This window comes from Trifolium pratense, linkage group LG4, assembly GCF_020283565.1.
Source record: "Trifolium pratense cultivar HEN17-A07 linkage group LG4, ARS_RC_1.1, whole genome shotgun sequence".
Taxonomy (NCBI): Eukaryota; Viridiplantae; Streptophyta; class Magnoliopsida; order Fabales; family Fabaceae; genus Trifolium; species Trifolium pratense.
This window is the reverse complement of record NC_060062.1, coordinates 42,337,576-42,408,077: the sequence shown is the minus strand read 5'-3', so window position 1 is coordinate 42,408,077 and position 70,502 is coordinate 42,337,576. Positions and strand designations below refer to the sequence as shown.

Here is a 70,502-nt window from a genome sequence, read left to right as displayed (position 1 = left end):
GTTGTTGTTGTTGGCTGGCTTCCCTGTACTACTGTTGATGCTATTGTGTTGCTAATTGCAACTTTGGGAACATAGGCACAGGGGTCGATGAAGTATGAGAAGAAGCTTGTGAAAAATCATGTGTGAAACCCATTTTTTCCTTTGTTATGGTCTCTCTATGTTCTCTCCCTCTCTCAATTTTCTCTATTTTATCTCTTTGTTCCTCCTTAGAATTGGTTCTAATAATGAAGGGAGGGGTAAAAACGATGAACTCTGTATTTTTTGAGATGGCCTTTTGAATTTGATATGGCTTCCCTTTTCACTAGGTTCTTTTCTTTCATTGATAGAAACTCATTTTTGTAATACAGTATGTCCTTTAAAAATAAATATTAAAATATGAAAACAAAGATTAAGAGAAACCGATGGCAACCGACGAAGGTGCGGCGGTGCTTGCGGCGACGAAAATTTTGGGACAATGATGAGTGAGATAAGCAAAATTGAAGAATGTGTGCGTCTTTTCATTTCATTTTTTTTGTTGACAATTAAATATTAAATCTGAGCCCTTCATATTCTTTTTGCCCACGTGTCAGTTTGTTATGTAAAGAAATTGAGATTGCCATTTTTTCTGGAAATGGAGAGGATCTGGACTCGGGTGGGGTATGGTCACAGCTCTTTCTTGAGAAAAGGAGAGTGGGAGGGTTAGGTTACCATAAAAAAAGTACCTGCATATAATAAAGACTATTAAAATTCTCCCCTCTCTATGCCATAATTTAATATTGCGTTGTTACAACATTATTATATGTATCCCATCCCTTCTTTTTGGCAAATGTTAAATAGTGTTCTCGGGCACTCTTTAAGCCCTTAAATAGTAAGTATTTTATAGAATTTTTATGGAAATACGTAAAGTTAACGCATTAAAAATTGGAGTATTTAATTTTTTGAATAAAAAATTTCTTTTAATAAAATACTTATAGAGTGCCCCGAGAGCAGTCGTTAACAAGACCCTATTTTTTTTGGTTACAACATCATATGCATGATATTTAGAATTAAATTAAAAGTTCAACCAAATTGTAACAACAACAAAAAAAAAAGTTCAACCTAATTTTATTTTACAGACTCCTCACAATCAGCGCTATCATGTTTTGGATCGAATATAAATGATGAATGGTTTGATCATAAATCTAAGAGCAGACGATTTAATTGATCATTATGAGATTTTGATATTATCTTAAAATTGAGAGTTGTGTCTAACTCAATTTTATAAAATCGACTTGTAAAATAAGAATTACATCTTCTTCTTTTTTTTTACAAAAGAATTACATCTTATTTATAAAATCATGTTTAGGTCAACTTATATTTAATATGAGATTTCTTAATACATAAAAATTGTTGTGTGACATGTAAATTGTAAGGTGCAGTTCAATAGCAATATTGAGATTAATACCGTGGAATTTGATATTTTATGAGATTATTCGAATATGAATAAAAGTTTTTCTTATTTGTGAGCGTAAGTTTTTAAATGGTATTTATCATTCACTAAAAAATATTACACACCAACAGATGTTGAATATAACAAAAATGTTTTTTTTTACACAACAAAAATTGTTAGATTCATAAAAATTGCACACCAACAAAGGTTAAATTTAACAAAAATAAAATATTTAGAATTTAAAGATGAATAAATAGAGTATATATGATTCAAACCATATCTCATATGTAATGTTCTTACCAATTGAGTATGTTCACGAAATCAACCATTAGACGTTATAATGTGAGAAACTAGGCTAATGCTACGGTGAACCACCTTCACAAGTGGTCCACCATGGACAAGTGATCTACCGAATATGAATTTTACGAAATTCACTGTTGGATTGAAAATTTATATCGTATAGATCATCCATAAATTTTTTAAAATTTTTTGAAAATCATTTGATATGTTATTGAGACCCATCAAGATTTAAGTTATTTAATAAACCGTTAATCTTGATTTGTCTCAATAACATATCAAATGATTTTCAATTTTTCTAAATTTTTTTATGAATGATCTATATGATATAAATTTTCAATCTAACAGTGGATTTTATAGAATTTACTGATAAACTAAAATGTAAATTTATATTATCAGAAAATAATTGTATTTAGTTTCTGAATCACTTTTCAAACAGAATTAATTCATTTAATGAATTTAAATGAATTTATGGAATTTATGGAAGAAAATAAATTGCACAACCATAAACATTGCCACAATATTGGTGGTACACATAGGAAAATGACAAAACATAAACTAATATCAACTTCGATATAAAGTAACCAGAGAGAATCCAGGTACATCATTCTTCCTTAATAAAGTTACTCAGATTCTTTTTCAAATTTTAATTAACCCCTTCTTGCTCAAATTTTTCTTACCTTATGGTTAAATTATTTAATTCTTGTACATTCTTATTATTCTACGGACAAACACTGTTGTTTCCCTTTCAAAAAAAGAAGCACTGTTATTTCGGATATGCTAAACTGTTGTGCCACCTAAAAAAAAAAAGTACACATAATATAGGTTTATGTTAAATTATTATTATATTATTTGAAAAGGTCAAATTTGAAGATATTTTTGTACTAACTGTCAAAGTGCTACAGTACTTATTTGGCGATATAATTCTTGCCAACGTAAATTAATGTGTTTGATTTGATCTATATAAGATTATAAATAAATTGTCTCATAATTGTAGTAGTTCAACTGGTACCAGCCTACGAGAAATATTATTGGAGTGGTCGGGGTTCGAACTCTAAATTTTACGTTTTTTTACATTTAAATGTGTGAGTCTTGTTATTAAGTTACTTGACAAAAAAGAAAATTATAAATAAACTTTTGTTATCTCATAGTCTCTTATAAAAAAATTAGTACAAGTAATTACAATGAAACATTTTTTTTTCACCACCGGTATCTAATCCATTGAATCGTTTAATCTGATTGAAGAGTCAATTATAGCATCCTAGTGATTTCAGTTTTCACTCAATCGCAGTTCCAGAAGATTAAACCGTGGTCTCCATATCAAATCTGGTATCAATCACCACTAAGGGACTAACCAACTAACTATTGGATATGCATTATAGATCAATATTTAGTTAGTCACAAATTCATAATTACAAGTATAAATATACTATCATTTTATAAACATATATATACTGGTAATTTTTTTTCTTATTCTATTTTTCCTTTTTATACATGTAAGTCTAAATTTTGTGATGAAATATGTTATGACTTGTGAGTATAAAAAACATTTAACTATATTGATTAGTACTGTACTCCTATTATACTAGTATACTAGTAGTGTATATGTGCATTGAATGTGCAGTGATGACATTGATGGGTAAACGGGTACATTCTGCAGGTAAGAGCACTGTAAAAAAATCTCTTTATTAGATGAAAACAGGCTTTGGAGCAAAACTGACGCTGTATGTATGTATGGGCCTTCCCCCACTCCTTCATGTCATGTCCACTCTTGACAACGCCTGTACAAAGCCAAATTTCTTTTTCACAATCCCACTTTCAACTTCTTCTTTTTTTCTTTAGGTACTGTACTTTAACCAAATAAAATAGTTAAATCTACTGTTTCAAACAGTGTTCTAATGTAACTGTGTAAATGTGTAATCCCCCTCACCTCACAGTCACAGTTCTCTCTTTTGTTTCTACTTGTACTTTTTATATTTTCAAAACTTCGTACATATTTCATTTTTTTTTATTATTAGTAAAAAATAAATTCTATAAGATAAAAAAATTATTAAGAGGATAATAATCTACAAATAATCATAAGTCAATTTCCCTTGTTTGTTTTATTATGTGAGTTATCCTCAGAATTATTTTTATACGGTGACGTGATCAAATATAATTTCTTTGTCATATTCATAAAATTTGAATTTTATTTTTAAATTTTTTAGTTAATATTTCATAAATAATAAAAAAAATTATGTGAATATTACTATATAGTCACGTGACCATGGAAGTCTGGATCGTTATCCCCAATCATACTTACTGACCCGTAGGAATATTATTAAGAATTTTTCTTTTTCTTTTATTGCTAATTGCATGTGCCACATTTTTCAGCCAATATTATCTACCTAAATTTTGCTTGCTATGTGATTGTTTAACTTTATAAGCTTTTAAATGCTGATTTTTCATTTCATAATACTACTATTATAAGTGATTGGGACCACGGTTACATCCACAATCTTCAAACTAGTAGCACTTTGTAGTGTGCTTAAAGTTATGTATCATTTTTTACGGAACGATATTCTCTGACTTTATGGCGGGAAAGTCAGGTGACTTTGGGTCTATATTGTTTGTCTGATCAATCCTGTGGTCCATATTATGCCACGTGTTCTACTTTTTATTTTCTTGGTGGTAAAACATCTTAACAAAAACGAAAAAAGGAAATAAATCTCAGATCTCCTTCCGGTCGGTCTTCACCGCCGCAGTGCTTCGTTGCTTCTATCGTCGTTGTGCATCCAACCGATAGTTTCACTTCACCGCATGGGTTCTCTCAATTGTTACCTGCTTGAACATTGAACAGTGCCGCTGGTGGGTCGACGGCGGAGCGACGAGAGTTTGATAGTTTGTTTCATTGTTCCCTGCTTTTTTTTTTGTTAAACTTAATTGTTGCTAATGTTTTTTTTTTCTTTTTTCCTTCTGACCATGGTTTTTGCTGGTGGGTCGACGTGTTGCTGATACAAGATGAAGTAAAAATAAAAAACATGTGGCATAATATGGCCCACAGGATTGATCAGACGAACAATATAGATCCAAAGTCACCTGACTTTCCCACCATAAAGTCAGAGAATATTGATCCATTTTTTACCTCATGACCCAACCACTACTGTATTAGCAATAAATTTTAATGGGTGTGAATAACCATTTTTTTCTGTATGAAATAACCAATTTTGGTGTATGAATTATGAATTATGAATAATACAAATCACAATGACAACGTCTCTCACATTGTTTTTTGTTCAAATTTTAATTGTGTAAAAATTAATTTAAACAAATACTACTATTCTAGATGATCAACTAAACACGTTATGTAAAATTAATCAACAACTAGGATTAGTGTTGGTCAAAACTTTGACTAACTTTTAGAAGCTAAACAAATCCAAACACATAATTATACTCTTTGTCAGGGACATTTGAGTTAGATCAAGCTCAATTCCACATCTAATCTATTGGTTCAATATTATCTTGATTGACTTATAAAACCAGCACTACACAACCTCGTAAGGTATGTATTATTTTAACTTCTACTTCCGTTTCAAGCATATACTGACTTTGACGTCAAAGTGTTTTCTGCATGTACCTTTTATTTATTCATCGTCGGCCACCTCCAACCCCCGAATTCCGACATCCAACTCAGAGGACATCTTCAACCCGGTTTCTCTACCTCTCTTTTATCTTCTTAGGATAAAACTTGACCATAACACTTTGATTATTTAGTATCCACACAATTAAGCTTGCCTGAATCCAAGTATGCATAGTGTGAGATGTGATATTTTTGTTTTGTCTTTTGTAAATATTGTTGGATGATTTACATGGTCAGGATAAGAGCAGATGCAATAGATGCATCGTGCGTGTCATATCGGAATCATGTTGTGGCCTGGTTAGTAAAGGATTGTACTAACTTTTGTTGCCTTTCAATTCATTCATTTTGATATGCATTTATGGCGGGGGTGCAAGCATAATAGTACCAAGGCTAAAGACAAATGTGGTGTGGAAAGCAACTTCCCATCACTTTGAGGAAAGGAGGAGAGTAGGGGAAGATTTTCAACCCAATAAATAAACAGCAATACTTGGATTGGTCATGGAAGGAAATTGTCCAAGTCAAATTGAGATATGGTGACCTTTTTTTTTTTTTTTTAATGTTTAGGTTTTACTGAAAAGAATTGTGATTATTCGGAGTTTGGTAGAAAAATAAAGTGTGATTAAAAAATATTTTGTTAAGAAAGTAAATGATTTGTTCTTAGAATGAGTCTATTGATCACTTTAAAATTAATCATTTAGTTGAAGAATAGACTCGGAATTATTTGTAGGAGATGAGATGAGATTCTAATTATGGAATCTCTACTTATTCACTTTGAATGTAAAAATTTAACTAATAAATTACTTGACAAAAAAAATGTTGGAACTCTCCAAATAAATAAGGACTTGATTGTAATTTTAGTTACTCAATTTTAACAATTTTGCGGACTTTGTCTCTCTATTTTAAAAAATGATAGTTATGATTTTTTTTAATTATCTTCTCTCTTTTTCTCTCATCTCCTAAGTTCTAACCCTAGCCGTCACCTTTTTTCTTCTTCTTAGTTTATCAAAGAGGGGTGATTTCAGGTCAAATCTTGACCTAAAATCACCCCTCCAAATTGTTTTTTCTTTCTCGTTATTAAATAAGTGTGATTTTTCACATATTTGTTTGGTTTTGTGTTATTTGTTATCTCGTCCTTGTGCGGTGTATTCTGTTGTACCGTCTCTGTGCGGTGTATTTTGTTTTCCCGTCTTTGTGCGGTGTTCATTTGTTTCAGGTTGAAGGATTAGATCCGATCAAGTACAAATCTATCCAATGTCGACTTTTGTGTCATCAACGCTGCAGATCTGGGGGCATGGACATTCCAGACACTTCAATATAGTCATATATGTAGGCTTATGTAATTTGCCGTTTTATGCTATTAACATGGATGCTGTGAGTTTGTTTGCAGATTCATCCTTTTTGTTTTTAGCAAATTTGTATTTGTATTACATCGATGTACTCTATCAGTTTGAATGAATGAATATCCTTTATTTTTAGTCAAAAAAAATGATAGTTATGATCTCTTTATTATATTTTTGAACTAAAAATTTGTGACATACTATGTTTTAATTACATGGCATATGATCCGATAATAGGAAAAAAAACAACATTAATGAAATTGTAAGAGCAATATTTTAAAAAAAAATATTTAAAACATGACATATGACATTTTAAATCAAATATTTGATGAAAGATCAAACTTTCAAAATTTAAAATATAATGATCAATTCCATTAAATAGTAAACCAAAATTGCATAAACGCACCAAGTATCATTAATGTTATATCAATACAAATATTAGACACAATACATGCACAATTGTATAAACAATGTAAAAGTGAATAAAGTGAAATGTATTGGGTTTGAACACTAACTCTTGCATATATAATATAATATCCCTACCCCGACTCCTGCATATTTAAAGAGCAAAATTACATTCATTTTTAATTATTTTTTCTCCTTTGTCCTTTGTCTTCATTCACTTTGTCTCTCTCTCTCTCACTCTCACCCTCACACACACCAAGAGTATGAAGGTGAAGCTCGATGGTAATTTAGTGTTGGTGAGGGTGGTGCGATATGGTGACGATGAGGAAACAAGGCGGATGGGTAAACAAGAAAAAAGATAGAAAATTGTAAAGTTACCCATATGTTTAAAGTAAACAAATTAAATATTAAATGTCTCTCTATTTATATTGTATCTAAATATCATTTATGCACCAAGTATGAATATGGTTTGATGCCTCTGTATTTAAAGATTAAAGAAGTTAAAAATAAAAAATTTATAGTATTGCAAATAAACAAGATAAATAATTGTGTATAATTCTGCCTTTATAAAAGATACAATGGGAAAGAAAAATCGATACAAAGTAAAGTGAATTTGAATTCTTTCCGATTTTTTCTTCATATTTTTTCTCATTTTCTTAATCCAAAGGTTGGTAAATTATAAAGAACAAAAATAAACTTAAGAAGAGAGAGACTCATCCATTAGATTAAAAAAATGAGAGAAAACATGAGAGAGAAATTGAAGATGATCCAAATCCAGTAATTTATGTGCTAACAAAGTAACAAGTTTGCTTCTATGAATTTATCTCTTTAATTTGTTTGTTGATAAATATATGGGTTGTTTATCTCTAAATAGATCTATTTGGCAGAATTTTGCTCCCTAAAGCATTAAAGAAGATCTAGTTATAAAATAGACCATGTCTTCCTTATTATTGGTTTTGTTATTTTTCTTGAGGGCTTTATTTCGTCTTCCCTCTTTTGTACTCCCCTTTTTCTTTTATGCATGCATTTGAAGTTATAAAAAAAAATCAAAAATCAAATTGTTGTATTTTTTTAATGCAATAGTTTCATTTTTGGGTTCTTTAACATGTGTCTTTAAAACACATATTAGCAAAACCCCGTCTAAAACACGTTTGGATTCAATTTTTGGAAGACAAAATTAATTTTTTTTATACAGACAAAATTTATTTTAATAGCACATAATTATTTTGACGTATTTAAGAGTTTTCTAATGTAATTAATTTGTCTCTATAATTAATTCCAATTTGAATCTAGTGTTAAATAAGTAAATACTCCGATAATTTTGTTTTTAGTCCATACAAATTTTTGTTGCATTTTCGGTCCCCAATAAATTAATCGTCACAATTTTTAATCCTTACCGTTAAATGTGCCTAACAAAAGAAGAGGTGACATGTGACAATTTCTTTTTTCCTTCTTTTTTTTTTTCCTTTCACATAACCGCATCACAAATTAAGAATAACAAGGATTAAAATTTGGCTTAACTACACATTTGGTCCCTTACGTTTATTTTAGGTTTTAATTTGGTCCCTTACGTTTAAAAAGTATCAATTTGGTCCCTTACGTTTATTTTAGGTTTCAAGTTAGTCCTTTCCGTTAGTTTTGTCACTAACACCGTTTGAACAGTACACGTGTCAGCATGTCAAAGTGCCACGTGTCAGTCCACGTATGCAATTGACTGCCACATGTGACAAAATTGACGGAAAGGACTAACTTGAAACCTAAAATAAACGTAAGGGACCAAATTGATACTTTTTAAACGTAAGGGACCAAATTGAAACCTAAAATAAACGTAAGGGACCAAATGTATAGTTAAGCCTTAAAATTTTCTAAATTCATTTTAACATTGTAAATATTCAAAATACCCCTATTTCCAATTAATTAAAATTAGAATATTCTTAATTTCTTCCTCCTTCTTCTTCTCATTCACCACTTCTTCCTTTACCTACGATTAAACTGGATATCATCACCTTCTTTCTTCAAAAAGCGCAACTGTATGTCTTCATCTTCTTTGAATGTTAACAAGAAAAATCGCAACGAGATGTTTCATATGAGTTTAAGTTTAAAAAATGATAGGGATATGTTGCTTTCCCCTTCTACTATGGTTGTGATTTCGAAAACAGGAGCTGCTTTTTCTTCCATAGTTCCGATTTAAAAAATGCAAGCATTAATGAGCGTCAATTGAGTTTTCATGGTTTTCGAATTTCTCTCCTTTCAATGTGCGTGTGCGCCAAACGAAGAAGAAAGATGAATAATTTTTTTTTTATATAATAGGAATAATTATGCTTTATAACATTTGTTATTTTTAATAAATTAATTATCAATTGTATAAATTTTCATTTATTTTAATTAATTTCAAATATAATACTCGTGCCACATATGCTCAAAGGGATTACATCATAAGCCACATTATTTAATGAACACATGTGGCCGCGTCATGTCACCCTATGTTAATTTCATTTAATAGTAGGGACTAAAAACAATGATAATCATTTTTCTTTTTATACGAAAACATGCTTAATGTTTTTCATTAGTAATGATAATCTTAATATAAGGTGATCAATAATTAAAAAGATGGCGACTAGCGTATAACGAGCGGTCTGAGCTAATTTACGAGTTACTCGATTAACTTATCTCTGAACATAACCGACTTTCCGGTTATTAAAAGAATTCAATAATCCCTTATATTTATGTACAACAACTCCAAACTCCAAATTGTTTTTAACTTTTTATCTGTTTCAATTTGAAATTGTTGAACGTTGTATTGTATTGTTGCAGCCATTTGAGAGTTTTCATCATTGTTGCCGGCTCCGCTTCAACAACAATATTATATTTTCGGAAATAATATTATATTTTTTTAATAATTTTTTTTTGCTGCTAAAAAGAAAAGAAAAAACAAACTAAAAAATAAATTATTCACAAAGAATAAAAGGTTTCCAGTCTATTGTTCTTAAAAAGATCACGAACCCCTTTCAGATAAGAAACATGAGTTAAGAGGTTGACATCTGAGGAAGCTCCAAGTTTAGTAAATAAATCTGCACATTTATTCACATATCTAAGTGTGTGATAATGAGAAACATTGGTTTGAGACAGCATCACAACATAACATGAACATGATACTTAACTTAGAGACATTTGATGAGGTTAACACTATGTAAAGCATCAGAGTAGCAGACAAGTTCATCGATACCCGTGTCTTTAGCCAGCAAGAGGCGCTTGTAAATAACATACAGTTCAACGAGTAAAATGACAGAAGACCATTGAATGAAGTCTGTAAGATATTAGTTGAAGTTGTTTCTAAGAATGCCGTCAAATCTATATCGAATAGGAAAACCGTGGCCACTTCCGTCGACATTAAGATTAATATGTATTTTTAATATAATTAAATATTATAATAATATACTAATACTAGTGGTGAAAGATTTAAATAGTGTGTTCTAAGTTCAATCATCTGCTCTAATATAAACAAAAAAAACTAATATTTTGGCTTACGCGGATTCCCCCTCCCATTCCTCCGGTCAAATATGTTTTTCTAACTAATACTAAACAGTATTTCCTCCGATCTTAATTATAAGCAAATGTTACAATATATTTAAAAAGTAACATTTACTTATAATTAAGGTCGAAAAGAGTATTATTTGAGCAATTAAAGTTTAGTCCAGCGGTAAAAAAGTTTATAGCTAGAGGTAGTAAGTTACATTATCAACTTATTATATTAAAAAAAAAACTAAGCTGGATTAATTTCCTTTTGCGGTAAAGTAACAAAATCAAAACCGATCTATCAAAACGAACGTTCCGCGCTCTGTTCGTGGTTTGTCTGAAGAAGAAGAGTAAAGACTATAGAAACTGGTAAACGCCAACAACGTTCAATCGAAACCGATTTGAATTTGAATAATAAAAAATGTTATTAGGAAATTCTCCTAGAGCATTAGCATCACCAAGATCACAACCACAATCACCATTTTCATCATCATCACAAGAATCATGGGAATCAATGCTCCCTGGTCCATCAACTCGCAACAACTTTGGATCTTCAGATCTGAGTCCTCACGGCCTCCTCGCATTCCCTTCCGGCAGTTCAATTTCCATAATCGACACTCGCTCTATGCAGTTAGTTTCATCTTTCCCTATTCCTCCTCCACCTTCCTCCGCCGCACCCTTCGTAACCGCCATTCGCTGGATCCCTATCCCTCTAAATCGCCATCTCCTCTCCTCCGAACCTTCCTCCTCTCATCTTCTCCTCGCCGCCGGTGATCGTCAAGGTCGCATTGCGCTTCTCGATTTTCGTCTAAAATCCGCGATTCTTTGGTTTGATACTGATTCTAAGACAGGGATTCAGGATCTTTGTTGGATTCATGCACGATCTGATTTATTCATCCTCGCTGCTATTACTGGACCTTCTACACTTTCTCTCTTTAATTCTACTACTGGAAGATGTGTTTGGAAATACGATGCTTCGCCGGAGTATTTCTCTTGTATTCGCCGTGATCCATTCGATGCGCGTCGCATTTGTGCGATTGGTCTCAAGGGTTTTCTATTGTCGTTGCTTCATCTTGGTGATACTGAGGAAAGTGTTGTTATTAAGGAACTTCAGATTCGTACTGATTCTAGTGAATTGCTTAAGCTTGAGAGAGATTCGGCCGGTGCTGCTTCGGTACCTGCTTCTGCGGCTTTTCCTCTTTATGTAGCGAGGTTTGCATTTTCTCAGCATTGGAGGCACATTTTGTTTGTTACATTTCCGAGGGAATTGGTTGTGTTTGATTTGCAGTATGAGCGTGTGATCTTTAATTCTGCTTTGCCTCGTGGCTGTGGCAAGTTTCTAGACGTGTTGCCTGATCCGAATAACGAATGGATCTACTGTGCTCATGTTGATGGCAAGCTCAGCACATGGAGGAGGAAACCGTAAGTGTTTTCTTGTCTCAGAATTATCGTGTATTTGGATGCTTTTCCTATCAATATTAGTAATACACATTGTAAGAGAGTAACATAATGATGCTTTAATAATTGCTATATGCTTGCAATGTCCGTTGATTGGAACTAGAAGCTTTCTTTTTATATATATGAGTCTATAATTGCTATTTTTGTTTGTCAAATTTTGGTTGTTGCAAGTATCCAACACACTAGAATTCCGCGTGTTTGAGAAACCTGTATGATGATGCTGGAATTTGATGTGAGACCGGCCCCAATCCTTTTATGGAATTATCTTCCCATGCTACTTAGAGGTGGACAAATGAGAAAATGTTTAGGGGAGGATATGGTATATGCATATTTTTGTGATGATTGCTTCCTTTATTGTTATGTTATATTATAGGGATAAACGAGAAAATTGATTCTATCTTCCTGTTGTTTTTATACTTTTCATTTGCTCTCTATAAAGTTTCCAAGGGTATTAGTCATTGGCGCATGCAACTCTAGTTGTAATACAGATTAGCAGCATTTGATTGTTTATAACTAACTATGGTTTAAATGTATATTTTGCTTTTTTGAGCTGTTTCAGTAACCATATTGGTTTCCATTGCTCTGTTTAGTATTTTGTTAATTATTTTAAATTTGTAATGTCATTTGACCTTTCAAAACATCTGTTGGGCCATGGGTGTACATAAAGTATACAATGCCCAAAATATCTATGCATCCATCTCAGTAGATGCCACATACATTTCTGCTCTCTCACACTCTTTTACCTCTCTAGACCCTTCATTTCCTGAAATCAGTGTCTAGCTGATTTACTTGCAAGTGTGTTTATGTAACTAAGAGTTATACTTATCTGCATTTGATCACAGTGGGGAACAAGCACACATTATGTATTCGATGGAAGAGTTAATGCCATCTGTTGGTACCTCTGTCCCTTCTCCTTCGATACTTTCCGTCGTTTTATGCCAATCAGATACCACTCTCCAGAACATTGGCAAGAATTATTCTGGCATACCTAGTTCTCCTTACCTTCACGAGGATTTTGATAATCCTTTTGACTTTTGTGACGAGTCCCACATTATTTCTAAGATACATTTAATCTCCATATCCGATGATGGAAAATTATGGGACTGGCTCTTGACTGCTGAAGTGAATGCAGACACTCAAAAGGATGATAAGAAGTTGGGTTTGGTCAATGATGATTCCACAGCAGCATTACATGGAGCCAACTCTAACACTATGGTATCTTTTGCTGGTGGACGGGAACTAAATGTAGGCAGGCCGCTGGATCATCTCAATGATAATAAAAGCCACTGGCCAAGCTCAACCTTCAATCATGAAGAAATTTCAATGAAGGTAAGACTGTACTTACAAACTTGCTTTGATTTATACCCCACCATTTGCTTCTAATTGACAGTTCAAATGTTTTTTTTGTTCCTATTCATATGTTATCTTCACTTTATCAATTAATAAGAGAAACGACGTGAAGGAATAACAGATTGAAGGGATAAACGGTATATTATATTTTCATGTTAATAAAAAAACTGAGAACAAAGAAATAGAGAAATTTAATGGCGTCTTATAGTTTTATATTAATAAAGAAAATAAGCAATTCAATGTTTACCTAGTACATGTTTTGTCTTATTTTAATCCCTTGCAAGCAAATTGACAGTGTGCTATTGCAGATATATATTTTTTATTATATAAACAAAGAAAGAAAATACCATGTAAAAATAAAATATTGCATTAGAATGTCTTGTGTCATATGACTGCACAATGAGTGTATTTATAATCCCACGAATCTCTCTTAATATGCAGGGAGCATCTGTCAAATCCCTAATTATATCCCTTATTAATAGCAAGTGCTATTTACACAATAAACACATGTTAAATGTGTTTTCTAACAATATTTATAATAAATTGCTTTTTATTCATTGCTTGTAGTCCATGATCTTAGTATTTGAATAATATTTAATTGCTACTGCTTCATATATTCCACCAATTTGTTAAGAAGGAACAAATAGTTGCAACCAAATTTTGAAGTTTCTCATTTCCTATCAAAAGTAGTTTCAAAATGTTTTCACTCGTCTAACTTTTATTAATTCTGCTTCTGATATTCAATCAATTGGGAAAGGCAGAACAGATAGTCAAAACCAATTGTTGAAGTTCCCCATATCCTGTTTCCTTTTTTATTCTTTTGGGGTTTGATATAAATACTAGGAAGCTTCAAAATATTAATAGATTAAATGTAATTTTTATTCAAGATAAAAGGGGGTCGCCATAATAGGCTGATTTTTCTTGATAATTTAATGAAATTTTATATAGTTAATTTATAGGGATTTTATAAGGCTAACTTAGAACACCATTTAATGATAGTACAACTAGAGTACTATTTAGATTCTATATGGATTAGAGAAGTTATGGCAGGCATATCAGTAAATTTGCCAAGTGTCAGTTAAGTAAAAATATGCCTATAAAAGGGATTACCATGTTAAAAATGAGAAGCAATTGTTATCAAATCTGTTACTATAACCAGATGCACATTGGAGAGTAAGGAAAAGAGAAAGACAGGTTCAGTAGCTGCTGAATATCTGCCATATTTTCTTTTCAGATTGGATTTGTGTCTGCCTGCCCATAACTAAATACTAGCCATTTCTAACTCCACTATGATAGAAAAGTTGCATTAAAATAAAGCAAAATGCATGCATACTTTAAAGGAATGAGAATATGCGGCAATCCTAATTTTTAGATTCTAGAAGGTGATCACAATCCTTTGGATATTTTGAAAAGTGGTCTGAAAGATGAAACTAAAGATGGAGAGATAAAAATCCTTTCTGGTCATTGAACCTGCTAATAAAACGGTATGGGGTGTCGGTTGGAGGAAAGAGATGACTTTTTTTAGGAATCTAATAAATGAATGCATTGGGGTTGCTCACTTGGTAAATGTCAAATAAAGCTAAAATATTCCAATTCAAGATACAATCATGAGGAAGTGGTATCTCTTTGACATCTACTCTACTCCAACATATAGAAATTGGTTAATTGGTGAAGATAAACTGATAAATTTACTTGACCCCCCTCCCAAGAAAGAGACCCAAGTCCTAATAGCCTTACCAAATGGTGATTCAACATAGTCTCCATCTTGGAACCAAGCCAATTTTGGATAGATATATTACTATGAAATCAACCATCATTATGGCTAAAAAGACTGATGTACTAATTGTGATATCATGTATGAGTTTGATTTGAAGTCTCTACCAGTCTGTGATATCTTTCCTGGTGATACTCTTGGAGGCAGCGGAGCAAAGTCAGGGAGGAAGAAACCATTTTTTTTCCTTTCAAATGTTTTGGATTTAATCACATTTACTTCTCGTGGGCCTCAAGATGTAACTTTTAAGACCCACAACCTTTTGAACATCAAAGATGGTAATACATTGATTTCATTAGGTTATAACTGTTCTAGTTAAATTCCATTACGTTTGGTCAATCAAGTTAGTGAAGTATTCATGCGGATGAATCCTAGTTGGATAGAATATGCAGAGCAAGTTAGAAAAAAATTATAATTCTTCAAATATTTATAGTGCATTTTATACATGGTCTGGATGGAAGATTTTTTATAATCAACTGAAAATGCTGTGAAGATTAAGTTTTCTTTCCAAGTGGAGGAGAGCTAATGCTAATGCAGGGAAAATGTAGTTCAATGATAAATGTAGTTTTCTTGTTGAAAATTTTGAGCTTATTTTAGGTTATTTTGAAGAATTATAATATATTAGGATACTGCACAGGTTAAAAGTTTTATTATGCCTATGAAAGATCTCTCTATGTGCAAAAGTAAATTTATATTTCAGTTATTAATCCCATTCCAAGGATATCCATTTTTTCAGTTAACTCCAGATTTTTACCAACTGGAGATTATGCCATATGTTATAGTGCTACCTACCTGCATCAGGTTTGGATACCGATAGGAAGACAACAGCACACATAAATTGCAGGAGTTCATGTCGAAACACATGATATGGGCAATTACAACTAAATCAATAAACAAGGGTGTAGTACCTTCAGCTTATTGACTTATTTATGAGCAATCAAATTGTGCATTTTAATTGGGACATACTTCAAGTATGAATCCTCGCCCCTCTGTTGTGCATATGCACGTATAATACTTATCTGCACTCACACATGCAAGGATTGTAATGCAGCCTGCATTGCTATTTGTCTGTACAAACATGTCCGGAGAGTAGTGCCAATCCACCCAACCTTCCCAGATGATAAACAAGATGAAGAAATAAGCAAAATTTTAATATTTTGCAAATTGTAACAATCTTCATGCTCTTGTTATCATTTGTCTTGCACTATGATGAACACCCCAATGGATTCTTTTTTCATAGAGGTAGATAATAGGATCATACATTCTGAACTTGGAGCCAGAGTTCTAATTATTTGACTCATAATCTTTATGCTAATCTAGATCCTGGCTTATCTATGCGAGAAAACTGCATCTAAATGCTAATGCTAGGTAGAACTTATTAAGATTTCCGGTGTCGGTTTCAATATTTTGATGTTTACATCCTTGCCTTTTACTTCTCTGATGCAGATTAGCCTAGTTGGACAGCTTCAGCTTCTCTCTTCAACAGTGACTATGCTGGCAGTACCAACCCCTTCTCTGACTGCTACTCTTGCCCGTTAGTTCATTCCCACCAACTCACATATTCGTTCAAATCTAGTACTACACTTTTATAGATGTAAATTGTCATTATGCATACTGTGTTTTCTGTGTTGATTAATGAGCTAATGTTATTTGAAGGTGGAGGAAATTATCCGGCAGCAGCTGTTCCCCTGGTTGCTTTGGGAACACAGAGTGGGATAATAGATGTTGTTGATGTTTCTGCCAATGCTGTTACATCAAGTTTATCTGTACATAGCGGTATTGTTAGAGGACTACGATGGCTAGGAAATTCCAGACTGGTTTCATTTTCTTATACTCAGGTATATGATTTGATACTTTTGCTTATGGATTTTATTTCCCGTCCCTACAGAGTTTGTTTCTTTCTGTTGGGTTCGTTTCTGTGTAGTTTATGATTTTTGTGCATATCACTTATTGCCTACATCATATTTCATACTTCTGGAAATGCTTCTTGATCCATCATTATATTATACATATGCTTTTTGACTCAGGCTAATGAAAAATCTGGAGGATATATTAACAAGCTAGTTGTGACCTGCCTTCGAAGTGGCCTTAACAAGATGTTCCGAGTTTTGCAAAAGCCAGAACGTGCTCCAATAAGAGCGTTGAGAACATCTTCATCTGGAAGGTGAACCTCAAAGCTATATTTATGTTATAATCATTAATTCATTACTACTTCAGTTCCTGAATCTTTTTTTGTTACCTGTTTTTCTCTTTTCTATACTGACATGTACGTACAAAGCATGAAAGCCCTGATGGGCATGACTTAGTCATATAAAAAGTTTATACCATCAAGGTGGAGTTTAGTGGCTCCATGAAAGCGAGTTTATATGGATGTTAACCATACTTTAGTTCCAGTATTTATGGGTTGTGTATGCCACCTTTGGGATCTTAAAGGATGTTGATATGTTTCTGGGGTGTCTTGTAGAATTTGGCGATCTGAGTTGCAGATGATGGGTGTGTTGGAACTCAACCCATCTTTTATCCTTTTTAGATCCACCACTCTGATTGTTTAGTAATTTTGTTGTGAAGATTTGCTCTCCTCCTGATATTCTAAAACTTAATTGTTGATAGCAAGGGAAACAAATTTTTTTCTTTTCTGAAGGTTGTTCTATGGAAGACTTTGTCATATTTTTACTCTCCAATCCTGTTTATCAGAGCTGTTTGCTTTTCTTTCACCTGTCTGTAATAGATTATCGTGATTACATTATGCTTTTCAGTAGTTTGATATCCACAATATTTCAGGTATCTTCTAATTTTGTTTCGTGATGCACCTGTGGAGGTTTGGGCAATGACTAAGAATCCTATCATGGTAGATGCACTTGAAACTCCCAGCTATTGAAGTTTTTCATTTTTAAATAATATTTTATGTTAAGTATGTAGTGCCATAACTGGCTTAAGTATATATGGTCTTGAGTGGAATAACTAGTGAAGGGTCTGGCTGATACTTTATTGTTGTTGTCTCATGATTTTGAAAGGAAAGAAAACTCTGAATTATGACTATGATTTGACATGATTGGTGAAACAAAAGACTTATCACTAACCTCTAGTTATACTATACTAGAACTGACTCCCATACTACTACTAATCAAGTAGGGAAACAAATCATGATAATAACTAAAAAGTAAAGAAACAAGTTCAAAGATATCTCTTAGATATTCAAAGGTAAGTAACTAATCTTAAGATATATTCTAAGATAATACTGAGATATTAGAAGATAATTTCATTTTTCGTATCATCTAATGGTATTCTAAAAACTGAACAAGGATAAATCTTGCCCTTTGAGTCGGCATTGCAGTTGAGTCTTCCCACGTCCTTGATAAAGGCATCCATTAGTTGGTCCCATATCTAGTTTTTCTCTATTGCTGTCTTCTTGTTTGCAGCCAGTGGGATATGGTTCATACAAGCTACTCTTTTTCCCCAATTGATGCATGGACTTTACCTTTTTTATTTTGAATCCCTACATTTTAGTGTGCTTCCTTTTTTGATTAGAAAGGTTGATTCAGATGTTTGTAGTATAGGTGTTATATATTTTTGTTGATACTATATGTTATTTTATCTGAATGTTTATAATGCTTGCTATCTCTATGTAGCTTAGATCATTAGCTCTTCCATTTACGGTATTGGAATGGACTCTTCCAACAGTTCCACGTCCTCCTAAGGATCAAACGCCCGAGGCTTCAGATGAAGCATCTAAACCATCAGATTCAAGTGGGTTATTTGTTTGAAGTGCTTAAATATTATCTGGATCGTTGCTAGTCTAGAATTCTTGGTTCCTTACCATTTTATTAAGATTAGATATAAGCTAATTACTAATTTTAATTTATTAGAAGAGGGGTCAAGCGCAGAGGGATCACAAGATGATACTTCTGAAAGTTTTGCATTTGCTTTGGTGAATGGGGCACTTGGAGTTTTTGAAGTGCATGGTCGAAGAATTCGAGATTTCAGGTGTTAATTCTTTTCCATTGAAAAAAATGTTCATTACAGAATGGTGGTTTTTCATGATATATTGACTCAATGTTATTGACATTTAAATTTCTATTAATTGATTATTGAATCCTTATCATCATTGATTCTATGATTATTAAGGGTTAATCTCTGATTTACTCCCTCCATCTTATTATATCTGTTTCTTTTAGAATATTGATTTGTCTCAAATTATTTGTCGCTTCATAATATTAAGGCATGTGTTATTTGTTTCCCATAATCCCATTATTTATTGGTAACCACCAATACATTAGTTAAGCAATTTTTTCTATTTAACTATTATTACAATAAGGGTATTCTAGTCCTTACTAAACTTTTATTATCTTTTAGTCCGTAGGAGACTAAAGGCATGCTATTTTTTTTTTAACTCTATTTATTAAAATAAATAAAAATTTAGAGGGACTAAAATCAACTTTTGCCAATTGTATATTGAACAAAAACATATCTTTACCCTTTATTTTATCATGGTATGTAATCAGTATAATCAATTATTTGTTTAAGATATATTACCATAATATACAACATACATCCTTGCAATTTTTCGTTTGTTTTCTTTTATCTGATAAAGTTAGCATTGTCCACAGACCAAAATGGCCTTCTTCGTCCTTTGTATCATCAGATGGATTGATAACTGCAATGGCCTACCGCTTGCCCCATGTGGTATACATTAATACTTTAGAACTGGTTCCATCTCTCACAGAGATAAACCAAATTTATTTTAAATTGATGATGGTTTTGACTAAATCAGTTTTTCAGGTGATGGGAGACAGAATGGGTAACATAAGATGGTGGGATGTGACAACTGGACATTCTTCCTCTTTCAACACTCATAGAGAGGGAATTCGTCGAATAAAATTCTCACCTTTTGTACCAGGGGACCATAGCCGGGGGCGTATTGCTGTTCTGTTTTATGATAATACCTTTTCTGTTTTTGATTTGGTAAGATAGGATTTTACATTTTCTAGATTGTAAGTGCAGTTTAGTTATTTTATTTCATGTTTTTTGTAAATATTTGAACTTCTTATGATAAGCATGTTCAGAACTTTGATTAATTTGGTTTTTATTGGGGATCAAACACTGCGATATTGAATAATATTATGCAAGCAACTAATTTTTCAAGTTTCCTTTTTATTTTTTATTTTTTTATCATTTGATCTTAATTCTAAACATATTTTTTCCAGGACTCGCCCGACCCCTTGGCCAATTCACTTTTGCAACCTCAATTTCCTGGAACCCTTGTGTTGGAACTTGATTGGTTGCCCTTACGAACTGATAAGAATGATCCATTGGTCCTCTGCATTGCTGGAGCAGATGGTAGTTTTCGCCTTGTTGATATTAATGTGTAAGTGCAACGATTTACTCTAAGGTGTCAAGAGTGATCAGCTCCTTTCTTCATTTTTGTTATTATCAAGATATGATTGGTCTAGATGGTATTGTTACTGCTTGGACTAGTTTGGATGGTGAGAAATGATTTTAGCAATTATGAAAACATTCATCTTGATATTGCTGCATTTAGGTCCTTTTGACAACATCAACAACGAAGCCTTTTTCTACTGGGTGGGATCAGATGAAATAGGTTAAGTCTGAAGATATCACCTCTAAATGTCTCTTAATAGTCTGGCCTATAGTTTTCTTTGGTCATCCTTTACCTCTAGCTATAGGACCATCCTCCATCCCTTAGCAGTGCCTCTGTAGGTCTCTCAACATTTTGTAGCCCTTCAATATTTCTTGGATGGGATGCACAATTATCTACGACCAACACAATTAATTAATACCCCTCTAAATTAATAAAATTTCATGGTCCCCAACATTATTAATTTATAGATATGTATTATTAAGATTGCTCCTCTCACTCTCACATAAAAAAGACCCTCTTAAAGTCTCACTTGATGCATACATATCTTACATACCAAAGGGGAAGGGAGAGGCATGTAGGAAGAACTTTTGTCTTGGACATGGAGCTGCCTGGAATATAAAAGAGATTAGAAAGTTTTAATATTTTTTAAATATTCCTTTTCACGTGGAGTTATTTTTGAAGCTCAACAAAGTGCAACATCCATGGATATTATTTCATTATGTTTCTAACATTTTAGAGTTGAATCTTACGGTGGAGATTCAAGGTGAATCAATCACCAAGTCTTGTTATATAGATGACACGTGGCTAAAAATAGTTGTTCCAATTTTGGGAATTTCTATACTGGACTGACTTTATGAATGTCATACCTTTCTTTTCATGCAGAAATGAAAAACGACTTGGTTCAGCACTCCTGCTCAGAAAAACAAAGGAGAGATTCCGTGCAATGCCTATATGTTGTCCCATACTACTCCCTTCACCACATGCATTGGTAATATGCCAACATTAAATTTATCGATTTTACTAAACTAGCGAAATATTATATTTTCTCATTGCCTACTACCAACTATCAATGGTGGATGGCAGTTCATGGTGGAAAGCCAAAATATAAAATATGGTGGATGGCGTTGCAACTTATGGCGTACGCGTCAGCATGGCAGCCATAGTAAACACACAAATATACAAAAAAAAATCTGCAGAATATGATGAAAAAAAGAATTTAACAGAAATGGAGAAACAAAAGGGTAGGAAGTTTGATATACCCAAATCAAAAGTGGACTAGTTGAACAAAAACAGAACCACCATGAGAACAAAATGATGATGAAATGCTCAAATAAAAAGTGGACTAGTGGAGGGGAAAAAACAAAATAACCATTAAAAAGAGAAGAGAATCACACAGAAAAGTAGTTTTTTTAAGATAACGAAGAGAATAAGAGAGGTTAGTTTGAAGGAGATGGAAGTTTGAGGCTTAAAAATTCCGAAGGAGAATGAGGCAGGCTTTCATGAGGCTACTGCTGGTTGAAAGTGCAAGTCTTTTAGGGGTTTTTATGGGTCATGTTTCTTTATTTGTTTATTTATAGTGTTTCATTAAATATCTGCAGGCACTGCAAATGATTTTGCAATTGGGCGTTAAACCTTCTTGGTTTAATACTTGTAGTACGACCATAAAAAAAAGGCCTCACTTAATTCCAGGAGCTCCTCCACCAACCGGGGATCTTCGCGCATACATGATTAATGTACCACCTCTTGGAGACTCTGTGGTGCCAGAGATGCTTCTGAAAGTATTGGAACCATATCGAAAAGAAGGTTTTATTTTGTTTTGCAGAGTTTCTATTATGAGAATCCTTCCACTTGAGATTATATACTGTTGATATTAAGAACACTGCCAATATTTCCGTTTTTAAGGTTGCATGCTTGACGATGAGAGAGCCAAGTTGTATGCTAGTATTGTGGATAAAGGCTGTGCTGCAAGGTTTGCTTTTGCAGCTACAGTATTTGGTGAATCCTCAGAAGCTCTGTTTTGGCTACAGCTTCCTCAAGCGCTTAAACATTTTATTAATAAGTCATCGAGAAAGCCACCATCAAAAGGGTCTACAAAAGAAGGGTTCTCTGAGGTTGATGAAACATCTTTACTGTCTAGGATATCATCAAAGGGAAAACCAACTGAAGGAATGGTGAGAGATTCATTGTTTGCAGGACTTATTTATAGCATCCCTTGAGGTTATATCACATGACATGCCTTTTAGTGTTCCACATTCCAATTGTTGTTTAAACAGTTCCTGTTAATGCTGAGTTTCAAATTCTTCTTAGTGAGTTTTGCTTTTGGGTTAGCAGAGTCAAGGTCAACAAAAATTGATGGCTTTTGATCAAGAAGAGTTGTGGAAAAGTGCAAGTGAGCGTATTTCTTGGCATGACAAATTAGAAGATGAAGAGGATATGCAGAAACGTGTACATGAGTAAGTAAATAATCATTTTTTCTATCATTTTGTTGATATTATATGGCTTAGCTTGACATCTTTAGCTCGGAAAATATTTAGCTCAAACTGTTGAGAAACTTTGTAGTTTTAGTATAAATCGTTGATTTTTTAAGTGCTGTACTGTATTTGAAATTATAACGTGCAAGGCATTGTATTAGGTCTCACTTCTATGGTAAAACATTTTGAAGTTTGGTTTCTTTTAATACTTTGGGTGGAATTATTACTTTTCTAAGTTATTTACTCACTTGCAATTCCTTTTGAATTTGGTGCTATCAGACTTGTATCAGTTGGAAATCTTGAAGCTGCAGTTAGTTTATTGCTTTCTACACCTCCAGAGAGTTCTTACTTCTATGTCAATGCACTTCGTGCAGTAGCTCTCTCTTCTGCTGTTTCGAGATCTCTTCATGAGCTTGCAGTGAAGGTGAGTTTAACTGGGAAATTTGTCAAAAAAAAAAAAAACTGGGAAATGTGTGTTTAGACATCAAAATACAAATTATGTGTAGTGTTAAAAAAAAAATTCATGTATTAATATTAATGAGAGATATTTATTAGGTAGTTGCAGCCAACATGGTGAGAGCTGACAGGTCACTCTCTGGCACTCATCTTCTTTGTGCAGTTGGAAGATATCAAGAAGCGTGTTCTCAGGTTAGGCTGCATTTACAAACCCATGCAACCAGATCCAAACAATTTTGAATTTCCCTTGAATGGTCATAGTTTGTTGTTTATCTTTTAAAGTTGTAAACAAGAGCCCGGATGTTTGATGGTCTCTTGGTAATTTTGAAGTTCAAATTATGTCAAGGAAATTATGTAAAATGGCCTTCCTTACTACGCTTAGAAATGCTTTTTTCTAGGGCATGTTCAATTCAGAAACTTTATGGAAAATATATCAAAACTGGAAACTTTCTGGATGTTTTCAGAAAATTTTCAACACTTAGCTTTTCGAAGTTTAAAAAAATTGACAGAAATGTCATCAATATGATATGATTGAATTTCTTAGAGAAGTGTATTGTCATATCTTACGCAGCTACAAGATGCTGGATGCTGGTCAGATGCTTCAACCTTAGCTGCTACTCACTTAAAGGGATCAGATTATGCAAGGTTCATACTCTTTATTGATAACAAATGTTTTTCTCCATATTAACTATATTTTTTTTTTGTCCACAAGTCCTAGCTCAACCGGCAAAAATGCCGAAATTGTTAGGCTGGACGTTATGACCGGGGTTCGAACCCTAGCTCCCTCACTTGTGTGTGTGAGTTTATAAAGGTTCTGCCATTTCGTCTATCTACCAATAAAAAACTATAATTTTTTTTAATCTATGAATGGGGGTGAACCTAACATTCATTTTATGGCATAATCCCATCTGCCATTTGTAGAATAACCTCTGGTCTCTGGCTGAATGAACAAAACATAAATCCTTGCTAATATTTCAGATATCTATTTCTAAAATACTATCCTGTTCTCTAGTTTTTTTTGAAGAATATGAGTTTTCCCTTTTGGTTAACGACATAATGTAAGTGGAATTTTATTGAACCATTTTACATTCTACATGATTTTGGAATGACTTTCTAACATGATATTATGTCTCTGCATTTGTATGAGTGAAAAGGTTATTTGAATTGTATACCATCTTGACGAGGAGATCTTCCTACATTTTGTATTCTTGCAGAGTGTTGCAAAGATGGGCTGGATATGTCCTGCACAGTGAACATAATATCTGGAGGTAGCACTGTTTTTATTTTCTTTTTATTTTAACTCTACCACTATTCACTCCATTTTAACTCAATTGACCCAATGCAGGGCTCTGATTTTGTATGTTGCCGCTGGTGCACTACAAGAAGCATTGGCAGCTCTTCGCGAGGCTCAGCTACCTGATACAGCTGCATTGTTTATCCTTGCATGCCGTGAAATCCATGCAGAGATTATTTCTGACTTGGGTATTACTGATGATGAATCAAGTTCATCCGTTAATGATAGGATACGAAACTTAAATGCTTTAGATCCTAAGAATGAAGATGTCATTGTAGTTGACGAATACTTTGTGCAATACCAAAGAAAATTGGTGCATCTATGCATGGATTCACATCCATCTTATGACTAAGTATGGGCTTGTTGAAATAAATTCAAATTATTAATTAATATTCAGTTAATTGAAAACTCTAGGTCTCTGGCTGAAAAGAAAGTTGTAGACTGTTCGCTGTTGCAGTACCGCCTGCATTCTTTAGTGTTAAAGGTGCAAATGCTTTCATTGCCGAAGGTTATCGCAAGAGTATAAAAAGCACTGTGAATGAAATGGCGTAGGGTGACTTGTAATCTTTGAGGTAGCAAGATGCCAGAATCTTGTTTGAAACACGTTCCTCTTTAATTGCAGTGAATATGATTTGCAGCAAGAACTTTCTGAAGTTGACATTGCAATCACATAGGTAGTTATCCCATTGTAGATCGTATATAAATTTTTGTAGGCAACAAACCAATTAATTTGTATTTATATATATATGCTGTGATGGGACTCCACATTGGTTATGGTTGCATAGATCTATGTTTACAGGTGTTAAGTCGGTGCTGGATAAGTTTACGAACTTGTATAGTTTATTTTATCTCGTGAACATAGTAATTTCCATACATTGGAATATCTAGCCATTTGATTGATTCAATTAGGAACTGGTGTGATGTCTGGCAGTAGAAGTATGGATTGATTCATTGTTTTTGTTTTCCTCTCAATATCATTGTTATTTTAATTCAGTATATAATATTTCTTAGTCAAATAAATGTCTAAAATAAGATATAAAACCTTTTTTTTTCTGCCTAATAAAACTTTATTTCATTGAGTTTTTATTATTTATTTTTTTTTGCAAAATTACATCTTTAGTCTTTAACATAACTAGAAATGATTAAAGGAAATTGACTCCGTTGAAATTTAAAATGAATTTTTACGTCAGATGGTGTCAGAGACAATCTATATATGAAAATCTGATCACAAATATTACTTCATGAAATAATTTTCCCTTCAAGAACATGTTTTTCCATTCTTGTAATAATAAGTCTTGTTCCATTGTAAAATCTTAATTTTTTATGTAAATTTCTTAATAACATAATTGAAACTCCAACTTTAAGTTTCAAACTTGTGACTTGGAAGCCCAGAAGTAGAAATCGTGTTCAAAAATTTGGGAGTGTGAACATTATCCACTACCTGATCATCTATATTCTGTGAGATTGGAGTATCATAACTCAATTTTTTTTTTTTCTTCACCAGAAATTAAGTCCAACATATAATCATTTATTGTGTCGACTATGGAATTTTCAGGAGCTAGTATAGCTCTATTTTGGAAATATGATATATCTTTCATGTTTTGTAAAAGATGTGGATATGTGCTTTCGACGATAAAAGCAAGAGGATCACCTTAATCTGTAACATATTAAGATTCCTAATTTTTATCATGATTGAAGTACATGCTCTAGTGGTTGAAAATTTTTATTGTAAGCAATTGATGCAAGTTCAATTCTCATTGTAGACAAATTTGTATTTTTTTTAATATAAAACTACAATAAAAAAAGAGGGAAAATGAGAGGGAAAAAAAATTAGATTTAGGGTTAGTTTTTATTTTGTGCTAATATTGTGAACAATTCTAAATTATTTTGAATTATGTGAATTGCATCTTCAGCTTGTTGTTCTCGTTCTCTAATGATGTGACAATAATGTGAACATTGCAAATTATTTAATTATACTTTTTTATTAACGTATCTTCATTCTAGATTTTTATTATATATATATATATATATATATATGAGAGGGATCAAATTACACCGGTGTAATATTTGAGTAATGTTACACCGCTCAATAATGCTTCAACGAATACAAATTTTACAAAATCCACCGTTGGATTGAAAGTTTATATCATTGAGATCATCCATGTTCAATTTTACAAAAATCTAAAATCATTTGATATGTTATTGAGACCGATCAAGATTAACGTTTTATATATATATATATATATATATATATATATATATATATTGATAAAAGTGACGGCTAAAAGCCCTATTATATATTTTTTAATAATGACTAGAACATCGACCCGTGCGGTGCACGGGTCGTCTCCGTTGAAATTTAAAAGGAATTCCCACGTCAGATGGTGTCAGAGAAAATCTATGTATGAAAATCTGATCACCAATATTACTTCCTGAAATAATTTTTCCTTCAAGAGCACGTTTTCCCAATCTCATAATAATAAATCTTGTTCTATTGCATAATCCTAATTTTTTATTCAAATTCCTTAATAGCATAACTGGAACTCCAACTTTAAGTCTCAACTTGTGATTTGGAAGTCCCGACGTAGAAATCGTGTTCAAAATTCGAGAGTATGAATATCATCCACTGTTTGACCGTCTACATTTTGTGTGAGTGGAGTATCATAACTCAAATATGTTTTTTCTTCATCAGGAATTAAATCCAACATATAATCATTTATTGTGTCGACTATTGAATTTTTAGGAGCTAGTATTTTGTGTGAGTGGAGTATCATAACTCAAATATGTTTTTTCTTCATCAGGAATTAAATCCAACATATAATCATTTATTGTGTCGACTATTGAATTTTTAGGAGCTAGTATAGCTCTATTTTGGAAATACGTTATATCGTACATGTTTTGTAAAAGTTGGGCATAAGTGCTTTCAACGATAGAAGCAAGAGGATCACCTGAATTTGAAATCAATAAATCTGATGGAATGTCAAGTTCTAAATCATCGTCGTTGTCATCTCCAATTTCTCCATCGCCAACACCCAAAAACTCATTCAAAAAACAATCTTCTTTGTTCAACGTCTGCACTCGAAGCACCACCGAGAAGCCTCATGTTTTTACTCAATGTTAAAACTTCACAAAAATTCCAAAGAACCGAAGAACTAATAGTAACATGAACAACTTCTGGCCTTGTACCTTTGGGTATTACTGATAAAATTTGTCTAAAATCTCCGCCAAAAACAACAATTTTTCCACCGAAGTGAATGTGTTTATTTTTTTCATCAACAGACTTGAGAATATTTTTTAAAGTTCAATCAACAGCTTCGAAACAGTGTTTGTGCATCATTGATGCTTCATCCCATATAATGAGCTTTGCTTTTTGTATTAATAGCGCCAAAGGGCTTTTAGGAACTATGGTACATGTTGAAAACTCGTCAACATTTAGAGGAATACAAAACCTTGAATGTGTTGTTCTACCGCTAGGTATAAGCAATGCAGCGATCCCACTTGAGGAAACTGTTAAAAACTATCCCACCTTTTGAGCGTAATGCGGTTGACATGGCCCTCCAGATAAATGTCTTCCCTGTACCGCCATAACCATAAAGAAAAAACACATCAGGTTTGTTTTCCTTAACTCTTGTCATGATTGTGTCATATACTTTACGTTGCTCTGAAGTCATAGTTGACATTAATCTAACATGTTCCTCAGCTAATGATTGTCTGTTATAATTCAATTCGTCGTGTATTAAACTATTTTGTATATCAGGAACTAATGATGTGTCTGCTCTAGGCATTGGAGGATAATCTTTTAAACTATTCCCACAACTACGTAACATCATCTCAATATCTGCTAGTACATATTGTATTAATTGATCATCGGTTAATATTAAATCTGCAATGTTAAAATCAAAATAATGAATGTGATTAGTGACATGACTATGGTTGTGTTTGGTTGTATTGCAAAAAAAATTGATTTAGCTGAATTGAGTTTGATAGATTTGATTTTGGTTAAAAGTGAGTTAAACAGAATTGATTTATGTTTGGATACATTAACGTAAAAATAAAGGGTATTTATAAAAAATATCAATTTTTTTTCCATTTTTTTTGACAAAATTCTTTTTCCAGTTTTAAAAAACTACAATTTAATAAACTGCATAATAAATAATTTAAAAAGTGATATAAGCAAGGTTACATGAGACAATGAAATGTGAAAGATGCTTTTTTTTAATAGATTTCAATATTGTTGAAGGTGTTATAGTATGAGAGTATATATATAACTTTCCAAATCACACGTGATAATAACTTTCCAAATCTCACATGATAATTATTCTCTAAATTTATGATCCGGTAGAAAAAAATCATTGATCAGGAAAGACATAAAAATATTTCGTGATGAATAATATAAAATCTCAACAATAATTTTGATACGATATACTTTTAAAATTGATGGTGCTTATCAATTATTGCACATAATTTTGATCACAATTGATATATTTGCCATAGTGGTTGGAAATATTGCCTTGTACTGAAGGGTTGTAGGTTCGAATCCTAGTCATGACAAAATTGTATTATTTTTTAATAAAAATTGCAAGATAAAATGGAGGGAAAACAGGAAAAACAAATTAGGGTTTAGAAAATCAAATAATGGTGGAGGTAATAAATTAAAAATATATAAGAGGACCACGTAAAAAAGGAATGAAATTAAACGGTTGATATTAGAAGGAGATTAAGGGGATCACATAAAAAAGGAATGGAATTAAACGGTTGAGATTAGAAGAAGAGTAATGAGACCACATAGAAAAAGAGAGGGAAAATGAAATTAGGGTAAATGTAGCTTTTTGGAACAAACTTAGAATATAAGAGATTTTAATTAACATTTTAGTCCTTTATTTTTTTTTCATAACACTTTTGAATATGAATTTTATGCCTTCTAATTTATAGTCCTTGTTCATTATCAATCATAAATATATTTTATATCCTAAAAGAAAATTATAGATTTGATGTTTAAAAAATCATATATAAATATGAATTAAGGATAAAAAGGACAAATAAAAGACTAAATTTATTATCTGAAATTAAGTTAAAGAACTAAATACATAATTTTACCTATCTTTTTTTAAAATGATTAATATTAGTTGTCCACTAAATTTAAAATGATTAATATTAGTTGTTAGTTTTCTTTGCTCTAAGTTGAACTTCTTTTTTTTTTGACGAAGCTCTAAGTTGAACTTAGTCGTTAGTTTTTTAGATACTTTTTCTTCTTCGCTATGGGTTGAACATGAAACATTTATTTAATTAAAACGTTTAAAACATTCATAACATTTAAAAATTCATAAAGTTTACGATTTAAAACATTCATAACATTTTTAAATTGGTCAAAATTACTTATAAAGAAAACACACTTTATTTCTTTTAAAAAAGACGGAGAAAGTACATTCATAGGATGCTTTCCGTTGTCTTTAAGGGAGAAAACAAAACTTTGTTATACATTCAAAAGAGAACTTTAGTTGATTTAACGGATAGTTTTTCGTTGTTTTAGTTTTATAACAGCTTTACCAATTTTATTTTATTTTGACACCAACTTTACAGCTTGAAAAAAAGCTTTATCAATATGAAAATATGAGTCGATTTTATTACCATGAAGGACCAATTTATTACTCATTTTTTAAAATTAAAAGAACCAATTTATTATGAACGTTAAATTTAAAGACTCCATGATACATTTGAAAAAAAATTATAAAATATATTCAAAAAAATTTGAAGTGCAATGACACGTGTCATCATTTTCTTATATGCAAAGAAAGCTAAATGTTATTATGTCGGGATGCTATAATTAGACTAAGAGAGTATTATATGATAGTTAGTACTAAATTACGATAACAGTAAGAACCAAGGAAATGACATATAGCATAACAATGAGGTTCAATGTGTCTCCAAACAAAAGTTGATAATTTCATTTATCAGGTTGAGGTATGATTTATTACATTTCAATTTTTGTTTTTGTTTTTGTTTTTTTTTTTGTTGGTGTTTTCAATCTCTTGATCAGGTAATGATTGAGTTAGGATCCTCTCCATTTCCAATTCTTTCCATTTCCTCCATTATTATATAGTTTTGGGAATATAAATGCAAAAATGTGACATCAAGTAGATCCAAATGTCATTTATACACCCCAAAATATTTAAAAACTTTGATAATGGAAGAAATGGAAAACATAAGAAATGGAGAGGATCTCAACTCGTAATGATTTATATTACATTTCAATTTTTTTTTTTTTTGTGCACCTCAAAGAATTTTGATACTTTAGACTTAAAATTAGCCTACTACTCAAAGGCTTAAAAAAATAATTGTTTGTATGATTGTCTTTTCTTTTCTTATCGTCATTTATTTATTCTTTGCTGCGGATTGTCTTTTGCTGATTTGCTACTTTAGACTTAATTTTTTTTAGTATAATTGTTTTACTTATACTATATGATTGTTTGTATTGAATTGAATTCAATGATGCATTTGACCAGAGTATTATATTGAAAGACAAATAAATGTTAGTAGGATGTTATAATTAGGTTCAAAGAGAATTATATATATAGTTAGGGTTGTTAAAATCTCGTTTTAAATCATAAACTCTATAAATTTTATGTTTTTAGATACGACTTTCGCGTTAAAACGGATCTAAAATTATTTTGAGTAAAATCAATAGTCAAAACGAATTTATACGATTTAACTCCCTATAAAATTAGTAAAATCACTTAAACTCGATTATTTTCACCTAACGATTCAAAAACTTAATTTTTTTAATCAATTTAAAAGTTCAATTTTTATCATATTGATAATAAATACAATATCATATCTAGAGAGACACTTAAGTTTTTATTATGTTATATGTTAGTAATTATAGGAGTAACAATTATTTATACTTGTGATTATTTTTTATAATAGTATACCATTTATGTCCTTTTTTATAAGCAAAAATTTATGGTTGAATAATTGATTATTTGGTCTATATTATAGATCAAGTACATTAATTATTCAATGATCCTAAAAAGAGATTTTTTGTTTATAAAAGTGGATGGAGGAACGGATGGGGTACATTAAGAGTTAGATAGATAATAATTTTTAGTTCTAATGTGTTCTCAACAATGTCTGATATTTTTACTTTCAAAAAAAAGTCTCCTATTTTTATGCATGTGTGCGAAAAAACAAAATAATACAACAAGAATAGATGAAAACAAGTGAAAAACAAAACAAGTAATTATGTTTTGATAAAATAATATAATAAGCATAATTTTATGGGACTATTTAAATGTAATATTTTTTTTCTGTAGTTAGATGAAATAGTGTCCGACCTAACAATTTCGACATTTTTGTCAGATGACCTAAGATTGGTGGACATTTAAATATAATAAGTTATTTGATAAATAATCAATACATAAATATTGTAAAAAAAGATACATAATATAATAGGGATTTTGTAAAAAAAAAAAAAAAACAATATGGGTTGAAATATATAATCACCTTGTATTTCAATCATATATAATATTCAATCTCACATGACATACATGATTCAAAGAGTCATATTTAATACGTAAAAAATAAGAGATATTATTTCTTTACAAGATATATTATGGACATATAGTTGTTGAGTTATTTGTTATTGAAATGCATGACTTTAGTCATATATATTTAACCAATTAGAATGAGAGAAAATCACCTAAGTGTGAATTATCTAATATTTAAATTTTATTTTAAATTTAAAATTAATAATATATTAATTTTGTCATATTTTCTAATTAACATTCATAACACTTAAAATTTTAAAAAATTATTTATTTCCAATTATGTTCAAAATTTAAATAAGCTAAAATATATATTATATATATTTATTTTAATATGAGGTAAACTCTAGGAGTTTACAAGTTAAATCTACATTTTAATTTTACTTATCCAAAATGAGTTGACATAAAAACTAATATATTCTAAAAACCTTGTATACCGTGGCTAGTATTAAATTAGGGTAATCAAGGAAAGGACATGTAGCAAAAAGTGCAATTAAAGAGTATCATCAATGATATAGTAGGAGTTCTTGTCAAAAAATACATAGTAGGACTGTAGGAGTAGATACTAGATATTAGAAGTATAACCGAATTGCATCAACAATTATATGGAATGAACCAAAAAAACGACATCATATTCATAGTCATTTTCAAATATATCATAGATTATAGATATTATATATAATTTGTGGAGTATGAAACTCTCAAAACTGTTTTGTTTTTAATTTTTGCCTAGACTCTTGATATGCAGAAATTACATTGAATTCAACTAATCCAAACTGAGTAGGATAAATCTGTAAAACAGGCAAAACTCAACTCAATATCTGTTTTTTATATTCATGATACACAAACCATTTCAGAGGGAACCAAATTTCTTAAACTAAACTCCTCTTGTCTTGAACACTTTGTCTCAAAACATTTTTTGATCATTAACTATGTATGTGGACTATAGTATCCCAATTGCAGTATCAAAGTTTTAGTCCCTCACTTCAAAAAGGTGCATTGTAATAGCTTCCATGTTGTCCAATCCCACCAAATTGTGGCATTCCATATGTCATCATAGGTTGTTGTACAACCCTTGTTAAACCAACTTGACCTTGCATTCCATCTCTCCCATATTGCTGCCATAGTTGCTGCTCTTGAACAAGCAAATGTTGCTTCCTCTCCATTTCAGCTATTTGTACGTACGAAGGAGGAGGCACGGACAGTGATGCTGCAAATGGATCTTGTGTTCCTACAGCTTGCATTGTTCCATCTGGAGCAGGCAAAGCAAGAATTGGTGTTGCATTTTTGCCGGTTCCCGGCAATGCCACACTACTAGCACTTCCACCATTCCCTTGAGTTGTGTTCACATGTTGTCTCACAGCACCTTGATCATACATTCCATTCAGTACAAGTGAATCGAAACCACCTCCCAAATCCGCCTTTTGTTTGGAAAGATTACTACTAGTTTCCACCAATGCTAATTCCCAATCTGCTTTCCCAAGTTCAGCTGCCGGTGTCTGCCACGCTGAAGTTACCTCGGAAGAACTAAACTCTTCCCACGAACCTTCTGTCCTAACATTTGAAACTCCGGAAAACAATGCCAATGCAAGTTTATTGCCTTGTTCGTCAGCCGAAACACCATCATCTCTTAGATTCACTAATTCACCTGTCTCTTGTTGAACACGAGGAGCTTCTTTAGGCTCGGGAGCTACATAAGGTGGTTGCGGTCGAGGTGTTAAATTCTTTGTCTCAGGTGCCGGAAGAGCCTTCACCTCATTGTAACCTGGCTCTGGCTCTTGTTCTTTCAAAGTTATTACCTTAACATCTAACTTCTTCTCAGGACTCTTTGTTCTATCACTCATTCCCTTCAAGAAACCCTCAAGTGTCCCTAAAAGATTATCAGTGATTTTCTGCACTTCAGGGTACTCAGAGGATCTTGCAATTCCCATATCCTTACACCAACCATAGAAACCTGCCAATTCATCCATCATCTTAGAAGCACTAACATAAAATTCAAAAGCTTTTACACAATGTGCATACTCCATTTCCATAAACCTATCCATCAACACACCCAACACATCACAAATTTCTACATATACCTTAAAACTATCCCTCACAATCTGGTAAACCGCAACCAACACTAGCCGATTATTCTTAGCAGCACCACTCGGTTTACAACCTAATACACGATCGATAATTTGAAGCAAATGCTTCAACCTATCCAAAACCCTCTCATCTCTCATTTCCCTCACAGGAGTAACCTCATTTTTCTTCACAGAACCAAATTCACCATCACCAGATTCAACAACATTCCCAAGTTCAACACCTTTCAATTTCCTCTGATAAACTAAAAACTCAACCTTTTCATCAAGATACATTGCATAAACCCTAACAAAACCAGCATGATCCCAAGAATTAGAATGAGCCTCATCTCTAAAATCACCCATATTAAGAACCCTTATTCCACCACGAGTGCCATGAACAATTTCATCCTCAAATGAAGGGTGCCCATCAACTAAAAGTCTATGAACAAGCATAAGTGATTTTACAGCAACAATCCAATCACGAGTTTTCGCTAATCTTTTAGAAATTGAGATTAAACTAGCATTAACATAGCCTTTAGAAAAAGATGTAAAATTGAGAATTTCTCTTACGTATTTATCATCAGCTGGAACTTCTTCATGGCTTGTTGCTTTTACAACCAAAACTTCAAGATCAGGAGCTAAGTTTCCAGCTACTTTTGCTATGCTGATGCTTGTTTGATCCTTCATTACACCAATTGCTTTGCGGATTGTGCTTGATGTTGATGATGCCATTTTGAAGAATTAAGCTAAAGGGTGTGTTTGATTTGGAATGATGAAATGAAAGAAAGTGTGAAGATATGGTTTTTGATGAGATGAAGATGAAGTGAACAAGTGTTAATGAGTGTGTTTTAAGTTGTAATGATAATTGAGAAAAGGTGAAGAAGAAGACAAAGAAGAGATTATGCAAAACGCGTAATGAACGGAAAATCCAATTTAGATTGATAGATTATTTTGTTTGATTTTTATAATTGAAAGAGAAAAAGAAAGAAGGAAGGAACAATGCAATGCACACATCATCTAAACAAAACATAGGACGCGGTCGGCTATACGTAACTACTAACATGGCATGCTCACTTGCTGACATTGTTGCCCACATGTTTTAGGTATTGACACACGAAAAGAGTCTCGGTAATTCATAGTTCGGTTATGAAGTAAATAAAGTTTGATTAAAAATTATTTTCATTTGAAATGAAATTTAGATTTTTTGAATAATTTATTTTGATGAAAATTTATTAACCACTCGAGTCCAATATTTTCGCTTTTTTACCGTAAGAAGTTAGAAGTTAAACTTTTTTTGAAACAATAAGAAGTTAAACTTAAAATTGTCATTTTGTGTTGGTTTTGTGATATTGGTTTGGGACCTGAGAGTGCTCATCCATAAGGTTTCAGGTATGATTTTCTCTTGTATCAATTTGGGTGGTCTCGGGTTTAATTTTCTCTTGTACCAATTTGGATGAGCTAATCTAGCTTTTTAAAAAAAAGTTCATTTTTTTTATTTTTTTTACGGTAACATTATTTTTGTTTCATAATTCATAACAGTAATTTAGTGTCTTTTTTTAACCCAAAAATTTCAGTGTCCCTTTCTTTACGCTAAAAATCAAGATTCCTGTGATGAAAAGTGATCGTATTTAACTTTTTGCATGTGCTGATAATTTTTTTTATTTTTTTTTGACAATATAAATTAAACTTTAAAGTTGGTATGGTTTTTTCAAAAAATTATATTAAAATTTATATCAAGTGTGAAACTTGTTAATTTTAAAATAATTTTTATCAAAAAATATGTATTATTAAACTTTATGATATTTTTATTTGTAATAAAATAATTTATTAAAATAATGATTTATTTTTTTTTACTAATAAATTATGAACTTTTTATGATGTTGATCTTTTGAACAATTATCCTAAAAATCATATTTACACTTTATTTTTCACCTAACTTATGATATAAAAAATGTGGACAATCATCCTGTTCTCTTTTTCTTTTCAGAGAAAAAAAAAGTTGTTCTCTTTTTAAAAGAATAGCCCAGTCAAGAGTCACTAATATTCAATTTTATTTGCTCTAAGAGTGCTTTACAAGTTTTTTTTTTTGTTTTTTTTGACAAATAGTGATATCAATATTGTGAAGTCTAAAAAAAATTGTTCCTCTTAAAAATTGCCCTCAATTTTTTTCATCTGATTTGTTTATAGAGCTAATTAACTATTTGAGTTTAAGTCATGCTAACCAGTGTTGTAGTACATTGGCTAGCTAAAGAAATCAAAAAAAGAAAATTGAAAATAATTTTTTTAAATTTTTTGAGGAGTTAACTGCACAAACTTCAATGTCATATTACTGTATTTTCTTCGGTGTCGAAAGCACTATTTAGCCTTTTCCTACTTAATTAATATTTTGAATCTACCGAATATTGACACCCTTTTATATTGCACAATGACTTTTTAACATTTGAATGGTTTGTCTACACTACACTACTACACATAGATAAATGCATCGAGTTAGAATGTAAAAATAGAATAAATAAATAAAATAAATAACTTGAACATTGGTACTTCTAAACGTTTTATTATAAAAAAAAAAAATCACTATGAAATGCAACAATTTTCAATGATGTTAGAACTTAGAACTAGTTTTTGCCTGCTAATTCATAATTCAGTTGTACAGGAGATTGGCTAAATCAATTAGAAGTACATGTTTGTAAATATATTTTAGAAACTATTAAAAATATATTAATTGGATGCATTTCTAAAAAAATGTACGCTCAATGTTGTAAGATAAAATTAGTATCTTGATATTATATATGAAATTAGAACAAACACACTTATTTGTTGAAGCAAATCGGTTTATGAAAAACGCTAATATCAAAATCATTAATATATTAGATCAGATCTTTCTTTTTCTAATCATGTGCTTTAGAATTTTAGGTTTTTAATTGAGCAAATCTCAAACAAGAGTCGGGGTGATGACAAAAAGGACTTAACCAATCTATTTAAATACAACCCTAGTATCACTCATCATCATATGCACTCTAGAAGTTGTGCCTACACTTTTTGCTAATTCAGAGTTTGTATGCATGATGATTAAGCCTGACCAAGAACTGTTCCTACTAGGAACCGAACCGAGGCTCTCTCAAACAATTCATCCTGAGGGGAGCTCATTAACCACTTGAACTCAATGTTTTGGTTGGTTGGGTCTACACATTGTTTCTATACAAATAAGAGTTATCGGACATAAGCATCATCAAATGAATCACAACAAAATCAATCGATTTTTATTAAAACCAAAATCCACAATTGATTGTTGCCCATAAAATAAGGTCATGCTAACTAGTACCTCCGAGACACTAGTTAAGGGACCAAACACGGTAAATTTTATATTGAAAATAACATTTTTTAAATTTTAAATATGTTAACTATATACGTTCCAAAATTGTTATACTATTTTTTGTTTTCTTAACTAGCGTCCCAAAGATACTATTATATTTTAATAGTAAGCACTCAACAGTATTTATACATCTATCAGAATTATATATTCCCTTTGTTCCAAAACTTTGGTCCTTTTAGCCTTTTACTTTTGTCTTAAAATTTTGGTTTTTTAAAAAACTAAGGTACAATTAATAATATTTTACAATTTATATTTTTCCAAAGATAGAAACATCAATTAAATGAATTTTTTTAATAAAATAGGGGTAAAATGATTTAACAACTTATCAATATTTATTTATTATTTGTTAATTTTTGTGGAAAACTAAAAAATAACAAAAAAAATAATAATAATTAGGACAGACAGAGTAGCTCTCAGCACAGTTCAATTCCAATTACACTATTACTGATAGATTGAAATAAGATGTGTAAAAAAAAAAATCACTTATTTTGTTTGAACCAAGATGCACAGGGATTGAAATCCCATTTTCTCGTTAGTATGAAGCCCCCGATAGTGACACGATAGCGATACGATACGACACTGATATGAGAAAAATTTCAAAATTCTCGATATGATACGGCCGGGATACGTTATTTAAAAATTAAATATATATAAATGCACAATATATAAACATAATTAAAATCGATAATGATAAAAAAAAAATAACATTCAAATTACTCAAATTGAGCAAACAAGTGATAATTACATATGTTAAGTTAAGTACTACACAAAAAAATGGTGAGAAGAGTAGTTCAACCGGTTAAGCTAGTTGAACTAAAGGTTAAGAAGTTGGAGATAGAGGGTTAAGTCCTAGCAAGGAAAAAAACTACCATAATAATATAATATACTAACAATTTGCTTATAAAAAAAAAAAGTACTACCCAAAAAAGACATAGTTGATAAACACGAATTGTATCAGTCTCCTTTCTTACGTTTTCATCATCAAAGAACATTAATTGCCCGATACCTTTCCGATACGCATATCAGGGAAGTATCCGACATTATTAGTTATATTTTTTTAAAAAAAAATAATATTAATTGCCGATACTTAAAAAAATATCAAACGAATATCAGTATCGAATACATATCGGACACGATACTTCGTCATTTTTTGAGTATCAAGGAGTAAGTCATCCATGCCTCCCACCTATGTTATTGTTGTTATGGTTAATAAAAGTTTCCATTGCATTTACGAAAACACCCTTTCGTTCGTGTAGTTAGAAAGAACCTATGAAGCCCTGATACGTGACACAACACTGATACGATACGACACCGATACGACGATACATAAAATTTTTCAAAATTCACGATACGATACGTTCGGGATACATTATTTAAAAATTAAATTTAAAATTAAATATATAAATATACAATATATAAACATAACTAAAATCGATGATGATGATAAAAATTAACATTCAAATTACTCAAAATAAGAAAACGAGTGACAATTACATATATTAAGTTAAGTACTACCCAAAAAGGGGGTGGAATGGGTAGCTCAACTAGTTAAGCTAGTTGAGCGAATGATTAAGGAGTTGGAGATCAAGAGTTCAAGTCATGACAAAAAAAAAAAAACTAATAAAGACATAGTTGGTAACATCATACTTTAACAGTGTATCCGTTTCCTCTCCTATGTTTCCATCATCAAAAAACATTAATTGTCCGATACTTTTTCGATTGATACGCGTATCGGACAAGTATTCGACAAATATTGGTTATATTTTATTTTAAAAAATAATATTAATTGCCGATACTTCTCCGATACGTGTATCGGAAAGTATCGAACGAGTATCGATATCAAGTACGTATTGGACATGATACTTTACAATTTTTGGAGTATCGGGGCTTCACAGGGAAAAAAAACCCTCCAAAGCCAAACGGAATTTACATTTTGATTTTTACACATTCAGTCCTTCTATTCTCTCACTTTCACAATTTAGACACAAACTCTTCATTTTCTCCGATCTAAACGTGTCGCGATGTTCTTTCTCCGAGTTCACTCGGTCGACGCCGAGAATCCTCTCGATACCGAACTCATCTTCTCCGCTCCACAATCCCAAAACCCTAAATTCACCGAACGAAGAGGCGTTCTCCATCTCTTCCGAAGAGTTTCACAGTCATCTCTTCCAAACTCCAATTCTCGTTCCTCTCTTCTTTTCATCGTCGCTGTTCCCAATTACCTTTCCTTCGATGATTTCATTCGATTCTGTGGTCCACACCACCTCGATCATCTTCATCACCTTGTCTTCATCAGGTACTGTGCTATTTCAATTTCATTTTGCAAACCCTAATTTGTAGTGAGTGGCACTGTATTTTTAGGCAAGAAACCCTAATTTGTATGTTAATATTGATTTTTCATTTTGATTGGGCAGGAATGATGGGATGGAAGATAGATATAGCGTGTTGATTAGGTTTGATGATCAGCTTGCTGCTGATGCATTTAATAGCAATTTCAATGGCAAGAAATTTTCTCCCGGTGAAGTAAGTATCATAACACCCTTATTAATTGCGTTGATTTAATGGTAAAATTAGTATCATTTGATAAAACACCCTTATTAATTGTAGTTAGTTGAGTAAGTGGAGTGAAATTCAATAAATAAGGGTATACTAGTAGAAAAGCATTGATAGTCGTCCACAAAGCATTGATAGTCGTCCACAAGTCCTAGCTCAATCGGCAAAAAAATGTCGAAATTGTTAGGCCGGATGCCATGACCAGGGTTCCAACCCCGACTCTCTCACTTGTGTGTGAGTTTATAATGGATTTGTCATTTCTGTCTTTGTGCCAAAAAAAAAACATTGATAATCTAAAGTGACAATTATTTTGAGACCGAGAAAAAGTACAAATGACACTTTTTATGAGATGGATGGAGTACTTTCTATCCTTCAACATATCAAATAATAGTAAGTACTTATGTGACTCAATTTTGATTTCTTATCCTTCAAGAAAAAATAATAGTAAGTACATCTAATGATTTGAAATGAAACTTATATTTAGGGACAATTTTTTTTCTTCAAAAAAGACTTGTATTTAGGGACTAAAGTTTATGTGCATTTCCTCAATAGTTTTTTTTTTTTTTTTTTTTTTTTTGACTAACTCAATAGTTAATTAATACGTTTGTCACTTTTCAAATTTGTTGGTCTTGCTTATTACTTGTTTGATATGTTGAAGGATATCTTGTTTGACATATCTTCACTTTTTTAATGATGATCAAATGTAGGCAGAGATATGTCATATTTTGTTTTTGCTTTCCGTGGAGTACTCGGAATGTGAAGAAGTTGCTGGGACTCCTCTGGCTAGTTGTACAGAAATACCAACTTGTCCAGTTTGCCTGGGTGAGTTTCATTTGTCTTTGTTGTGATCCTCTGTTTGCTTTGATCTTGGTGACTCTTTTTTTCTGTCTTCAATTTGTCTAAGGTGATTATGATAGTGTGAATTGATGTTTATGGCAATATGTGTCTTCTATTTTTTTTTGTTTGAATGCCAGAGAGACTGGACCCTGATACTAGTGGAATACTTACGACACTTTGTGACCATTCATTTCAATGCCCTTGTGTCTCAAAGTGGACATATTTGTCTTGCCAGGTATGCAGGTTCTCCATTCCATGAAATCCTGTTTCAACATTTTATTACACTTTAAATTTTTGTTGGTAGAGGCAATTCTATTTGTCCCAACAGTAACACGTTAGTTTGACCTTAATACTTAGGCTCTTAGAGCATCGTGAGTGTTAGGCAAGTAATAATGATTCTTCATGAGAAGCTTGGTCATTCGTCTTGCACAAATTGTTTAGGAGTCATATTGGCTAACTATGATACTATCTCGAGATTAGTTTGCATTGAACATATATTGATTGATTTTCCTCCTTTTAGATAGATTAGAATGAGTTTGAAATGAATGGTGTAAAGGTATCAGATTTTTTTTATAGCGAATAGAATTTGATCATAAGCTAAAACTCTTGTATAAAGATAAAAGGTACAAGTGTGCAACATGGACGACAGGAAAAAATAGCCCCTATCAATTCTCTCCAACCTAGTATATTAAGCTTGTGAGCTTTAGTCTTACTTCGCTGTTGAGAAACGAAAGAAGACTATTTTCTCCAAAATTTATTTAGACCTAGTTACTTATTGTTGGGTGTGAAGTATTGTCAAACCAAATAAGCCAAAATGCATTGACTTCACTCCAATCACTAGCTCTGCCTTTGGCATCCCCCTCCTCACGGTCAAGGTAACAACTTCAAACATGGCCAACTTATCATTGCACATTCCAGATATTAAAATCCATTTTGTGTTTTCCCTCCTAATTATTAATTTTAAGTTGGGATCCAAGCATTCGTTGCTCATTTTTATTTTCTAAAAAACAAGGACGGAAATTAGGGTGTCATCTCTGCAATGATGATTACATATAGAGTGATCTTGTTTGAATTGTAACGCGAACACTTTGTCGGTATTTGATTAGTAGTTATATTTAATGTTGCATTGACTGAAATTTCCTGTGCTTGGCTACCAGAAACAGTGGTTTTATTGGCAGTGCACGTGGAAATATTATTGTATTTTTTTTTTTTTGAAAACTTGGTATCCGGTCTTAGGACCGACTAATCCAAGGGGACCAATCCCACCGCCCACTTGTGGGGGCCCCATTTAAAGCCAGAGTTTTTTTTGCTCTGTATGGACTTAGCCCACCGAAATTGGCACCAGTGGGAATCGAACCTGAGACCTTGAGAGGAGCATACTCCAAGGGCCCAAGCCAACACCACTCGACCAACCCCAAGTGGGTTGGAAATATTATTGTATTGATGGAGATTAGTTTTGTTAAGAACTTGTGATGTTTATATTATAGGTCTGCCGATTCTGTCAACAACAGGACGAGAAGCCAGCCTGTTTTGTATGTGGAACATTAGATGATGTCTGGGTTTGTATGATTTGTGGATTTGTTGGATGTGGAAGGTAATATATTAGTATCAGGTCTTCAATTTCCACTGGTAATAACTTGTGTACAAAAGGCCCTAATTAATATGTTAAACAAAACAATCAAAATTTATTGTCCTTGATTGATTATATATGTTTGTTTTGTCAGGGAAGATTTTAATACCGTGGTTCTTTTTTAATCTAGATATAAAGAAGGACATGCTATTCGACATTGGAAAGATACTCAGCATTGCTATTCTCTTGATTTTAGAACACAACAAATTTGGGATTACGTGGGTGACAATTATGTCCATCGACTGAATCAGGACCAATCTAAAATTGATGGCAAGTCAGAGGAGATGCATTTTCGCTGTATGTCACTGGAAGGGGATTGTGGCACATGTGAATGCCGTGAAGATTTAGAAGTTAATGGGGCCTTTTTTAACAGTAAAGTTGAAGCGGTATGTTTCTCATGGCAAAAGTTTCTCTAAAATGGGGGAGTTAGGGTGTAGCTAGCCTTAACAAGTTAACATGTATGAAGCACGGACATTGACAATTCTGTAATTTGAGAAAATGGCATAATTCAATGTAATCATAAGTGTCGGTGTTGTGTCGTGTTGGTGTCGACACGCACACCTAATCTGAGGAGTATCCGTGCTTCATAGACACAACATTACAAAAATCAATGGTAGATACATCTTTACTTGCCCATTTTAGTGACAGGGGCTTACTTAAGTGGAGCTTATCTGTTTCTCACATATTGAACTCTTAATTTTATTTTATGTTCACACTAGTTTGGACAGATTAGTCTGAAACAAAAAATTGTGGATTTGTAGTATGATTTTGTTTGCTGCATAATTAATATTGGGCTTTATATATAAGTCACTCGATACCTGTACTGACAAATAGACAGAGATAGCCCCATATAGTTCTATAAAATGGGACTGTGAAATGTCAAATAAGCAATCGCATGTGATGTTCAACATCGTTTCGTTTCATGTTTATTAATTGTATGGATGTATCTTGTGCTCCCCAAATTTTTTTTTCCTTCCCCATGCTCTTTCACTGATTAATTGATAGACATGAACAGATTGTGGATGAATACAACCGGCTTCTTACATCTCAGTTGGAGACTCAGAGACAGGTGAGTTAACTCTGCCATTTTTGCACTGACGGATTAAAATAATTCTGTAAACATGAAACTCTGAATTCAGGTTTTACAAATATAGATTATTCATTTCATTAACTCTGCTGTAAATTACCATTTTCTTAAGTGTCACCGGAAGTGATGTACTCCCTCCGTCCCTAATTATAAGCACCCTTTCAAAGATAAAATTTGTTCCTAAATATAAGCTCCTTTTCAACTCCCTAGACACATTTATTATTATTTTTCCAAACATAACCCTACTTTACATTGAAATCCGAAAAGTCAACTACAAATACATCTTTTCACCAAGGACAATTTAGTAATTGTAATACCCAAAAAGTACACATTTATTACACTACTAACTTTTCTTAATATGCGTGAAAAACCCCAATGGGGGCTTATATTAAGGGACTGAGGGAGTAATTTCTAGTGTGGTTGTCAGTATCTGGTTGCTTTCACTTATGATGAAAGGCTTTGGGATAATTTCTATGATACTCTAATTGGTTGATCTTTTGATGCAATAATATGATGACGTGGTTGTGAAATCTGATTATCTTTATGCCATTTTTGTTTTAGCATTATGAATCCTTACTAATAGAGGCAAGAAGTAAAGCAGAAAGCTCCATATCTGAAGCAGTGGAGAAAGCTGCAACTTCTGGAATGCTGGATATCCAAAATGAACTAGAAAGGTGTACTGAAGAAAGAAATACAGTTGCTGAGGTAACTTCTCTCCTGCATTTTCTTTACCGTGTTTGCTTGAACTCTGCCGTTTAAACACTCATTCTGCCCTTAGGTTAATAGGAAGCTCATAAAAAATTCAGAAATGTGGCGAAAGAACCTTAAAGAAGCTGAAGAGAGGTAATGGTATTACCACTTAAGCTACCAATTCGCTTGGACTTAAGTTATATGCTTAAGTAACTCTTTAAGATGTTAGTAAAGTTGTTCTTTTCTTTGGCTACTACTGCACCATGTTTTCATTACATGTTTAAATATGTCTGGTCATTCAGGGAAGCTGCATCAGTGAAGTCGATGAATGAGAGGGTACTTGATTTGGAGGAACAGGTATTACAATTTCCTTCATTAATTCTTTGTATAAAAGCTTTCTAATTTATTGTTCTCTGATGGCTTAAGTAACTATACAAACAGATAAGAGATATCACGATTTTTCTTGAAGCCCAAAAAACAATTGATAAGATGTCAGATTCAAATGGAATAAAGGAGGGAACAGTCTTACCAGTTGCTCATGAGCAACCTTCTCCTGGCAACAGCAAGAGAAACAGAAAGTCTGGTCGAAGGAGGCATTAGTTGTAACCTAGCGTAGAACACTATTCAAATTTTCAGAGGGAAAGCACTGATAAACTTTGCTAAAAGTCCAAATACATGTTCGAAATTATGATGGTAACCTACTTAGCTGCTACAGAAAAAATAGCCCGCCTTGCATTTCAGCTCCCATTGCAACTTGCATTGTATGGGAGGGACTATATAATCCCCGTATAGGATAAACAATGTAAGTAATCCCCGTATATGATTGATTAAGGACCCCATATCAACACACACACACATCCACACACAAGGCTTTCAATTAAGCATTCAATTATGATTTTTGTTAATTGTTTTTATGTAGGTTGCATTTCCAGATTTGGATACCCTTAAATTGAGCTCTCTCAATTTGAATAAAATTTGGAATGACAATCATCATTCTATGTGCAACTTAACTAGCTTGATTGTGGAGAGTTGCGGTGGATTGAAGTACTTATTCTCGTCTACTATGGTTGGAAGTTTTAAGAACCTTAAACACCTTGAAATAAGTAATTGTCCTTTGACGGAGGAGATAATAGCCAAAGAAGAGAGAAACAATGAAATAGAAGAGGCATGATAATAGCCAATATCATTATACATAATTATTTAAATACAAGTTTAAAATTAATTGAATGTTCCCAATGGTAGAATTAACATGTCTCTTCTATTTCATTGTTTCTCTCTTCTTTGGCTATTATCTACTCCGTCAAAGGACAATTACTTATTTCAAGGTGTTTAAGGTTCTTAAAACTTCCAACCATAGTAGACGAGAATAAGTACTTCAATCCACCACAACTCTCCACAATCAAGCTAGTTAAGTTGCACATAGAATGATGATTGTCATTCCAAATTTTATTCAAATTGAGAGAGCTCAATTTAAGGGTATACAAATCTGGAAATGCAACCTACATAAAAACAAATTAACAAAAATCATAATTGAATGCTTAATTGAAAGCCTTGTGTGTGTTGATATGGGTTCTCTGATGTGTCTAACCGGATATTAGTTACCACTAAATGTCATTAGAAACTTTCTAATATATCGAAAAGAAAAATAAATAAATTGTCATTTATGTACTTTTATCCTCCTATTCTAGTTATATTCGTGTGTAGGCTATTCTCAAAATTCATTTTCTTGAAGAAAAAAAATTATATTGAAAATGAAATTGCTTTTCTATTGGCTTTAAAGAAAACATGTTTAATATAACCGAGAAAAAAGTATAATTTATGGTGTCTGTACTCTTTTAACAATATTAATAAAAAAATTATTTTAACATGCATAATTTTCGAATGTTTGTTCAACTATGATTTATACTTTTTTAAAAAGTTCATGAAGAACTATCTGCACATTATTTATATAAATAATTATAATTTTTGGAGGAATGATTTTTCATATAGTATTATTATGTAAGCCAATTTTCTTCTTCTAAAATAAAGTGTACATAAACTTTCCTTCAAAGAAAAAAAAATAAAATAGGCAACTTCGATAGCGCTCTCTCCGTCTCATAAAAATTGGCTATAATTATCTATTACTAATATATTAAAATCGATTACTACCAAAGTTACAAAATTATCTTTATTACTTTTAACCAGGTTGCAAGTTTTATATCTTTCATTGTAATTTCACTGAAAATTATAGAGTTTAGTAAATAAAAATAAATTATGGAAAGAATATAGAAAAAATAAGCTGAATACATAAAAATAGGAATATAAAAATAGAAATAGGAACATAAACAATAACTATATTTTAAAAAAAGAAACATAAACAATATTTTTCATCAAAAATAAAATATAATAAATAATATAAAATATAATAAATACTTAGTCAAAAATATAAAAAATAATATTACTACCAAGTTTACTCCTAACTATTAATAATAATTAAATATAGTTAATTACTATCAAATTTACTAAATTACTCTAGATATTCTAATAAAAAATTTAAGTTTCTATTAAAAAATATATATATATATACGGAACCATTATTTGTCATTGAAACATAAAAAATTGGATAAATAAGTTTTACTAAAAATAACACAATAGTTTCACTTATATTTAACAATATTTTATAACAAATTTAAATATTTTATTCTATCTATCAAAAAATATTTTATTCTAAATAAATTTTCTACATGAAAATAATGATAAATTTAAATATCAATTAAAGTCAATGGACCCGTACGAATGCACGAGTCTTTAAACTAGTTAATATCATAACTATAAAAATTGTTAGAGTAATAAATTTGTTTAAAATGTATATATTTGTCATGATAATTATTAATATTATAAAATAGGGAAAATATATTTACATTCTTCGATTGTAAATTAAATAATAGAAATTTTGTAATGAAATGATTAAAGCATGTGAAAAATTATAAGGAAAATGCTAATTTGTGTATTTAAGAAACTAAATATTATAAAAAGAGTATTGGAATTTATGTATTTAATTTAATTTTTTGTTTTCTTAACAAGTGCTTCTCACCTGGCCTATTTTATAAATAGTTTTATAATCTACAAAAAAAAAAAAAAAAAAAAGAGTAAAAGATTGTTTACTACCTCCATTTGCTATTTATAAGATTTCATGGTTTAACCAACACTGAACTAACTATCGATTGATAAAAACACTTCATTTAATTCTTTTTATAATATTTGTTAGATTCATTCAATAATTAATGTATTTGATTTATAATTTAAATGAAATACATTAATTATTTAATGAATCTAAAATGATCAAAATGAGTTTATTTGGAGCTAAACTAGTCAATCTAAATTGACATTAGAGAAAATTGAACCCGAAACCTTAAGGAGGAAAACACTCCCAAATCCCAAATCAATACCACCAGACCAACTCAATGAGTTTATGATCAAAATGAGTATATTTTTAAAATAATAAATATATCTAAAAAATTACTTTAATGATCTTGTAATTAATTAGGACAAATAAAATCTGATATTTATAACGACGAATGAATTATAAAACTCTCACAATACCTTCCTAACATTTTTTTTTTGAATCACGCATATTGCCGGAACTGAGTTGAGATCCGAAATGGAGAGGATCCTAACTCGCCGGAACTGACCCCGCACCAAAAATTGGTGCCAAAAAAATAAAATAAACACGTACTGCTGTACTGTAGTAGATAGTACTAGTATTTTTGTTTTGAGACAGAGGTAGTAATGTCTGCTAGTAGTACAATAGTACTTTAGTGCATCAACTTCCGTCGGTCAAAGACAGTTCAAAATCGAAAGAACTTTGACTATAATTAGTTAACCGAAAATTCTGGAGTAGTAATTAGCACCGCTCTTTGACTAAATGACTCTGAATTTCAGACACAGATATTTAACTGCACATTCAATTGTCATTACTCATTACTCTCTCCAAACTCCATTTCTAAAGTAAAACAATGTACTAATATCTTCTATTATATTATAAAAAATTATATTTTAAAAATATTCGTCGAGACAAATTTGAACATCTTATATGTCAAAATTTGTTTTTATATCCAATAAAAAAAAATATTGTCAAAGTAAGTTATATAAATAATGCGCGATTCTCAAATGACACTTAAACAGAACTATCAATTTGATACATGTGAGTAAAACATAATTGGGTTAAATACACATTTATGCTAAATAATAGCGTTTATTAAGCCACATGGTCAGACAAAATAGGTTGTATCAACAAAATGAAATGAGTAACCAAAATTCTAAGGAAAAAGAAATTAGATTGGGGACAAAACAAATTTTGAAATAGAGGAAGCAAAACTTCAGAAATTTTTTTGTAAAAGAAAAACTTCACTTTTTAAAAATATAAAATGACCAAAAATGCATTTAAACCAATGTAGTGAGACCAACATTCAACATAATCCAGTGTGCTTGTCAAAGAAAAACGTCTGATATACTCACACAATTATGATGACTAATTCATAGAAAGATCTCAAAAACATTTAACGATTGTCTCAAATTATAATAAGACTCTAAATATCAAACTCATGCACAGATAGTTAAAAGAACCCAAAGCTAGTTAGAACTCAGGTCACAATCACATGTAGTTTGATATTCAGAGTTAATTTTGATTATTTTTACTAATCAGAAACATTTAACAGCTCCATTAAGTGAAGCTTCGGTTCCTCAGAAACATTTAAACCCACTGGTAAAGATATTTAAAAGATTCCTTGCATCAAAGGTAGAAATAATAAATAAACATCTGAATATCAGAGTAGCTCACTTTAGTTGGGAAAAAAAAAACCTATAACGGACTAGTCCACTATATATATAAAAAATCTACACAAATAAAATAAGACCCAACCAAAATGAAAAACCTAAATAAAATAATGATAATGACCCTCCACTCCACAACGCCCCAACCGAATTTACACTATGCATTTCAGTAATAATCCTAAATGAGTAAACATACTCAACTAACCCCATTGGAGATGAAATAGATTAGGAAGCCACTAACAAGGTGATTGGTTCAATTGATTTATCCTAGCTTATAAACACAAGTTCCGCAGCTTCCTCTTGCGAAAGGAATGAAGGCACTGGGGGCGGGACCATAAGCAATCAAATACACACTCAAAGGTCCTTAGAGACACTACTGCATAATGCACCATCACCTTTGGGGTTGCTCTGAAACTGAGGCACCTGAAGGAGTGCTAGGACCAGCACCGTTCTCGGTTGGAGGTGGAGAACCCCACCTTCCTTCTGACTCTAGTGGTTCAAGTACATGTACTCCACCATCTGTAAGTCCTAATGCAAATTGATTGGATTCGGAGGGATGTGCAGCGATCACAAGAGGATAAACTCTCAAGCTGTCAAAAATAAGTTCTTTCAGATGTGAGAAAATAGAATTACAACAAAAGATCTTTCGTACACCTTTGATAACAAAATGTACCTTGGGTTGGGATGGAGATATGCAGTTTGATTTATTCTGCATCTTAATCTGAGCGTTGAGGCAGTAAGAACACCAACACTTCCATCTTCAAAGCTTACATATATTGATTGACTGTCACATGAATATGTAGCATGTGTGATCGGACCACTAGCTTCCCGCGGCACAAACTGATCGTTACAAAAATAAATTCTAGAATCAGCAAGTTTCTTGGCTTAAAATATAGATCACATTGAAATGCAAAAATCAGATACAGTTGGTGATTAAATAAACTATGCGCTCCAGCAGATCAAAGTAAAAATTATACATAAATTAAAAATTGAGTTTAAACCAGCACACACCTGCTTTAGGCATTCCAATTTTGGGGCCTCGTATATGGCTATTTGAGTTTCATGCACAGCCAGTAAATGTGTCTGGTCTAAATGAAATTGAACACGAGTATCTGCAAGAGGTGCTGGTGCTCGTCCATTTGGCATTTGTAGGAATTTACTTGCTTGCCTTTCCCATCCATCGGTGCTCCATACACACAACTATTTGACATGAAATCAATGAATACTTTCTTAATAATGAAATCCACTAATTACATTGTTAATAACTTAATGATCATACATACTTCCACAAAGGAGTAATTCTAACAAATGCAGAGAACATAATGGCCAATACTAATGCACACATATATGCATAGTCATAGACAAACAATGAGAAAATCTAAGGTAAACACAACCTATTTGAACGTTGAACATATCTGGACTATGTAGGCAAACAAAAACAATATTATTCCTTAAAGATGGCTTTTAGCTTTTGGCAACGCTATAGGGCAAAAGGCTGCTATTTTAACATTCTTTACCTGAGAGTCAGCTCCAGATGATACGAGAACATTTAGAACGTGCGAAAAAGCAAGACCAGTGATTCTCTTCTGATGACCTTTTAGCTTGGTTTTGACCTTCATGGAAACATTTTTTATAAGCTCAAAGTCAAAATCTTCACAAAAAAAAAGCATCAATATACGAAACTAAACTGATGGATTTAGGCATAGAGAAAAAATAAAATTAAGAGGCTAATGCAATCTTATAAAACAATAGTCAAATTATGAAACTTAGTAATACCTCATCCACTCGAACATTATAAATTTGTATGGAAGAGTCATCCATGCCAATAGCAATAATATTGTTATCTTGAGGATGAAATGCAAGAAATGTAGCAGCTGGTGGTGGTGGCATGAAAGTTGTCATTGTCTGCAGTTAGGGTTCAGAGAGATTAATGTTATTTCAATATATAATAATAGCAACACAGAAATTCTGGATGTACTACAATAAACCATGAAGTTATGTACTACCGCCTAAATTACTTAGCCAAATAATTAGTAGATTGTATACTATCATCAAAATTACATGAAATTGCAATTGTCTCTCAAGAGTCTGTCCATTTTGGCTACACTGCTCAAAGGTCAAAGATAGGAACTACCAAAAACGTAGAACAATTAAGGTGGGAAACAAAAATAGAAACAAAGCGAAAGAAAACATGTTGGCCTCCAAACTAATTTCACCCAACTGATGCAACCAAGTTGCGAATTTCTCATTTGTCTTGGTTACAACTCCATACTAAATTCAATCTCTTTTATTTCACACCAATCTATGGCATTTATAAGCCTCGTAAATATGGAATGCAAGCAATTTTAATGAGGTATGGACATGTATAAAGTATAATGATATACTTAACCCCAAACAAAATGATATATGGGGATACCCAAATGAACCCAGTGCTGCTAGCCTTTGACAACACTGGATTAATATCTATTTAAGCTCACTATTGAACGATCAGAAATAAAAACCAGTAAATTAAATTTTTCAACAAAAAAGAATTAGTGACAAGCCCCATGAAACTTACGGTGGAATAATTCTTCCTGTTAGTCAATACATTAATTAAAAAATAGACAGAAGAAGAAGTCGCATACCTTGAATGTCATCATATTGAACAGGGAAATTTTTCCTCCAGAAGCAGACATAACATACGAGTCATTCTTGGAAAGTGCAAAACATGACACAGCATCCTCTGGGTTAGTATCACCTATATCGTTAGTCATCAATATTCCACTAGATGGTTGCCACAGTTGTGGTTGAAGACTAGCAGTGGCCTGCATGATAAGTTATTGTTGAGAACAATCGTATGGCATTAACCTGTAATCTAAATACAACCATGTATTAGAGATACTTCATTACCTTGCCTGAAGTGTTACGCTCATTTTTCTGCCATTTCCAAAGCTTGTGAACAGCATTAGCTGCCAAAGCTAAAATCGCAACCCCTTGGTTTGTATAAATTAACCTAGAAACCTGAAACAATATTTAACAGTTCAAAGATACTAAAGTTTCTAAGAACCTCAAGCTGTCGAACACGGATAGTTCACATTTGTTTATAATGACTACAAAATAAACAATTTCCTTCCACATCATACTTCTGTTTCTCCTAAAAATTCACGTTTGTTTATAATGGCTACGTAATAAGAAACTGTCCAGTACCAGCTATTGAAGTGTGAAAAAACAATAGGACCACGTACTATTTTCCGAGTCAGTTTCAAAATTGAAATGTTAAAAAAAAAAAAGGAAGGGGAATATCCAAGTAGAATAGAACTTGAACATGTGATATGCAAAAGTGATATTCTATAGGCAAAATATTGTATGCCATACACTCCACATGTACAGCATGTGCAACATAACAGGTTATTTATATATTGAATAAGGCACTATTTTGCCGAAGTTGTAATTCAATAGGGAAGCGGAGCATGCATGCATTGATGAGAATAAAACACTTATACAAACAGCTTCACATGCCAAAAGAAAACGAAGAACATATAAAAATTTAGTCTGAGACCATACCCTCATTGATGATAAACCATCAGGAAGTTTCAAGGAACGGCATTGTGATGGTTCGTTGATTTCTGTTAGCTTCCATATCCTAGATTTTTCCACAGCTTCATCAACAATTCTGGGTTTGACATCAGCTATACTTCGAGAATCATTATTCTACAAATAAAAGAGTAGTACATGATTAAATACAACCCTAGAAAAATGTAATCCACGTTCATTGAGAGATTAGCTATAGATATGTGGAGAAACTCACAAGCCCAACCATGGCTGCTACTGGAGGAGTTCTATCAGCAAGGCTTGTTCCAACAGCAGCATTGGGAGAAGAAAAAGCGCCAATAGTAGGTGCCTGAATTAACATGGAGGATTCAAAAGATGCACTTGCAGTAGATTAACTGTAAGCTATATTTTAATATATTTACCTTCACGGCAGCTGCAGAAGCAACTCTGGAAGCATCAAATGTACGATTGTCCACAGTCCGGAGCAGTCTAATACCTTCTGCATTTGCTAAAATTTTAACTCCATTATCACTTGTGGAGACAGCCAATAGTATTCCATCCTTGTTAAATCTAATACATGGAGAAGCCTGCAGGTTTCAAAGATATGTATTACTTTATAATGAAGTTATCATCATCATCAGAAAACAAAACAATAAGCCAAACCAATAATTACCAGTAATCCACCATCTGCATCAATACTTGTCAACAAGCTTGTGTTATCCATGTCCCAGAATTTGATCGTAAACTCATCACCAGCAGCTAAGAACCTATTCTTAGTGGTATCAAATTGTACAACACCTGCGGACCTCTTCCCAAGACCGTGATATGTACGCTTCACGGCTCCTTCACTTTCATTCCATTCCACTAGAAATGACTCCCCTTCTTTATTTGTGCCGCACGAAAACAATCTATGAACCATATATGGATAGTAAAAATATTTAAATCACAATTTCACGCACTAAACCAAAAAAAAAGGAGATAAAAGGAAACAAAAAGTTTGTGCGAACCTTGTTCCATCAGCACTATAAGACATTATGGTAGATGAATGGCCAGGTGCATCATAGTCAACCCTAGATCCCATGTTATCATACAGCCATGCCTTTATTTTTCCATCAGTTGCGGTTGAGAAGATGAACTGCAATGCGAAATCAGAACATAGTTGGAAATTTTATAAGAAAACAAGCATGATATGTGAACCAAAATAAATTAGAATGAAAAGAATATTATTTTCTTCTCAACCTCAAAAGGTATCCATGATCTATCCACCAACTTGAAAATATTACGAGGACAAGCTTCAAGATAAAAATATACTCTCCATATTACAGTTATTGACCAAGCATAACCACTAAAGGGATAATTAGAGTTCACATGTACACCACAATTTATAACATGAATAGAACTTGTAAATCACACGTTACACTTATTATGTTGGATTGCTGACATTTTATCCAAATAGAGGATTCCTTTAGTAATTGCATCCGTCCCCCCAAAATGAAATAAAAAACACACACTAGTACTTACAAAAACCAAGTTCAGCGAGAAAAATATATGTTGGAAACAAAAATTTGCATGTAGTCGAGCACACATGTAAAACAAAAAGCATTTACTATCCACATTTTCAAAGCTTATCCACACTCTGATGACATGGACTAAATAAAGTTTGTGACAATACACACGTCATCCACAACAGATGGAATGAACATAAATACACGAATTATGTCATAAATGTACAAAGGCTGGCTAATTGATTGATGACCCACAAGACTTCGTCTATCCCTTGCACATGCTGGAATTTTAAGATTGCTATTTCAAAAGTAACTGCATAATTTCTCATTTTGTGCTTGTATCACTGTTTCTTGCTCAAAATTTCTTTTTTCTTATGAAGTTTTTCTTTTGTAGTCCCTCTTTAGACATCTGATGAATATTCATACGCGGATATAAAGTATTACCTGAATATTTTCTTTGTGATGAGGGCATACAGAATATACAGGCGCTTCATGACCCTCAAAAGTATATTGCTTTGCACCGGTGACTGCATCCCATACCTGTAAACCTTAAACTTTTAATCCCATACCTGTAAACCTTAAACTTTTTTAAAAAAATTGTTTAGATATGTATGGTAAACCAACCTTGATGACCCTATCATCTCCACATGTTACAACACAAAGCTGTTTATTTGGATAAGAAAAGGCAAGATCATTGACACTCCCAGCATGAGCCTCAATCTGCGCCACAAAAATACATCAAGATAAGTTTCGGACCTTTTGCTTTCAATCATTCAATGTACGGATAGGAGATGATGGAAAGCTATAAGTAAATAATAGATAAATAATGATCTCGTAGAAAATCTATGAACTTTAAACAGACAAACCTCTAGGTGGTTTCTCAGATCATCCCCACCATGATAGGAATATATGTGGACAATATGTTTAGAATAAGCAACACCTGAAGTATAAAAAATGATAAAGCATACTTTAGAACTCCTAACAAATTTGCATATAAGGCAAAATTATCACCAAGAAATATTCAGTGAATATGAGAGCAAAACACAGAAGAATAAACTTGGTAGAACATACTGCAAAGTGTTCCATCAGGACTCCACACCACACGATTAACTGAGGCTGTGTACTCATTGGAAAGAGACGCCTGCATAAGAATAAAGGAATTAATTAATAATCACCATGGGACAAGGTATCTTAAAAAACAAGCAGTAAATAAGCATTTAGAGATTCATGCCTGTAAAGCCACTGAGCAGACTCCAAGTTCCCAAACCTTAAAATTTCTATGAGCAATCCTTTCACGACTACCTATATCCCACACCATAACATCGCCCATGTTTGTTCCAACTAACCATCAACAGAAAAATAAATAGATAAGTAAATAAAGTCAATTGGGAAAAACATATAGAATGTAAGAAACTATTAAGAAGTTTAAAAAATTCACACAGAAATAGGCTTACCAAGAAGGACAATTTGCTGAAGTGGATGGAAGTCCATACTTTTGACATTTGAACCTTGGTTGAGAGTCAACACAGCAGTCTTAGGCAAGTCATCAGAGGAATAGGAACTCTGACCATGGCTCTGGCTTGAGTATCCAACAGGAAGCAAATTTACTGGTAGATTATTGACCTGCGAAAAAATATATATAAACAGGGCTCAGTTATATACAATGAACCAATACTAGAGTCAGACAGTACACGCTACATCTGAAGATGTGAAGGGGAAACCCTAAGAATTTAAAATTGAAAAACAAACTGCCTTAGATAGCAAGACACAAATTTTGAATAAAGAAATTGTTTAAATAAAACTCAAGTATAAAGCTACATCCACTCAAACTGCTTTGAGATAAAAAACATACACTAATCCACCCAAAGAAAATTATATGAATAATCACTTCCCAACTAGTGTAAAGAAAAATTCATATTCCCTACATAAATGCAACTTACTAATCTGTGGAATGAAAATAATTCTGAAAAGAACCATCAAAAGACACTTGTTATGAAATCTACTACCCAGTTTGCATATGAAGTAACATACAAAATGCTTCTCTATAACACACTTCAAAAACAGTTTTTCGTTTTAAAAATGAAGGAAAATAAGCAGAGTACGAAAACACAAAACTAAGGATACTCTCTAGGCAATTCTGAAATGCAAGTTTAATTTTCTCTTCCTAATTTCACAATTGAAGAATCAATATCCAACCGTTAACTGATTGCCATAAACATATATAACAGTCAAAATCAACGGGTAAAACAGAAAGCAAGATAGTAACAATTAACAAGATTCAAACTTCCTTTTTTAAATTGTGCTAATTCAAACATGCACTAAAGCTTATAATAACATAGCTAATTCTTATTTGACACATTAGCACTCTGAAATTAAGTCTAATAACAAGATTCAAACTTTCATGTTAGAATTGAGTAAGACTAAGGAGAAAATAGAATGCAAGTACTGTACTTCATCTGATATGCCAAAAGGTCTTGTTCTCTTCAGTACATGATCTGAATCTGCAGTTTGATAGTCCATAGCTGGGTTATTGGGAGGAGTTCTGGGGCGCTTTAAAAGAGCTGGTACCAGTGGCAAAAGTAAAAAGCCAAAAGGGCACAAGAAAATCAGTTTAGTTAAATATGAAGTGTGCAATTCTACTTCATTAAATGATATCATTAGCTTGTTGCTACAACTCAATATCAATTTCTTTGTTTTCACATTACAAGTATTTTCTCCATCCCAAGTGTTGTTATTGATAGTTGATAATAACAATGCATATCAAGCAAGTAACCAATGTTAATTCCTGGACCATGTGTTACCAGAAACACATGGTTTTCAATATCAATTTCATGGTTTTTAACAGTACAAGTATTTTCTCCATCCCAAGGGGTCATATTGATAGTTGATAATAACAATGCATATCAACCAAGTAACCAATGTTAATTACTAGGCCATGTGTTACCACAAACACTCAAAAACAGTTATTTGTAGTAATATTACCTGCATTATTAGCTTGAGCCAAACCCAATGGTCCTACTCCTGCAGAAGCTGAAGGGTGTGGAACTGGGGAAGGGTTAGCCATCCATCCAGCAAGAGAAGTCGGAAGAGCAGCTTGGGTGGGCTGAAATGGCTATAAAAGGTATATAGTCATAATATGTATGTATAAAGTTATAACAACTAATGAAACAAATGTCATATCCTGTTGTTTAACTTACACCGTGAGCACTGAGTGGCGGGAAACCACCAGCCTTTGGGACACCACCCATTAAGGGATTGGTAACAGGGGATGGGGCACGAGCACCATTCGGTTGCCCACAACTATGGTCAACAAAAAGGGTCTTTATGTCAGGATTAGGCCTTGGATTCTTACAAAGTTGATGCTGCCAATTCAAACTGCAAATCAACAGACAAAAAATGTAAATAACACCAAACTTAACCCAACTAGATTATATAAACATAGATCATATCAAATTCTTTTAACAACCTCTGATTGATTAGAGTACGCAATCTGGAGTTCTTCAATGAAGGAAATTGCAACTTGTCACGAAACAAAGGGTTAGCTTCTATTAGCTTCTTCAGTTCAGCAAGCATTATTGCCCTAGCAGATTTTGTATCCCCATACTTAGACAGCTGTTCATTTTGTCTGCAAATTCATTTAAAAAAAAACATCTTAAAGCCAATAAATTAATCACACAGGTTAGACTTCCATCAAAACATAATATTCAAGAGTACTATCCAAACCTAAAGTTATCCAAAGTCAACAACTGCGTAATCTCCTTAAAAAGCTCTTCGTTAAATGCCGCAAACACTTTCAAATCCTTCACTAAAATTTCCACAGCTTTAGCTCGATCACCCCTGCAACAATTTTTCATTTATTTAACAACAAACCAAATAACAGAGAAAATGGCAAAATAGCAAGCAAATTAGAAAAGAGTAACAGTACACAACCAAACATGAAAAAGTAACCTACTTATCTAACGCTTCTAGATACTTCTGCTTTCGAATCTCGAAGAAGATCTTCATCGAGTAACGATTATCATCCACCTTGGTAAAACCAGTCAAGTACTTCTCAACCTCATCCCACTCCCCATTCGTCACCATTTCCTCAAAATATCTCATGTTAAAGTAAAAACCTGATTCTTGCTCCAACCTTCACATTCACAATCACAAATTCACATACACAATATAAATTACCAAATTAAGTCAAAAAAAAATATATATAAATTACCAAATTAAAAATTTAAAAATAATAAAATAAATTGATGAATGAAACTAAGCGTATGTATGTACGTACGGACGTACGTACCTGTGAACAGAGTCCTTAAATTTCTCTTCATCGAGAAACTGAAGTATAAGAAAAACCAGTTCTCTGCTTAACGAAGACATGGCGGTTACGCCTGAAAGATCTAGAAGCGAATAGATCAACAATCAACAATACATAAGCAACGAAAACAACGAATTGAACACGAAATAGACGAAAATTAAACAAAATATTTAAAATCAGATGAAAATGCGATGGTGATGGAGTTGTAATTGTAACAACCTGTAAGAGATTCTTCGTCGGCACAGATCGAGCGAGAGAGAGAAGGAGAAATGCGAGAAGAAGGGTTTGAGAGAGTAAATGTTTGTTTGTTTGTTTCTCGCTCTAGAGTTTTGTTTCTCTCTCTAGCTTTTCATGTGATGGAAACTCTTGTGGTTGAGTATTTATACACGAGAAAGGGGCTAGGGATTTGGAAAGAAAAAAAGAGAGAGATGAAATGTGGTGAAGCGACGAAAATATGGATGGATTCAGACAGTTTAAATAGCGTGAGCGATCACGAGATGAGATATGGAATCAGATCAGATAAGCAGGTTTGATAAGATATAAGATAAGCGCCATTGCTTATCCTTAATTTGGTGATATGTACTATTGCCTATCTGTTGGGAGTACGTCATTTAATTTGTCTACAGTAGTTTGTTTGGATTTATTATCGGATGGAGTTACGGGCTTCAAAACATGCGGTAATTAATCGTTTATTATTTTTTTTTATTTTTTCTCCATCAGCTGAATCTTGCTCGGGAGTCAGTTCTATTATCTAGTGATTTCAGTCTTCTCTCGATTGTAGTTGCGGAGGATCGAACTGTAGTCATCCTTACCAAATTCAGCGTCAATTATCACTGACCCAACTAACGATTGATATCGTTTATTAGTTATTACCCTTTTGTTCATTGTAAATAAAATACATTTTGTGAAAAAAATTATGTGCCGTAAAAAAGTAATCTCTCCGATTTTTATTATAAAAAATAAAAAAATATTTTGAGATTTATAAAATGTTTGATGTATTTATTTAATTTATAATAAAAAAAATAAAAAGATTAATTGAAATATTTAATATTTTATTGAAGAGGAAGTTTATTTTTTAGATACATTGAATAATTAATATACCAAAAAATATTTTTAGATAGAAGATCTCCACATTTAAGAATAAATATTTTTTGAAAAACAATGTATAGTTAAGAATGAATTTTATAATACGTAGTACACTATCCACAAAAAAAAAATAAAAAAAATAATATTAGTACTATATTTATCTCCTATTTAAATTATATATTATATATATCAATTTATCTACGATGAAAAATAGATTAAATATATTTAATTATTTCTAAATTAGATCATTTTAGATATGAGAAAAAAATAAAATAAATAAGAAAAAATTGGTTAAAAAAGTTACTGTATTTGATCTAAATTTGAATCAAATAAATCATTTTCTAAATATATTTTATTTATGCTTATTTTTGTGACTAAACTCTTATTTATATTTTAAACTAAAATAGTAATTTAGTACACACAAAACATTATAAACATTAATGTATGCCACCAACTTTTTATCTGGCTTTTTTGACAGATACCACCGACTTTTTTAAAATATTTAGTATTTTATGGGCATTCCTTTATTTATTTTAGAATTATTTTTATTTATGATTTTGGAAAAATTGAAGAATACTTTTGGCTATTTTTTTTTTTTTTTGTGATGAAGAGGGCAAAAGCCCGGGGGCTATGTTTCATTGTGTGTTATTTATAGTATAAAAAGGGTCAAAGCTCATTTTTGTGTGTTTTTATTAGGTAGGTATACTACCAACTAATTTCTTATTAATAGAGAAACAATTAAAACTTAACGTTTTTTTTACTTTTAATTCATTGATAGAAAAGGAAACATATTTTTAATTTTAATCAATTTGCCTGATTTATAATATTATATATTAGAATATTTTACTTTTATCAACCATCAACTTGAAACTAAGGTCTTATCTCCGATTAAGTTTCTAATTAGTAATTAATATTTTGTTTATTTTATAGAGTGAATAACCTATTGGAGCCTCCTGCAATGATACTTTGAAGATTTGGAATAGTTGTCCTCCTCATCTCAGTCTCGTGTTGATGGCTGATGTTATGGGTGTTGCTCGTCCAAGAGCTTAGTTTCTTTTCTCTTTTTGTTCTTGTGTTGTTTGTTTTTTTTTTCCATCTCATAAAAAAAAAAGCAGAGTGAATAACCTAGTTTAAATGATAAAACGTATAAACCACTAGATTTGATCTAGTGATGAGAAATTAATTTTAATACAGTATGTTAAAGGTCTTGGGTTCGATTCGTTCTATTGTAACGGAAAAAAATAATAAGGTGTATTATTGATAATTTAAAAATGTTTCTCACATGTAGTGGTGGGTTCCATATAAATTTCACTCTACTATATTCGTTTATATTTTCTTGTGTTATTCTATTTTATATAAGTAATAATTATTATAAATTTTCTGACAAAAATATTGTAAATTTATCTTGTTTATTGATGAAGTTTAATATATTAGTTAATTAAAAAATATATTTTTTTCCTACCAAATATATATATATATATATATATATATATATATATATATATAGGGGGCTGCTAATTTAGACCCAGTTGGGTCTAAATTAGCAAGGTGCACCTTTTGAGTTGGACAAAAATACCCATTTTTTATTTTTTTGGAAGAATAGAGCAACAGGGGCATTTCTGTAATTTTACGCAACAGTACACGCACCCCCCACTTCTTTTTTCCCCCCCATGACACGTGGCAGCGCGTTATTTGACAAAACCAAAGCGCGTGCACCACACGCGCCGACAGGCGCGAGTGGCTGAAGCCCAATCGCGGAGAGAGAAAGCTTTAAAAAAGGAAAGGCCACGTGTCACATTTTAATTGGCTGCGTTAATTTTTTTTCATTTTATACTTTAAACTCGATTATTTCATCGTAAATTAATTTTTTATTTTTTAATTTTTATACCAAAATTCATAATTTTTTTTTCTCTACAAATAGAGACTTGGTTTGTTTGATTTGGACACCGAAAAAAAAAACGCAATTTTTCACTACTTTAAACTCGATTATTTCGTCGTAAATTAATTTTTTATTTTTTATTTTTTATACCAAAATTCATAATTTTTTTTTCTCTACAAATAGAGACTTGGTTCGTTTGATTTGGACACAGAAAAAAAAAACTCAATTTTTCACTACCTTAATCTCATCAAATAACTAATAATCAACTTACTGAAACCATTTTACCAGCAAAATGGTTTCAGTTTACAACTCTCTGAAACCATTCTACCAGATAAATGGTTTCAGAAGCAAACACAATTAATAAATTACTCACTGAAACCATTCTACCAGTAAAATGGTTTCAGAATACAACTATGTGCAATCATTCTACAAGGTAAATGGTTTGAGAAGCAAATAACTAATAATCTACTTACTGAAACCATTCTACCAGCAAAATGGTTTCAGATTACAACTCTCTGAAACCATTGTACCAGATAAATGGTTTCAGAAGCAAACACAATTAATAAATTACTCACTGAAACCATTCTACCAGTAAAATGGTTTCAGAATACAACTATGTGCAACCATTCTACAAGCTAAATGGTTTCAGAAGCAAATAACTAATAATCAACTTACTGAAACCATTCTACCAGCAAAATGGTTTCAGATTACAACTCTCTGAAACCATTGTACCAGATAAATGGTTTCAGAAGCAAACACAATTAATAAATTACTCACTGAAACCATTCTACCAGTAAAATGGTTTCAGAATACAACTATGTGCAACCATTCTACAAGCTAAATGGTTTCAGAAGCAAATAACTAATAATCAACTTACTGAAACCATTCTACCAGCAAAATGGTTTCAGATTACAACTCTCTGAAACCATTGTACCAGATAAATGGTTTCAGAAGCAAACATTAGTTTTTAATTATCGTTTTATCTCATTTAAGGTAGTGAAAAATTGCGTTTTTTTTTCGGTGTCCAAATCGAACGAACCAAATCTCTATTTGTAGGAAAAAAAAAATTATGAATTTTGGTATAAAAAATAAAAAAAAAAAAATTAATTTACGACGAAATAATCGAGTTTAAAGTAGTGAAAAATTGCGTTTTTTTTTTTGTGTCCAAATCAAACAAACCAAGTCTCTATTTGTAGAGAAAAAAAAATTATGAATTTTGGTATAAAAATTAAAAAATAAAAAATTAATTTACGACGAAATAATCGAGTTTAAAGCATAAAATGGAAAAAATCACGCAGACCCATTCATATGCTGACACGTGGCTGCCTTTTTCAAAAGTAAAATTTTCTCTCTCCAGCTTATAATCTAGTGTGGCGCAGACAAGATGGTAGGATGATCTGGGCTGTCTGATCAATCAGACAGCCTTAATGAGATCACATCTCGGCTGTCTGATGGAAATCAACGGTCTGTAACCATGGTCCTTCCGTACGCGCGCGACACTGGATCCACGTCTATTAATTTTTAAGAAGGTGGGGGCGCGTGTCAGTATTTTTTTTTTTATGTAAAATTACAGAAATGCCCCTGTTGCTCTATTCTTTCAAAAATTAAAAGAATGGGTATTTTGGTCCAATTGAAAAGGTGCACCTTGCTAACTTAGACCTAACTAGGGTCTAAGTTAGAAAACCCCATATATATATATATATATATATATATATATATATATATACATATACATATAACAAAGTCTTCTCATCACAAGACGTGCCAAAAAAGACTAAGAAACTATACAAGGCTCAAACAAAGTATAGGACTAGACTACCACCTATGGCAGTTCAAAGTTAAAGTGCTACTCGTTACTTTCAACCACCTGTATCAAAAAAGTCTTGATCTTGTCCAACATAAGATGTACTGAGTTTGCTGAGCATCTGAATAATCTGTGGTTTATTTCTGTACACACAACCCACACAACAACCATCCATATAAGCTACATAAAAGAACGTCGTGCTCGAAGACCACCTGTTAAGTCTGTAAACTGAACAAAAGGATCTAAAAGAGTCTGAGCCGTCACCAAATAATAGTCGATCCAGGAGCAAACAAGAGACCAAAGGGCACCAAAAGTGCTGCAAGAAAAAAACAAGTGATGAGCCGACTCAACCTCTCCGCAACCAGATACACAATGATGGGCCGCCTCAGATAAAATCTCTCGAGTAACCAGGTTTGCTTTGGTAGGTAACTTGTCCCGCAAGAGTCGCCAGACGCATATGGAAACCTTCAAAGGAGCCTGTGTAACTGCATTCTATGTCGTCAAAAGCTGATATGCACCCCTAACAGTATAACTGTCGTCCAGGTCAGACTGCCACTGTCACCTATATGAAACATGAGCCTGCAAAGAGAAGGTAAGAAGTAAAGACTGACACTCCTCCAACATCTCATCCTCTCACGCCCTCAACTGACGCCGCCACAACCACGCAACCCCGCCAGCCCCCAACCCTGCATAAACATCTCAGCCACTAAAGCCGATTTGTTCTCTGCCAAGTCAAACAACCGCCCAAACCGCTCCCGCAACGAGGTCTCATCCACCCAGGAATCAGTTCAGAAAAACGTGTCAGACCCATCCCCACCTTTCTCAAAACATGCTCTCTAAACCATCCTCCCCCTGCCTCACCTCCACCATCCTGGATACGCGCCAACTCCCTCCACCACGTGCTCCACTCTCACACAACCTGCCTCTCTCAACCCCGTAACGTCCAGCCAACACTCGAAACCACAAACCCTCTATATCTACTAGCAACCTCCAACACCATTTGCCTAACAGGACCAAGTTAAACTCCCTCAACTGCCTAACCCCCAAACCCCCGTACTTCTTATATAAACATATAGATTTCCAGTTTATCCAAGATATTTTCCTAAGATCCTCACTACACACCCCCCCCCACCCCCCACCCAAAAAAAAAAAATTTAATCAAGATAGATTAAATTGAAGAGATAATACCTGGGGATCTTTAAAGAAGGAAAAAGCATAGACAAGCAGAGAGGTCAACACGGATTTAAGCAGAACTAGACGACCACCAAAAGAAAGAAAACGACTCTTCCATCCCGATAAATAATTCTTTAAACGAACCCGAACCGGTTCCCAAAAACTTAAACGCCTCTGATCACCCCTATATTATTTTCTCTTTATTTTTGGCCCCCTAATAAAATTATGCTAGCTATGCCACTAAATGAAAATATCTCATAATAATATGCAGTAGAGTTATTATGTTAGCTAAATATCTCCTAATGATATGCTTTGGAATGATCAAAATAACCTTAATTTTTTCTAGATAGTCTAAACTTGAGAATCACATTACTTCTAAGGTGGTTGATATGTCTTATCATAGACAGAGTTTAGGTTAAGTACGCTTAAAATAAAAAGGATAAATTAATACTAAAAATTGTTGTTATGTCTTATTAGATTGAGAAAGAGATAAATTTTCCTTGCATCCCGGGATGAGAATATATCTAGATGTGATACTCAATGGATTAAACCTCCTACTTATTGTGTAAAAATAAACACTAATGACTGTTACATGAATGAAACTTCAGCCTATGGCGGTCTCATTAGAGATCACCATGGTCACTTTGTTAGGTTTTTTTTTTTACATGATCTTGGAATAGAAAATATTTTGCTTGCCAAGTTTTGCAATATTTTATTTGGTTGTCAAATAGTTAGAGAAATGCAACCGACTCACGTCATCCTATAAACTAATTCAACTCATGTCGTCAATATGATCAACAATTAGTTTACTTCCATCATTCATCTTCAACCTCTCCTCTATGAGGTTATCCGTCTAACCCATCTCCCTGGTTGGACTATCCATGTCAATCGCATTCACTGTGAAGTAAACTATTGTGTCGATGCCCTTACGTTTAAAGGTCATGACATCGGTTTTATGCTTGTTATGCTAAATTCAATTCCTCCTTTATATTAGTATTCTTTTTTACAAGGATATTTTTTTTAATGGCCTTTTTTACAAGGACTTAAAAGAAGCATGTTCCTTTATGGTGCCTTAATTTTTCTCTTATTTTTCTTTACATATCAAATAAATAAATAAAAAATATTTTTTTCTTGTACGTTATTTATCCCATAAACACCTAATTTCAATATGAATATTTTACCAACAACATTAGTAATAAAGACCCACGCACTTCAGAAAAAGGGGAATGAGTTGGGGATTCCACACACACACCCCACTTGCTATGTTAACATCAATGGGTTTGCATAATTTGCAATAGAAATTTAATTATACAGGCGTGTGACATACGTCTATTTAATTTGGATAAACAAAGTGCCAAACCAACCAAAATGAAAGAAAGAAAAATCACATACTCAATTTATCGCTACATGTTTATCTCGTGATACATACCGTCTCGGTTTATTTCCCGTTATTATCTCGTGAGGAAACAATCGCATGTCGATTTCACTGTGACGCAACGCAACACATTTTAAGCGGTTTAAATCAAGACATATTAATCCATAAACAACAAGCGCCACTCACATTTGTAATGTGACTTAATATATAAAATAAAATAAAAATATTCATCTTAAAAATTAAGCATTTACTTTTTTAAAAAATTAGAATATTATTTTTTTAGTGTAAAGTTTTTAGTTTCACTTTTAAAATTTTTAATAAGACAGGTTAGCAAAATCCATAAATACAAGTCTCATTTTCTCTTTTGATAATATTTAAAAAAATATAGCAGTGATTTTCACTATACAAAACAAATTTATTGTACAAAAACATAACAGTGATTTTCATCTAACCTAATTATTTGGATTGACACTCAACTGTGATCTGTGTTAGGAAGAATAATTGGATTATTATTGTTGGCATTCCTAAGACCTTGACAAGGTTAAGCTCCATATTTTACTACCAAGCAATATATTAGTCTAAAATAGCTTATTAATAACTAAGTCAATTGAAGTCAATTTAGTTCAAGTGGTTAATAAGCTTTATCAAATAACAGATTTTGGGAGAATTCGAGTTCGATTGTTGGGTGAAACAATTTCTTGGTCGGGTTTTACTTATCTCGCGATCGAACTCTGAATTACCAGAGCTCATTTTCCCTAAGAATCAGAAGGTTAAAAAAAATAGCAACTTATCAATTAGAATTATGACATTGAAAATAAATAAATAGTGTGTCTGAAGTTCGAACATCAATCTTAACATATATAATACAATATCTTTATCAACTTAATACATGAACACAACTAATCCAATTTTATTAATTATTTTATTTTCTTCAACTCTATTCACATATTTAATTGTTGTTAAAGGACCATTCATTGGTATGAAATGTCTAATCACAGAATTTCATATAACTAAGGAGGAATTTTTAGACGAAGTTTTGTTTTTAGAATTTTTTAATACTACTAGTTAGGTGTACAAACATAGACCCGTTCAAAAAATAAACAAAAATAGGTCCATAGATGTTGGCTTTTCTGTTTTTTTTCAAATGCAAACGTTTTCATTTTCTTACCGGACTTTTTCAATTTTCAACAAGAAAAATACTATCCGAAAATAAAAAAAATTAAATACACACATTATGGCAAAGTGACATACTCCCTCCGTCCCAAAATATAAGCAAAAAGTGGTCAACAAATGTTGATGAATTTGGTTTAAAATTTAGTCCAGATACATTAACTTTTATTAACTCTCTTTTGCTTATATTTTGGGACGGAGGGAGTACTTTAGTACTTGTTTTTTTTTTGTCTATACATACTTTACTACTTTGGCATCAAAGAAAGCATTCCCTTTGTAAGGGGCCCCCCATGCAAATGTCACTTTCAATGAGTTTTCGTGGTTGCTTCATGGAAAAGTGGTGGCTATCCCTTCTCATCCTTTTCACCCTTTGTTTTATTTGACGATCTCCTTAAAGGTCTGTTTGTTTTAGAAGAAATAGGGAAGAGAGAAAGAGGAAAGAGAGAAAGGAGAAGAAAGTAGTTATTTCTCTTATTTGGAATAGAAGAGAAAAAGAGTGGAAAGACTAATTTTGAGTGGGGTTCACGATTTTCTTTTTCTTCTCACCATGCGAAGGAAAGTAGGTTAGGATGTAATTTTTGGCTATTTTCCAATAATGCCCCTCCACGTTGTTTTATTATCAAAGATACATTTAGCTGGACTCCACAGTTTTTTATTATTTCTTTTGCAAGGATATAATTATCTTTTAACAAATTAAACACACTTCTCTCTATTTTATTTATCTATTCTTTCTCTTATACCAATCAATACATTAAATTCACTCTATTTTTCATCTTTTTATCTCTTCTCACATTTTCTCTCACATATTTATCTCTTCTCATTTTCTTCTGACAACCAAATACACCTTAACTCTAAACCCATTTTTTTGGACCTTTCAAATATTAAGTACTCCAATAGCTACCACAGTAAGTACACTACATGCATGCTTTTAGAAAGAGACTTAATATATACAGTGAGATTTTATTAATTAAATAGTGAAAATGAATAAATTTGTCAATGGTAAAATATTTGTCTCATTGTCCACAATTTTTTTTCTTCTTTCGCCACCAGTTTAATCTGGTTCGGGGTCAGTTCTGACATCAAGTGATTTCAGCCCCCTCCCGATCGCAGTTGCAGGGGATCGAAATGTGGTCCTTCCTACCAAGTTCAGTGCCAATCACCACTGAACCAACTAACGATTGATTACTGTCCACAAATTTGAGTTCAACTGACAAAAATGTCAAAATTGTTAGGTCAGACACTATGATCGGGGTTTGAACCTTCAAAAGTTTGTTATTTCGTCTATGTACCAATTTTTTTTTGTCTCGCTTGTATACTATAGACTTAACCTTACAAAGATTGTAATTTTGAAAATGACTATTTTTAAAACAAACCTAAAAACTTTTGGAGTTGATGACAAATACATTTTATTTACAAGTAAAATATACTCCCCAATCATTAATATAAGAAAGCTTTCACTTTTTAGATACATCGAAACATTAATGTATCTAAACCATATCATAGACAATATACATTAATATTTAAATGCATTTAAAAAATTAAAAAATTTCTTATATTAAAGACCAAAAAGAGTACGTCGGTATCCTATTGACAAGTCGGTGAATCAAAGATGTTGTGCAAAGGGGCCAAACAACATTACCTACTCCCATCATTACCTATTCCTGTGGCTAAGTATAATATGATTGAAAGACTTGGTTCAACTAGCAATACTAAAATTATTAGATGAAAGTTTCTTTTGAGATTATCTAAATTCGAACTTGAATTTTTCATTTTGTGCGCATGAGTTTTTAGATAGTATTTTTTTGTATTTAAAAGAAAAAACAAATTCTTAGATGGGATTTATCACTTTCGTTTATAGAAAAAAAGAAGAGAGTATAATACTCCCCCCATTTCACAATTAATGTAAGTTTTGCTAATTTCACATACATTAAAAAAAAGGCTTTAAAGAGACACTACTCCACAAAAGGGGTTTAATAGCATTTTTATTTGCCTTTACTTGTGATTTTACCAAATAACTTTTATTAACTATTGATGTGTTTTCTACTATCATTAATGTAAAGTGGAATATAATATTTTGAAGGGTAAATAGTGTTATACCCCCTGCAAAATAGACGAGTTTTGCGTCTGCAAAATAGACGAGTTTTGCGTTACCCCCCTGCAAAATATTTTTTTGAGATTACCCCCCTGCAATGTCAAGATTCTTTGCGTTACCCCCCTGGCTTAACAAGTGGGCATATGACATGGAAGAATCTTGACGTGGCATGACACGTGGAAATTAATTTATTTTTTATTTATTTTTAATTTCCAACTCATTAATTAATGTGGGTTTTTAATTAAAAAAATGAAAAAAAAAACTTAAAAGTTGTTATATTTTTATGAAATTACTTAAAAGAAAGTTTTGTTTTTTTTTTTTTGACTAAAAGTTGTTATTATATATAAAAAAAATTCTTATATATATATATATATATATAATAATAATAATAACTAATAATAGAGTAACCAAAAAAAAATGAAGATGAAAAAAAAACTAATAATAATAATAGTAACCAAAAAACTAATAATAATAATAATAATAACTAATATTATTATTAGTTAAAATATGTGATTGCATTTTTTTTTTGTTACTCTATAATTATTAGTTATTATTATTATTATTATTATTAGTTTTTTGGTTACTATTATTATTATTAGTTTTTTTTTCATCTTCGTTTTTTTTTGTTACTCTATTATTAGTTATTATATATATATAAGATTTTTTTTATATATAATAACAACTTTTAGTCAAAAAAAAAAAAAACTTTCTTTTAAGTAAGTTCATAAAAATATAACAACTTTTAAGTTTTTTTTTCATTTTTTTAATTAAAAACCCACATTAATTAATGAGTTGGCAATTAAAAATAAATAAAAAATAAATTAATTTCCACGTGTCATGCCACGTCAAGATTCTTCCATGTCATATGCCCACTTGTTAAGCCAGGGGGGTAACGCAAAGAATCTTGACATTGCAGGGGGGTAATCTCAAAAAAATATTTTACAGGGGGGTAACGCAAAACTCGCCTATTTTGCAGGGGGTATAACACTATTTACCCTATTTTGAAAATAATATACACAATCTTAATTGAAGGGGTAGAATGAAAAAAATATTATAACAATTAATATTTTTGTCCTGAATATTAATTCTAAAACAATAATTTTGTTAAAGTGACATTCACCAGATGAAGTATTTAAATAATGTTATTTTAATAAATATCTTTTAGTGAACACGCTCCTTCCATTCTTGATTTATACTACATTTGTTCTAAATTATAAGTTATTTCGA

General features: G+C 32.1%; 4 protein-coding genes across 6 annotated transcripts; 2 read left to right on the top strand and 2 right to left on the bottom strand.

The window, feature by feature from the left end:
• Nucleotides 1–10,803: 10,803 nt before the first annotated feature.
• Nucleotides 10,804–25,755, top strand: LOC123881946 (WD repeat-containing protein 11). Of its 2 annotated transcripts, none has more exons than XM_045930720.1 (20): nt 10,804–12,004; nt 12,883–13,369; nt 16,608–16,695; nt 16,818–16,999; nt 17,189–17,325; nt 17,943–18,009; nt 18,791–18,908; nt 19,028–19,145; nt 19,769–19,844; nt 19,941–20,123; nt 20,366–20,526; nt 21,424–21,529; nt 22,140–22,344; nt 22,444–22,712; nt 22,873–22,994; nt 23,292–23,436; nt 23,568–23,660; nt 24,040–24,113; nt 24,683–24,736; nt 24,814–25,755. In XM_045930720.1, exons 1-20 carry the CDS (start codon nt 11,004–11,006, stop codon nt 25,112–25,114), a joined length of 3,987 nt encoding a protein of 1,328 aa, XP_045786676.1. In that variant the 5' UTR covers nt 10,804–11,003; the 3' UTR covers nt 25,115–25,755. The 2 variants fall into 2 exon arrangements, with proteins under 2 accessions (XP_045786676.1, XP_045786675.1); XM_045930719.1 differs by having other exon boundaries at nt 10,807–12,004; nt 22,870–22,994.
• A 7,291-nt stretch (nt 25,756–33,046) lies between these two features.
• On the bottom strand, nt 33,047–35,382 carry LOC123881945 (probable clathrin assembly protein At4g32285). Its single transcript, XM_045930718.1, has one exon. It carries the CDS (start codon nt 35,099–35,101, stop codon nt 33,290–33,292), a length of 1,812 nt encoding a protein of 603 aa, XP_045786674.1. The 5' UTR covers nt 35,102–35,382; the 3' UTR covers nt 33,047–33,289.
• Nucleotides 35,383–39,698: 4,316 nt separating this feature from the next.
• On the top strand, nt 39,699–46,210 carry LOC123881944 (BRAP2 RING ZnF UBP domain-containing protein 1). Its single transcript, XM_045930717.1, has 11 exons — nt 39,699–40,041; nt 40,160–40,268; nt 41,006–41,120; nt 41,273–41,370; nt 42,623–42,729; nt 42,896–43,151; nt 43,781–43,834; nt 44,414–44,557; nt 44,631–44,695; nt 44,845–44,899; nt 44,984–46,210. Exons 1-11 carry the CDS (start codon nt 39,767–39,769, stop codon nt 45,140–45,142), a joined length of 1,437 nt encoding a protein of 478 aa, XP_045786673.1. The 5' UTR covers nt 39,699–39,766; the 3' UTR covers nt 45,143–46,210.
• Nucleotides 46,211–49,287: 3,077 nt separating this feature from the next.
• On the bottom strand, nt 49,288–59,190 carry LOC123881943 (topless-related protein 4-like). 2 transcript variants are annotated; one of them, XM_045930715.1, is made up of 26 exons: nt 58,916–59,190; nt 58,679–58,778; nt 58,343–58,522; nt 58,114–58,227; nt 57,857–58,015; nt 57,588–57,765; nt 57,373–57,502; nt 56,842–56,951; nt 55,845–56,013; nt 55,622–55,731; nt 55,462–55,531; nt 55,257–55,330; nt 55,015–55,110; nt 54,835–54,930; nt 53,893–54,020; nt 53,559–53,793; nt 53,308–53,472; nt 53,142–53,234; nt 52,898–53,044; nt 52,244–52,354; nt 51,979–52,158; nt 51,131–51,259; nt 50,872–50,967; nt 50,366–50,554; nt 50,028–50,194; nt 49,288–49,944 (listed from the first exon to the last, which is right to left on the bottom strand). In XM_045930715.1, the coding sequence occupies exons 2-26, from the start codon at nt 58,756–58,758 to the stop codon at nt 49,746–49,748; spliced, it is 3,405 nt and encodes a 1,134-aa protein (XP_045786671.1). In that variant the 5' UTR covers nt 58,759–58,778; nt 58,916–59,190; the 3' UTR covers nt 49,288–49,745. The 2 variants fall into 2 exon arrangements, with proteins under 2 accessions (XP_045786671.1, XP_045786672.1); XM_045930716.1 differs by having other exon boundaries at nt 58,679–58,769; nt 58,916–59,170.
• Nucleotides 59,191–70,502: the final 11,312 nt, after the last annotated feature.

Bases quoted from the DNA above. Each gene is read 5' to 3' on its own strand.
- LOC123881946 (XM_045930719.1), top strand. From the start codon at position 11,004: ATGTTATTAGGAAATTCTCCTAGAGCATTAGCATCACCAAGATCACAA. The intron at 17,326-17,942 runs GTGAACCTCAAA...ACAATATTTCAG, and splicing joins AGAACATCTTCATCTGGAAG to GTATCTTCTAATTTTGTTTC. The intron at 22,995-23,291 runs GTAAGTAAATAA...TGGTGCTATCAG, and splicing joins ATGCAGAAACGTGTACATGA to ACTTGTATCAGTTGGAAATC.
- LOC123881945 (XM_045930718.1), bottom strand. From the start codon at position 35,101: ATGGCATCATCAACATCAAGCACAATCCGCAAAGCAATTGGTGTAATG.
- LOC123881944 (XM_045930717.1), top strand. From the start codon at position 39,767: ATGTTCTTTCTCCGAGTTCACTCGGTCGACGCCGAGAATCCTCTCGAT. The intron at 40,042-40,159 runs GTACTGTGCTAT...TTGATTGGGCAG, and splicing joins CATCACCTTGTCTTCATCAG to GAATGATGGGATGGAAGATA. The intron at 41,371-42,622 runs GTATGCAGGTTC...TTTATATTATAG, and splicing joins GGACATATTTGTCTTGCCAG to GTCTGCCGATTCTGTCAACA.
- LOC123881943 (XM_045930715.1), bottom strand. From the start codon at position 58,758: ATGTCTTCGTTAAGCAGAGAACTGGTTTTTCTTATACTTCAGTTTCTC. The intron at 56,014-56,841 runs GTACAGTACTTG...ATTTTTTCGCAG, and splicing joins CTTTTGGCATATCAGATGAA to GTCAATAATCTACCAGTAAA. The intron at 50,195-50,365 runs GTGTGTGCTGGT...TGTAACGATCAG, and splicing joins AATTGGAATGCCTAAAGCAG to TTTGTGCCGCGGGAAGCTAG.